The sequence below is a fragment of the Salmo salar genome, chromosome 04, assembly GCF_965601325.2.
Source record: "Salmo salar chromosome 04, fSalSal1, whole genome shotgun sequence".
NCBI classification, from domain to species: Eukaryota; Metazoa; Chordata; class Actinopteri; order Salmoniformes; family Salmonidae; genus Salmo; species Salmo salar.
The window spans coordinates 29,565,556-29,637,644 of record NC_138294.1 but is presented as its reverse complement, the minus strand read 5'-3'; the positions used below and the strand labels follow the sequence as shown (position 1 = coordinate 29,637,644).

The 72,089-nt window shown below is 43.5% G+C and overlaps 4 protein-coding genes across 4 annotated transcripts; all 4 read right to left on the bottom strand.

Moving 5' to 3' along the window:
- Positions 1 to 29,541: 29,541 nt before the first annotated feature.
- On the bottom strand, positions 29,542 to 31,034 carry LOC123723800 (uncharacterized). The gene is made up of 2 exons (XM_045716676.2): positions 30,735 to 31,034; positions 29,542 to 30,272 (listed from the first exon to the last, which is right to left on the bottom strand). Exons 1-2 carry the CDS (start codon positions 30,762 to 30,764, stop codon positions 29,904 to 29,906), a joined length of 399 nt encoding a protein of 132 aa, XP_045572632.1. The 5' UTR covers positions 30,765 to 31,034; the 3' UTR covers positions 29,542 to 29,903.
- A 1,929-nt stretch (positions 31,035 to 32,963) lies between these two features.
- On the bottom strand, positions 32,964 to 34,529 carry LOC145878625 (uncharacterized). Its single transcript, XM_082974270.1, has 2 exons — positions 34,214 to 34,529; positions 32,964 to 33,744 (listed from the first exon to the last, which is right to left on the bottom strand). Exons 1-2 carry the CDS (start codon positions 34,241 to 34,243, stop codon positions 33,376 to 33,378), a joined length of 399 nt encoding a protein of 132 aa, XP_082830396.1. The 5' UTR covers positions 34,244 to 34,529; the 3' UTR covers positions 32,964 to 33,375.
- A 6,859-nt stretch (positions 34,530 to 41,388) lies between these two features.
- On the bottom strand, positions 41,389 to 42,876 carry LOC145878624 (uncharacterized). The gene is made up of 2 exons (XM_082974269.1): positions 42,582 to 42,876; positions 41,389 to 42,119 (listed from the first exon to the last, which is right to left on the bottom strand). Exons 1-2 carry the CDS (start codon positions 42,609 to 42,611, stop codon positions 41,751 to 41,753), a joined length of 399 nt encoding a protein of 132 aa, XP_082830395.1. The 5' UTR covers positions 42,612 to 42,876; the 3' UTR covers positions 41,389 to 41,750.
- Positions 42,877 to 44,946: 2,070 nt separating this feature from the next.
- Positions 44,947 to 46,367, bottom strand: LOC145878623 (uncharacterized). The gene is made up of 2 exons (XM_082974268.1): positions 46,061 to 46,367; positions 44,947 to 45,591 (listed from the first exon to the last, which is right to left on the bottom strand). Exons 1-2 carry the CDS (start codon positions 46,088 to 46,090, stop codon positions 45,223 to 45,225), a joined length of 399 nt encoding a protein of 132 aa, XP_082830394.1. The 5' UTR covers positions 46,091 to 46,367; the 3' UTR covers positions 44,947 to 45,222.
- Positions 46,368 to 72,089: the final 25,722 nt, after the last annotated feature.

The window sequence follows — 72,089 nt, the reverse complement described above, 5'->3', positions numbered from 1 at the left end:
AACAACCACAGCTGCTCCGAATATAACCAAAGCTGCTGCCACAACCACCACAGATGCTGTCACAACAACCACAGCTGCTCAAACTACAAACACAGCAGACGCAACCACAAACACAGCTGCCGCCACGACCACCAGAGCAGGCATAACAACTATCACATTTGCTGCCACAACGACCACAGATGCTTTAACTATAACCACAGCTCTACCAACTACAATTACAGCTGCAGCCACGACAACCACAGCTGCTCCAACTACAATCACAGCAGATGCAACCACGACAACAGCTGCTGCCACGACACCCACAGCTGTTAAAACCACAACCACTGCAGCAGCCAACACAACCACAACAGCTACCCCAGCAGCTGCCACAAGAACTATAGGTGCTCCAACTACAACCACAGCTTCTCCAACAACAACCACAGCTACTTCCACTACAACCACAGCTGCCACGACCACCACAGCTGGCATAACAACTACCACAGTTGCTGCCAAAACAACCACAGCTGCTTTGACTAAAACCCCAGCTGTACCAACCACACCTACTGCAGCAGCCACGACAACCACAGCGGCTGCCACAACAACCAAAGCTGCTCTGACTCTAACCAAAGATGCTGCTACTACAACCACAGATGCTGCCACAACAACCATGAATGCTGCCACAACAACCACAGATGCTGTCACAACAACCACTGCTGTTCCAACTACAAACACAGCAGACGCAACCACAACCACAGCTGCCGGCATCACAACTACCACATTTGCTGCCACAACGACCACAGCTGCTTTGACTAAAACCACAGATGTACCAACTACAACTACAGCTGCAGCCACGGCAACCACAGATGCTCCAACTACAACTACTGTAGCAGCCACGACAACCACATCTGCTGCCACGACAACCACAGCTCCTGCCACAACAACCACAGCTGCTCCGACTACAACCAATGCTGCTGTCACAACAACCATAGATGTTGCCACAACCACCACAGCTGCTCCAACTACAACAACAGCAGACGCAACGATGACAACAGCTGCTACCACGACAACCACAGCTGTTAAAACTACAACTATCGCAGCAGCCAACACAACCACAGCAGCTACCCCAGCAGCTGCCACAACAGCCACAGGTGCTGCAACTACAACCACAGCTTCTTCAACAACAACCACAGCTGCTTCCACTACAACCACAGCTGCCAAAATGACCACCACAGCTGGCATAACAACTACCACAGTTGCTGCCAAATCAACCACAGCTGATTTGACTACAACCACAGCTCTACCAATCACAACTTCAGCTGAAGCCAAGAAAACCAGAGCTGCTCCAACTGCAACTACTGCAGCAGCCACGACAACCACAGCTGCTGCCACAACAACCACAGCGGCTGCCACAACAACCACAGCTGCTGCCACAACAACCACTGCTGCTGCCACAACAACCACAGTTGTTGCCACAACAACCACAAATGCTGCCACAACAACCACAGATGCTGTCACAACAACCACAAATGCTGTCACAACAACCACAGCTGCTCCAACTACAACTACAACCACTGCAGATGCAACCACAACCACAGCTGCTGCCACAACAACCACAGCTGTTCAAACTACAACCACAGGAGCAGCCACCACAACCACAGCAGCTACTACAGCAGCTACTACAGCAGCTGTCACAACCACAGTTGCTTCCACCACATCCACCGCTGCTGCCATGACAAACATTGCTGCTGCCATGACAACCACAGCTGTTGCCACAACAACCACAACTTCTCCAACAACAACCACAGATGCTGCCACAACAACCACAGATACTGCCACAACAACCACAGCTGATGCCACAACAACCAAAGCTGCTGACACATCAGCCACAGATGCTGCCACAACAATCATACATCCTCCAACTACAACCACTGCAGACGCAACCACATCCACAGCTGCTGCCACGACAACCACAGTTGCTTCCACCACATCCACCGCTGCTGCCATGACAAACATTACTGCTGCCATGACAACCACAGCTGTTGCCACAACAACCACAACTTCTCCAACAACAACCACAGATGCTGCCACAACAACCACAGATACTGCCACAACAACCACAGATGATGCCACAACAACCAAAGCTGCTGACACATCAGCCACAGATGCTGCCACAACAATCATACATCCTCCAACTACAACCACTGCAGACGCAACCACATCCACAGCTGCTGCCACAACAACCAAAGCTGATGCCACGACAACCATAGCAGCTGCTACCACTAACACAGTTGATCCCACAAATATCGTCACAACAACGAGAAATACCACCACAACAACCGCAGCTGCTACCACAACAACCACAGCAGATGCTCTTACAAACACAGCTGCTCCAACTTCATCCACAAATGCCCCCATAACAACCACAGCTACTGCCACCACAACCACAGCTGCTGCCACAGCCACCACAGCTGGCATCACGTCTACCACACTTGCTCCCACAACTACCACAGCTGCTGCAACCTCAACCACTGCAGACGCAACCACAACCACTGCTGCTGCCACAACAACCACAGCTGTTCAAACTACAACCACCGGAGCAGCCAACACAACCACAGCAGCTACTACAGCAGCTTCTACAACAGCTGCCACTACATCCACAGCTGCTACCATGACAAACATTACTGCTTCCATAACAACCACAGCTGCTGCAACTTCAACGACAGCTGCCACCACCACCGCTGCTGCCTCAGTGACCACAACTGCTTCGACTACAACCACAGCTTCTGTGATGACAACCACATTTGCACCAACTTCAACCACACCTGCTCTCATAACAACCACAGCTGCTGCCACAACAACCAGAGCTGATGCCACAACAACCACAGATGCTGTCACAACAACCACAGCTGCTCCAACTACAACCACTGCAGACACAACCACAACCACTGCAGCTGCCACAACAACCACAGCTGTTCAAACTACAACCACCGGAGCAGCCAACACAACCACAGCAGCTACTACAGCAACTACTACAACAGCTGCCACAACAACCACAGCTGCTTCCACCACATCCACAGCTACTACCATGACAAACATTGCTGCTGCCACGACAACCACAGCTGCTGCAACTACAACCACAGCTGCCACCACCGCCGCTGCTGCCTCAATGACCACAACTGCTTCGACTACAACCACAGCTTCTGCGATGACAACCACAGCTGCACCAACTTCAACCACAGATGCTGTCACAACAACCACAGCTGCTCCAACTACAACCACTGTAGACACAACCACAACCACTGCGGCTGCCACAACAACCACAGCTGTTCAAACTACAACCACCGGAGCAGCCAACACAACCACAGCAGCTACTACAGCAACTACTACAACAGCTGCCACAACAACCACAGCTGCTTCCACTACATCCACAGCTGCTAACATGACAAACATTGCTGCTGCCACGACAACCACAGCTGCTGCAACTACAACCACAGCTGCCACCACCACCGCTGCTGCCTCAATGACCACAACTGCTTCGACTACAACCACAGCTTCTGTGATGACAACCACAGTTGCACCAACTTCAACCACACCTGCTCTCATAACAACCACAGCTGCTGCCACAACAAGCAGAGCTGATGCCACAACAACCAAAGCTGATGCCACATCAACCACAGATGTTGTCACAACAACCACAGCTGCTCCAACTACAACCACTGCAGACACAACCACAACCACTGCGGCTGCCATAACAACCACAGCTGTTCAAACTACAACCACCGGAGCAGCCAACACAACCACAGCAGCTACTACAGCAACTACTACAACAGCTGCCACAACAACCACAGCTGCTTCCACTACATCCACAGCTGCTAACATGACAAACATTGCTGCTGCCACGACAACCACAGCTGCTGCAACTACAACCACAGCTGCCACCACCACCGCTGCTGCCTCAATGACCACAACTGCTTCGACTACAACCACAGCTTCTGCGATGACAACCACAGCTGCACCAACTTCAACCACAGCTGCTCTCACAACAACCACAGCTGTTGCCACAAACACCACAGCTGCTCCTACAACAACCACAGCTGCACAAACGACAACCAAAATTTCTCCAACAGTCAACACAGCCGCTGCAACCACAACAATAGACTCAACAGCAGCACCGACAGCGAATGAGGGGTCAATGGGATTAGGATTCAGAATGTTCCATACATTCCAAAGTGACTATTCTGACTCTTCCACAACAGCATATCAGGAACTGGCGGCAAATGTTACCACAGAGGTAATCAGCTCATCTTTTAACAACATTCTGACTTCAATGCTGAAATTATTGATTGAAATTATTGATACTAATAGAATACTTTTTTCACAGGTGAATCGTGGTTACAAAATAATTTACCCTTTAACATACCTAAGGTGTAGGATTACTAAATTTGCGTAAGTAACAATTCATAGTTTTCTGTAAGTCGGAGAATGTCTCCATTCAAATACAACGATCTAGAAATAACAGGGATACAGTGATATAACAAGTTTGAATAAATCATTAAAAAAAACACTTAGAACACATAATTACAATACACATTGTTTTGATTTTTAATACTTTTTGGGGGAAATAACTGTTTAAGCATCTGACCTGAAAAGAAAAACAATATATTTATATATTTCTTTGTTTACAGGAGTGGCTCAATTATTGTCAACATGACCCTTATTTTCAAGAACCAGACAGTGGTTCCCAATGTAACGAGGGTGGAGCAGGGATTGACTGACTCTCTGTCTCACGGGAACACCTTCCTCAACATTGATACAACCTCCATTACTGCAAGTAAGTTAAGCCATCACTGCTGACCTTGTCATTGTCGTCACTCTCAACATTGACACATGGCACTCTAGTATTGGTATAGTATTTATGAGTTAACTTCTATGGTCTTACAGGGACAACAACTACAACTACAACTGCCACAACTACCACAGCCACCACAACAACCACAGCCGCCCCCACAACAACAACAACAACAGCTGGTCCTACAGCAAACACAGCTGCTTCAACAACATTAGTTGTTGCAACAACAACCAGAGCTTCTGCCTCCAGTGGAATAAGCTACAAGACAAGTCTACTCACAATCTGTCTGGTTGTATTGTCACAACTGCTTCACTAGTACTCATAGACTGATGACCACAGTGACAGTGCAACTTACCAGACAATCTAATCATATTTAATATTATCATATAATTGTATAATATTCTTTGTTATTTATTATCCACAAATGTACAGGGTAAACATGAATTGCTATGGACAACACGAGAGCATTGAACAGCGTGTTGACAAAGTAAAAAAACAACAGCAGTATTGACAATTATCAACACAAGTCTGTGAATCTGGGTAGTTATCCTTCTACTTACTGCACTACCTTGATATTTAACTTTGTGTATATGTAATATTTATTATAACTGAAATGTGTATTTATATTGTTTTGTAATTCAGTATTATCCACACTTATCCAACATAAAGAAATAATAACAATTCTATCAATTATTGTTTGCCAACTGAATCTCCAGTATGTCATGCCTTGTTCACAGAGCACAAATATCACTTTATTTCAATTAAAAAAGGGTTGAAAAAGGGTTCTACAGTTATTCTACCCTTTTTGGTTCCAGGTAGAACTATTTTGGGTTCAATGAAGAAAACTCTGTGGAAAGGGTTCTACATGGAACTCAACAGGGTTATTTATACCTCAAACCGAAAGGTTTCTTCAAAGGGTTTTTCTATGGGGAACCCTTTTAGGTTCTAGACAGCACCTTTCTAAGTGTGTACAAGTGAGATTTTTATGAGCTACCTGTGATGGAAATGTTTCTGTGTGTATGACCGCACAGAGGAAACCACACTGTCACTCATAAGCAATTTGGCAGTACTCCCAGAACATTGCTCTGTGAACTAGAAGGAGTTTCAAGGTAAAAAGCCTGTTGTGGTGTTAGTCACATACATGAAAACTTGTTTGTGTAGCAGTTTAACCTCCTTTTCAGAGATTTTAATCAAGCTTGTGTTGAGTTTGTGATAATAAAGATTTCTTCATTTACTTTGAGTTTGAGTCCTAACCGTATATACATTTCAAGCTAAACAGGCCATTTATGTACAACGGCAACAAAATCATAGACAGTGGTTGTCACGTCCTGACCAGTATAAGGGGTTATTGGTTATTGTAGTTTGGTCAGGACGTGGCAGGGGGTATTTGTTTTATGTGGTTCGGGGTTTAATGGGATATGTATTTATGTAAGAGGGGTATTTGATTTATGTTTTGGGGGTTTTTGGGATATGTTCTTTATTTCGTATTTCTATTTTCTGTCTATGTTGTGTATTTCTTTGTTGGCCTGGTATGGCTCTCAATCAGGAACAGCTGTACATCGTTGTTGCTGATTGAGAGTCATACTTAGGTAGCCTGTTTTCACCTGTCCCTTTGTGGGAAGTTGTTGTTGTACTGCTGTGTGTTAGCATGCAACACTGTTCGGTCGTTCTTGTTTTGTTTGTTACGTGTTCTAATAAAGTTAAGATGAGCACGCAACCCGCTGCGCCTTGGTCCATTATGTACGATGACCGTTACAGTGGTTATGATAAGGTTTGACAGTTGTCACAGAAAGGTATTTCTAAATTCATAAATTTCAAGGTATATTTCATTGGTTGAAATGAATAAAAATCTTGGATTTAATATGTTACCACATATCAGGCTCGGGCAGGGTGTATGTGATGGGAAATCTGTTATCAAGAGACAATAAAAATTGGAGACACAGATCAATCCCTTCAGATATTATTTTTCATTCTGCTTAAGAATTTCATTGTTCACCTCCTATAGTCATGAGGGAGGGCTTCGAACACACCTCAACCGTTCTTGACACACCAATTGTGTATTTACACTACATTTACATTTACATTTAAGTCATTTAGCAGACGCTCTTATCCAGAGCGACTTACAAATTGGTGCATTCACCTTATGATATCCAGTGGAACAACCACTTTACAATAGTGCATCTAAATCTTTTAAGGGGGGGGGGGGTTAGAAGGATTACTTTATCCTATCCTAGGTATTCCTTAAAGAGGTGGGGTTTCAGGTGTCTCCGGAAGGTGGTGATTGACTCCGCTGTCCTGGCGTCGTGAGGGAGCTTGTTCCACCATTGGGGTGCCAGAGCAGCGAACAGTATTGACTGGGCTGAGCGGGAACTGTGCTTCCTCAGAGGTAGGGGGGGCAGCAGGCCAGAGGTGGATGAACGCAGTGCCCTTGTTTGGGTGTAGGGCCTGATCAGAGCCTGAAGGTATGGAGGTGCCGTTCCCTTCACAGCTCCGTAGGCAATCACCATGGTCTTGTAGCGGATGCGAGCTTCAACTGGAAGCCAGTGGAGAGAGCGGAGGAGCGGGTGACGTGAGAGAACTTGGGAAGGTTGAACACCAGACGGGCTGCGGCGTTCTGGATGAGTTGTAGGGGTTTAATGGCACAGGCAGGGAGCCCAGCCAACAGCGAGTTGCAGTAATCCAGACGGGAGATGACAAGTGCCTGGATTAGGACCTGCGCCGCTTCCTGTGTGAGGCAGGGTCGTACTCTGCGAATGTTGTAGAGCATGAACCTACAGGATCGGGTCACCGCCTTGATGTTAGTGGAGAACGACAGGGTGTTGTCCAGGATCACGCCAAGGTTCTTAGCACTCTGGGAGGAGGACACAAGGGAGTTGTCAACCGTGATGGCGAGATCATGGAACGGGCAGTCCTTCCCCGGGAGGAAGAACAGCTCCGTCTTGCCGAGGTTCAGCTTGAGCTGGTGATCCGTCATCCACACTGATATGTCTGACAGACATGCAGAGATGCGATTCGCCGCCTGGTTATCAGAAGGGGGAAAGGAGAAGATTAATTGTGTGTCGTCTGCATAGCAATGATAGGAGAGTACTACATGACCAACAGTATGTGGACACCTGCTCGTTGAACATCTCATTCCAAAATCATGGGCATTAATATGGAGTTGGTCCGCCGTTTGCTGCTATAACAGGGATTACACCTGGCTTCCAGTCTGCATTCCAATTCGTCCCGAAGGTGTTCGATGGAGTAAAGGTCAGGTTTCTTTGCAGGCCAGTCAAGTTCTTCCACACAGATCTCGACAAACCATTTCTGTATGGACCTCGGTTTGTGCTTACGAGTACTGTCATGCTGAAACAGGAAAGGGCCTTCCCTGAACTGTTGCCACAAAGTTGGAAGCACATAATCATCTAGAATATTATTGAATGCACTAAGATTTCCCTTCACTGAAACTAAGGGGCCTAGCCCAAACCATGAAAAACAGCCCTAGACCCTTATTCCTCCTCCATCAAACTTTACAGTTGGCACTATGTATTCGGCAAGGTAGCGTTCTCCTGGCATCCTCCAAACCCAGATTTGCCCGTCGGACTGCCAGATATGGGGCGGCAGGTAGCCTAGTGGTTGGAGCGTTGGGCCAGTAACCAAAAGGTTTCTGGATCGTATCCCTGAGCCGACAAAGTAAATATCTGTTCTGCCCCTAAATAAGGCAGTTAACCCACTGTTCCCTGGGAGGCTGTCATTGTAAATAAGAAATTCTTCTTGACTTGCCTGGTTAAATAAATAAATGTTGAAGTGTGATTCATCACTCCAGAGAATGCGTTTCCACTGCTCCAGAGACTGATGGTGGCGAGCTTTACACCACTCCAGCCGACACTTGGCATTGCGCATGGTGATCTTAGGCTTGTGTGTGGCTGCTCAGCCATGGAAACCCATTTCATGAAGCTCCCGACCAACAGTTATTTTGCTGACGTTGTTTCCAGAGGCAGTTTGGAACTCGGTAGTCAGTGTTGCAATTGAGGACAGACGACATTTGCACGCTACGTGTTTCAACACTCGGCGGTCCCTGTGTGCTGTGTGCTCGATTTTATACAATTGTCAGCAACGGGTGTGGCTGAAATATCAGAATCCACTAATTTGAAGGGGTGTCCACATACTGTAATGTATATATAATAAATAATATATATATATACATATATATTATATATGTAATATATATCATCATCCAAGATGGCGTAGCAGTGGGGATGTCTGTTTTGATTGTCTTGTCCTGTCCGTTGCATATATTGTTTTTCTTCGTATATGTTTGTATTTATTTTTTTAATCTAATTTTCCATCTACGGACTGAACATACTCTCCTGCAACCTCACCCAATGTGGTATGGATCTGCTATTTTTTACACTTTTGAACCGGAACCCTTTTGAACTAGTTACTAGCTAGTAGTCAGTTTGCCACTGCTAGTGGTCATTCCCGTTATTGCGGACTGCCAGCCTCAGCCCGGGCAACTCCTGCCAGCCTGCACAGCGCGATATCTACCCAGAGCATATCGGACTGCTTTTCTCTTCTCCGGATTCCTACTGCATGCTCTGAACCTTTACTCTTGTCTAACGTCTCTGTCCCGAAGCAAGCACCAGTTAGCCTGGAGCTAGCCTCGAACTAGGTCCATCTCCCAGCTAGCCGAAGAGATTCCATCAAGCAATCCCTGGGCCTCAATACCTCTTCTGCCAATTGGCCTGGACCCTTTGCTGCCGACACGGAGCCCCGCCGATCCATCACGACTGGTCTACCGACATAACCGTCTGAGGGGTTTTCTGTCCCAAAGCAAGCACCAGTTAGCCTGAAGCCAGGCCCTTCTCCCGGTTAGCCGAACAATTCCATCAGATAATTCCTGGGCTTCAATATCTCTTCTGCCAATTGGCCTGGAACCTTTGCTGCCGACACAGAGCCCCGCCAATCCATCACGACTGGTCTGCCGATGTAACCGTCCAAGGGGGTTTCAATAGACTTTCCCGTTGCGACGTCCCCCTCAGGCCCATCTGCTAGCCTGCTAGCTATCTGAATCGCCGTTCCTCCAGCTCGCCTAGCTACTCACTGGACCCTATGATCACTCGGCTACACACGCCTCTCTCTGTTTTGGTTAGTAATTTTTGTCTTATTTCACTGTAGAGCCTCCAGCCCTGCTCATTATGCCCTTATGTTCCACCCCCCACACATGCGGTGACCGCACCTGGCTTAAATGGTGCCTCTAGAGACAAAACCTCTCTCATTGTCACTCAATGCCAAGGCTTACCTCCACTGTACTCACATCCTACCATACCCTTGTCTGTACATTAGGCCTTGAATCTATTCTTCCGCACCCAGAAACCTGCTCCTTTTACTCTCTGTTCCTAGAAGACCAGTTCTTTTAGCCTTCAGCCCTACTCTTATCCTACTCCTCCTTTGTTCTTCTGGTGATGTGGAGGTTAACCCAGGCCCTGCAGCCCCCAGCATCACTCCCATTCCACAGGCGCTCTCATTTGTTGACTGTAACTGTAAAAGCATTGGTTTCATGCCTGTTAACATTACAAGTCTCCTACCTAAGTTTGTTTTATTCACTGCTTTAGCACACTACGCCAACCCGGATGTCCAACCTGTGTCTGAATCCTGGCTTAGGAAGGCCACCAAAAATCCAGAAATTTCCATCCCTAACTATAACATTGTCTGACAAGATAGAACTGCCAAAGGGGGCGGAGTTGCAATCTACTGCAGAGATAGCCTACAGAGTTCTGTCTTGCTATCCAGGTTTATGTCCAAACAATTAGAGCTTCTACTTTTAAAAATCCACCTTTCCAGAAACAAGTCACTCACCGTTACCGCGTGTTATAGATCCCCCTCGGACCCCAGTTGTGCCCTGGACACCATATGTGAGTTGTTCGCTCCCCCATCTACCTTCAGAGTTCATAATGTTAGGTGACCTAAACTGGGACAAGCATAACACCCCGGCCATCTTACAATCTAAGCTAGATGCCCTCAATCTCACACAAATCATCAAGGAACCTACCAGGTACAACCCTAAATCCGGAACCATGGCACCCTCTTAGATATCATCCTGACCAACCTGCCCTCTAAATACACCTCTGCTGCCTTCAACCAGGATCTTAGCGATCACTGCCTCATTGCCTGCATGCGTACTGCGTCCGCGGTCAAACAACCACCCCTCATCACTGTCAAAAGCTCCCTAAAACACTTCAGCAAGCAGGCCTTTCTAATCGATCTGGCGGGGGTATCCTGGAAGGATATTGACATCATCCCGTCAGTAGAGGACACCTGGTTGCTCTTTAAAAGTGCTTTCCTTTCCATCTTAAATAAGCATGCCATATTCAAAAAATGTAGAACTAAGAACAGATATAGCCCTTGGTTCACCCCATACATGACTGCCCTTGACCAGCACAAAAACATCCTGTGGCATTCTGCATTAGCATCGAATAGCCCCCGCTATATGCAACTTTTCAGGCAAATCAGTAAACAATATACTCAGTCAATTAGGAAAGCTAAGGCTGGCTTTATCAAACAGAAATCTTCTTCCTGTAGCACTAATTCCAAAAAGTTTTGGGACACCGTAAAGTCCATGGAGAATAAGAGCACCACCTCCCAGCTGCCCACTGCACTAAGGATAGGAAACACTGTCACCACCAATAAATCTACGATAATCAATCATTTCAATAAGCATTTTCCCATGGCTGGCCATGCTTTCCACCTGGCTACCCCTCCCTGGCCAACATCTCAGCACCCCCTGCAGCAACTTAGACCCAGACACTCTAGACCCAAGCTGGTATAGACCTATTTCCATCCTGCCCTGCCTTTCTAAAATCTTCGAAAGCCAAGTTAATAAACAGATCACCGACCATTTCGATTCCCACCGTACCTTCCCCACTATGCAATCTGGTTTCCGAGCTGGTCACGTGTGCACCTCAGCCACGCTCAAGGTCTTAAACAATATCATAACCGCCATCGATAAAAGACAGTATTGTGCAGCTGTCTTCATCAACCTGGCCAAGGCTTTCGACTCTGTCAATCACTGCATTCTTATCCGCAGACTCAATAGCCTTGGCTTCTCAAATGACTGCCTCGCCTGGTTCACCAACTACTTCTCAGATAGAGTTCAGTGTGTCAAATCAGAGGGCCTGTTGTCCGGACCTCTGGCAGTCTCTATGGGGGTGCCACAGGGTTCAATTCTCAGGGTTCAATTCTCGATTGCGTCCCACACCCTCCCGCCCGACTAGCATCACTACTCTGGACGGTTCTGACCTAGAATATGTGAACAACTACAAATACCTAGGTGTCTGGTTAGACTGTAAACTCTACTTCCAGACTCACATTAAGCATCTCCAATTCAAAATTAAATCTAGAATTTGCTTCCAATTTCGCAACAAAGCCTCCTTCACCCAAACACACCTTCGTAAAACTGACTATCCTTCCGATCCTTGACTTCGGCAATGTTATTTACAAAATAGCCCCCAACACTCTACTCACTAAACTGGATGTAGTCTATCACAGTGCCATTCATTTAATCACCAAAGCCCCATATACTACCCATCAATGCGACCTGTATACTCTCGTTGGCTGGCCCTCACTACATATCCGTCGCCAAACCCACTGGCTCTCGGTCATCTATAAGTCTTTGCTAGGTTAGGCCCCGCCTTATCTTTTTTTTTTCCCAAGATGGCGTAGCAGTTCAGACGTCCTCTACCCTCCTCTTGTCGTGTCCCGTGTATATATATATATTTACATATTTTTTTCTTCACTTATCTTTTTATATATATATATATTTTTTTTAATTCTAAAAACTCAACCTCAAAGCACTCTCCTGCAACACGCCTCACCAATTTAAAAAAGAAAGTATTATTTACCTCATCTGAATTCCACAACAGAAGCTAGCAAGAGGTTAGCCATTTTCACTGGCTAACGTTGAAGTTCAGCTAGCCACGGTTAGCTGTCCTCAGCTATCCATTAGCTCGAAAAGCTATCGCCAGTTTTTGTACAGCGCGACTCAGACCAGAGCATACCGGACCTATTCTCTCTCCTTTCCCCGATTTCTACCGCAGGCTCTGGACATTTACACCTGGATCTTGCAGCTAACTAGCTGCTACCTGAGTGACTATTGGCAACGTCGGTCACGGAATTAACACACATTATTACGGAGCTAGCCAGCTAGCCAGCTGAAGAGTTCCGTCAGCCACTCCTGGGCTATTCCTGAGCTAGCCAGCTGAAGTGTCTCCTGGGCTACAACTCACCTATCCTGACCCGTTTTACTGCCGATGCGGAGCCCCATCGGGTCTTCACGACTGGACCACCGACGTTATCTGCCCGAGGGAGTTATCCAACTGGCCCCTCCGTCGCGACGTAACCTGATCGCCCATCTGCGGCCCGCTAATCGTTAGCTGTCTTTTCGGCTGCGATCTGAATAGGTCTATCGGACACTTTTCTTGGGCCACTATAACTAACTATTTTGCCAACTTGGACTGGTCCCCCCTTCCACACGGAACCCCACTAACCCACAGACGGAAACGCACGAGGTGGCTAAAAACAGACCTCCCTCCCATCTTCCACCAGCTTGCTACCTATGGCCCGGCTAGCTGTCTGAATCTCACTGGACCCTTTGATCACTCGGCTAAGCATGCCTCTCCTTAATGTCAATATGTCTTCTCCATTGCTGTTCTGGTTAGTGTTTATTGGCTTATTTCACTGTAGAGCCTCTAGCCCTGCTCATTATACCTTATCCAACCTCTCAGTTCCTCCACCCACACATGCTATGACATCTTCTGGTTTCAATGATGTTTCTAGAGACAATATCTCTCTCATAATCACTAAATGCCTAGGTTTACCTCCTCTGTACTCACATCCCACCATACCTTTGTCTGTACATTATACCTTGAAGCTATTTTATCGCCCCCAGAAACCTGCTCCTTTTTCTCTCTATTCTGGACGTCACAGACGACCAATTCTTATAGCTTTTAGCCGTACCCTCATACTTATTCTTCTCTGCTCCTCTGGGGATGTAGAGGTGAATCCAGGCCCTGCAGTGCCTGGCTCCACTCCTACTCCCCAGGCGCTCTCTTTTGATGACTTCGGTAACCGTAATAACCTTGGTTTCATGCATGTTAACATTAGAAGCCTCCTCCCTAAGTTTGTTTTATTCACTGCTTTAGCACACTCTGCCAACCCGGATGTCCTAGCTGTGTCTGAATCTTGGCTGAGGAAGTCCACCAAAAACTCTGAAATCTTCATCCCTAACTACAACGTTTTCAGACAACATAGAACGACCAAAGGGGGCGGTGTTGCAATCTACTGCAGAGATAGCCTGCAGAGTTCTGTCCTGCTATCCAGGTCTGTACCCAAACAATTTGAACTTCTACTTTTAAAAATCCACCTCTCCAAAAACAAGTCTCTCACCGTTGCCGCCTGCTATAGACCCCCCTCGGCCCCTAGTTGTGCTCTGGACACCATATGTGAACTGATTGCCCCCCATCTATCTTCAGAGCTCGTGCTACTAGGTGACCTAAACTGGGACATGCTTAACACCCCAGCCATCCTACAATCCAAGCTTGATGCCCTCAATCTCACACAAATTATTAATGAACCCACCAGGTACAACCCCAAAGCCGCAAACACTGGCACCCTCATAGATATCATCCTAACCAACGTGCCCTCTAAATACACCTCTGCTGTTTTCAACCAAGATCTCAGCGATCACTGCCTCATTGCCTGCACCCGTAATGGGTCAGCGGTCAAACGACCTCCACTCATCACTGTCAAACGCTCCCTGAAACATTTCAACGAGCAAGCCTTTCTAATCGACCTGGCCCTGGTATCCTGGAAGGATATTGACCTCATCCCGTCAGTAGAGGATGCCTGGTTATTTTTTTTTAAATGCCTTCCTCTCCATCTTAAATAAGCATGCCCCTTTCAAGAAATTTAGAACCAGGAACAGATATAGCCCTTGGTTCTCCCCAGACCTGACTGCCCTTAACCAACACAAAAATATCCTGTGGCGTTCTGCATTAGCATCGAACTGCCCCCGCGATATGCAACTTTTTAGGGAAGTTAGAAACCAATACACACAGGCAGTTAGAAACGCCAAGGCTAGCTTTTTCAAACAGAAATTCGCTTCGTGCAACTCCAACTCTAAAAAGTTTTGGGACATTGTAAAGTCCATGGAGAATAAGAACACCTCCTCCCAACTGCCCACTGCACTGAGGATAGGAAACTCTGTCACCACCGATAAGCCCACTATAATTGAGAATTTCAACAAGCATTTTTCTACGGCTGGCCATGCTTTCCACCTAACTACCCCTACTGCATTCAACAGCACTGCACCCCCCACAGCTACTCGCCCAAGCCTCCCCCATTTCTCCTTCTCCCAAATCCATTCAGCTGATGTTCTGAAAGAGCTGCAAAATCTGGACCCCTACAAATCAGCTGGGCTTGACAATCTGGACCCTTTCTTTCTAAAATTATCTGCCGAAATTATTGCAACCCCTATTACTAGCCTGTTCAACCTCTCTTTCGTGTCGTCTGAGATTCCCATAGATTGGAAAGCAGCTGCTGTCATCCCCCTCTTCAAAGGAGGTGACACTCTTGACCCAAATTGCTACAGACCTATATCCATCCTACCCTGCCTTTCTAAGGTCTTCGAAAGCCAAGTTAACAAACAGATTACCGACCATTTCGAATCCCACCGCACCCTCTCCGCTATGCAATCTGGTTTCAGAGCTGGTCATGGGTGCACCTCAGCCACGCTCAAGGTCCTAAACGACATCGTAACCGCCATCGATAAGAAACAATACTGTGCTGCCGTATTCATTGACCTGGCCAAAGCTTTTGACTCTGTTAATCACCACATCCTCATCGGCAGACTCAGTAGCCTTGGTTTCTCAAACGATTGCGTCGCCTGGTTCACCAACTACTTCTCTGACAGAGTTCAGTGTGTCAAATCGGAGGGCCTACTGTCTGGACCTCTGGCAGTCTCTATGGGGGTACCACAGGGTTCAATTCTTGGGCCAACTCTTTTCTCTGTATACATAAATGATGTCGCTCTTGCTGCTGGTGAATCTCTGATCCACCTCTACGCAGACGACACCATTCTGTACACTTCTGGCCCTTCTTTGGACACTGTGTTAACAACCCTCCAGACGAGCTTCAATGCCATTCAACTCTCCTTCCGTGGTCTCCAACTGCTCCTAAACACAAGTAAAACTAAATGCATGCTCTTCAACCGATCGCTGCCTGCACCTGCCCGCCTGTCCAGCATCACTTCTCTGGACGGTTCTAACTTAGAATTTGTGGACAACTACAAATACCTAGGTGTCTGGTTAGACTGTAAACTCTCCTTCCAGACTCACATCAATCATCTCCAATCCAAATTGAAATCTGGAATTGGCTTCCTATTTCGCAACAAAGCATCCTTCACTCATGCTGCCAAACATACCCTCGTAAAACTGACCATCCTACCAATCCTCGACTTCGGCGATGTCATTTACAAAATAGCTTCCAATACCCTACTCAACTAGCTGGATGCAGTCTATCACAGTGCCATCCGTTTTGTCACCAAAGCCCCATATACTACCCACCACTGCGACCTGTACGCTCTCGTTGGCTGGCCTTCGCTTCATAATCGTCGCCAAACACATTGGCTCCAGGTCATCTACAAGACCCTGCTAGGTAAAGTCCCCCCTTATCTCCGCTCACTGGTCACCATAGCAGCACCCACCTGTAGCACGCGCTCCAGCAGGTATATCTCTCTGGTCACCCCTAAAGCCAACTCCTCCTTTGGTCGTCTCTCTTTCCAGTTCTCTGCTGCCAATGACTGGAACGAACTACAAAAATCTCTGAAACTGGAAACACTTATCTCCCTCACTAGCTTTAAGCACCAGTTGTCAGAGCAGCTCACAGATCACTGCACCTGTACATAGCCCATCTATAATTTAGCCCAAACTACTACCTCTTCCCCTACTGTATTTATTTATTTTATTTATTTTTGCTCCTTTGCACCATATTATTTATATTTTATCTCTGAACTTTCTTCAAACTACAAATCTACCATTCCAGTGTTTTTCTTGCTATACTTTATTTACTTTGCCACCATGGCATTTTTTTGCCTTTACCTCCCTTATCTCACATCATTTGCTCACATTGTATATAATCTTATTTTTATGTATTTTTTTATTTTTTTCTACTGCATCATTGATTGTATGTTGTTTTACTCCATGTGTAACTCTGTGTTTTTGTATGTTGTCGAACTGCTTTGCTTTATCTTGGCCAGGTCGCAATTGTAAATGAGAACTTGTTCTCAACTTGCCTACCTGGTTAAATAAAGGTGAAATAAAAAAATTCAAAAAATAAATCTCAGCTCACTGGTCACCATAGCAACACCCACCCATAGCACGCGCTCCAGCAGGTAAATTGCACTGGTCATCCCCAAAGCCAACACTTCCTTTGGCTGCCTTTCCTTCCAGTTCTCTGCTGCCAATGACTGGAATGAATTGCAAAGATCTCTGAAGCTTATATCTCCCTCTCTAACTTTAAGCTTCACCTGCCTGAGCTGCTTACCGATCACTGTACCTGCACACAGCCAATCTGTAAATAGCACACCCGACTACCTCATCGCCATATTATTACTAGGGCCTATTTATTGCCTACCTCCCTACTCTTCTACATTTGCACACACTGTACATAGATTTTTCTATTTTCATCCAAACATATAATATATAACCCATTGACGCCGCAGCCCGTCTGGTGTTCAACCTTCCCAAGTTCTCTCACGTCACCCCGCTCCTCCGCTCTCTCCACTGGCTTCCAGTTGAAGCTCGCATCCGCTACAAGACCATGGTGATTGCCTACGGAGCTGTGAAGGGAACGGCACCTCCATACCTTCAGGCTCTGATCAGGCCCTACACCCAAACAAGGGCACTGCGTTCATCCACCTCTGGCCTGCTGGCCCCCCTACCTCTGAGGAAGCACAGTTCCCGCTCAGCCCAGTCAAAACTGTTCGCTGCTCTGGCACCCCAATGGTGGAACAAGCTCCCTCACGACGCCAGGACAGCGGAGTCAATCACCACCTTCCGGAGACACCTGAAACCCCACCTCTTTAAGGAATACTTAGGATAGGATAAAGTAATCCTTCTAAACCCCCCCCCCCCCCCTTAAAAGGTTTAGATGCACTATTGAATAGTGGTTGTTCCACTGGATATCATAAGGTGAATGCACCAATTTGTAAGTCGCTCTGGATAAGAGCGTCTGCTAAATGACTTAAATGTAATGTAAATGTAAAATGTAAATGTTGTGCCCGGAGAAAGCTACCGCTTAGAGCGTCAGGCACTCCCCACAACCAGCATAGAGTCCCACAGTGGAGGTGTCATAATACCCATAAAACATAGCGGTCAAAAAGGCAAATGGTTCCAATCATTTTTCCACCAATCATTTTTCCCATAAGGAATTTTAGAAACACTTAAAATAAGGCCTGTGTTTTTTGTGTAGGTTTACCCTGGCATGACGTTTTGATAACCATGTACAGTAAAAGCTTCCTTCTTTTCACTCTGTCATTTAGGTTAGTATTGTGGAGTAACTACAATGTTGTTGATCCTTGCTCAGATCTGATATCACAACCATTAAACTCTGTAACTGTTTTAAAATAAAATCAGCATTGGCCTCATGGTGAAATCCTCCTGTATCTTTGTAGTGAGTGGGTGTATTGATACACCATCCAAAACCTAATGAATTACTTCACCACGCTCAAAGGGATAATAGGTGTCTTCTTTAAAAATAAATTCAAAATTCAAAATTCACATCTAGCAATTGGTGCCTTTTTTTGTGAGGCGTTGAAAAAATTCACTACTCAATTGTATTTTTGGGGTACAAAGATGGGATAGTTATACAAAATCATGTTAAGTAAGGGATAAATGCCAATGTTCTGTACATTACCTTGGAAATAATGGACAATGCAGCAGAATGAGTCGGCGCCTAGTCCCTTTGCAGAGTTCATTTGTCCAAGGTAATGTATAGAACGAAGGGGTTTATACCACTTATACCCACATTTTGATTTTTAAAAAACTATATGAAAGCACACATTTATCTGTAGGTATACAGTACCAATCAAAAGTCTGGACACACGTACTCATTCCAGGGTTTTTCTTTATTTTTACTATTTTCTATAATAATAGTGAAGACATCAAAACTATGAAATAACACATGTAAGCAAAAAAAGTGTTCATTAAAAGAATCAGCTTCATTAAATTGTACCTGTAAAACAGTCTCATTGTCAACAGTGAAGAGGCGACTCCGGGATGCTGACCTTCTAGGCCGAGTTCCTCTGTCCAGTGTATGTGTTCTTTTGCCCATCTAAATATTTTATTTTTATTGGCCAGTCTGAGATATGGATTTTTCTTTGCAACTCTGCCTAGAAGGCCAGCATCCCGGGGTCGCCTCTTCACTGTTGACGTCGAGACTGGTGTTTTGCGAATACTATTTAATGAGGCTGCCAGTTGAGGGCTTGTGAGGAGTCTGTTTCTCAAACTAGACACTAATGTACTTCTCCTCTTGCTCACTTGTGCACCGGGGCCTCCCACTCCCACTTTCTATTCTGGTTAGAGCCAGTTTGCGTTGTATGAGAGCTTCCGTTCCTTGGCAATTTCTCACATGGAATAGCCTTAATTTCTCAGAACAAGAATAGACTAACAAGTTTAAGAAGAAAGTTATTTGTTTCTGGCCATTTTGAGCCTGTAATCGAACCCACAAATGTTGATGCTCCAGATACTCAACTGGTCTAGAGAAGGCCAGTTTTATTGCTTCTTTAATCAGATCAACAGTTTTCAGCTCTGCTAACATAATTGCAAAAGTGTTTTCTAATGATCAATTAGCCTTTTAAAATGACAAACTTGGATTAGCTAACACAACGTTCCATTAGAAAACAGGAGTGATGGTTGCTGATAACGGGCCTTTGTACTCCTGTGTGGATATTCCAAAAAAATCTGCCGTTTCCAGCTACAATAGTCATTTACAACATTAACAATGTCCACACTGACCAAAGTGCAGCGTGTGTGTCGTTCCACATTTTATTTATACTGTGAAACTATGCAATACATAAATAAACTGAATGACAAAAAAACGTGACGCAGAGGTGAAACATACACTACACAAAATTAAACTCCCACAAACCCAGGTGGGACAAACACCAACTTAAATATGACCTCCAATTAGAGACAACGATGACCAGCTGCATCTAATTGGAGATCATCTCAAACAAAGCCCAACATAGAAATACAAAACTAGACCCTGACAACATAGAAATAGAAAACATAGAAAAAAAAACCTGTCACCCCCTGACCTACTCTACCATAGAAAATAACATCTTTCTATGGTCAGGACGTGACATTCTGGGGTATTGTGTGTAGATCAGTGACACGTTTACTTCTGTCACGCCCTGACCTTAGAGAGCCTTTTTTATTCTCTATTTTCTAAGGTCAGGGTGTGACTTGGGTGGGCATATCTATGTTTCTATTTCTTTGTTGGCCTAGTATGGTTCCCAATCAGAGGCAGCTGTTTATCGTTGTCTCTGATTGGGGATCCTACTTAGGCAACCCTTTTTCCCCCACCTGTGATTGTGGGATCTTGTTTGTGTGTAGTTGCTTTCTGCACTGCATGTAGCGTCACGGTCGGTTTCGTATTTTGTTTTTTTTCCCTGGTGTCATTGTAAATAAAAGAAAATGTACACCTTCCAGCAACGGATGTGACAACTTCATCTGTAACACAACAAAATGTGGAAAAGGAAAAAGTGCCTGAGAATATTTAGTCTGAAGGGACTAAATATTTTGAGACAAGAAATAGATTTAGACTATGTATGCTGAATGATAGAGTTGAACTTTGAGCCTGAAGTTACTAAGCAACTTTAGGTACTAAAAAAGGTACTAAGCCATTGCAATGAACAATATATTCCCACAAATAAACAGTGAGTTTATGCCTATCCTGTATTTATGACCTGTAAACTGACATTGTGGAAATGAAACATGGGAATCAATGAGTCTGGACATGTTGGTTTGTATTGATTTTATTGGAAATAAGAAAAAGGTTAAGTTAGAATGCCAGTAAGAGGTTTTAAAATGTTTGACTCTGAGACTGACCAGAGGGGTGTTCCAGAAAGTTGAGTTAGTGAGATCCAGTCAAACCAGGATTTGAACAAACTCAGAATTCCAGTTCCAGAAAGAGTTCATGTATAGCCTGACCAGAAACCACAGCAACGAATGCTCTGAAGCAAACCTGCTACCTACTTGTTTAACTTGATCTTAGCCTGTCCTGGTGAATAAAGATGGGTCTTTCCGCCAATCAAATTCTTGTCAGTCACTATGGCCTGTCCCTTTACGGAAAATCCAAATGACATCGAAACCAGCATTGTTTGCCGTGCATTACAAAGGGACCTTCAAATAGATCCTTGAGATCATTCAGAAGCTTTTCTTTTGGAAGGTTATCGTTTTACAGCACAATCAATTATATAATCAGCCGCATTGACATTTAGATAAATCAAAGAATGGGATTACTTTAACAAGTTACATCATTTTATGTGATAGTCAGATGTTTACTTACCAGTAGCCTGTGGGCCAGGGGAGAACATGAGTTACAGTTTCTCCTGGCCCAGAGGCTACTTTCAGGTCAGGGAGCCATCTGATTCCATGAAATATCCCTAACTAATCATTTAATACCCCTACCTGTATGTATGATGTTCTTGCATTTAGTTTTGATCTGCTGCCAGGTTATTTTTGCTCCCATGGGGTTACAAATAAACATATAACACATTGCTGCCCGTGTCATTAAAAAGCACTTTGAATTCAATAAATAACGATTAATCCTCCATAGGCTATGGAATGGGACTGCCATTACAATTGTGACATAGCCTAATATGTAAGTTGTAGTAGTCTATAGTCTTGACGTGTAACATCGCCAGCGTTGCAGTAGAAGTGCTCTATGAAGTGGAAGCATTATTACTAATAACCCATGTGTGCACGCTAGGGCTGTTAGATATTGTAATCATTCCACTTGACTTGCGCATTTACTGTCTTCAATTTTCTTCCATTGCCAGGCTCCCTCTGGGTTTTTTGGAAAATACGTAAACATATTCAATGTTACAATTGCTTCTTGTTCTAGACTTGTGAAATATTGGGCTGTCTTTTGATTTTGTATCTATAATTTTTTTCTGTCATCGACATAAGGACCTTTTTGAATGTTGCGTGCATGTGTCAGTTGTCGGATCAACCAATCTGCTCATTAGAAGCAGCCATTGTGGAGCCAACAAATCATGGACTCCCTCATCTGGTTAAGAGAACCTCGGAAATGTTCAACATGTCCTGAATTTGTTAAACCATCTTTCTGGAATACCCCCCGATATCAAACCTATGGTTGTGTGGCACACACGCATGCATGCACACAGTAAGAGAGTAAGAGCAGCTCATGATTGTATTACAGTGCAGGGTCACACTTTAATTGGATAGTCTGGTTTGTCCATCTGTAGACGCTATACAGATGGTCATTCTATCAGCAAACTATATCTGCTGATAAGCAACTGCTTGCTAAGGTTGCGATTAGGTTTAGAATATGGGTTATGGTTAGGTTAGTTGAAATGTTACTGATAGTCTGTAGAGACCCTACAGATGGACTATCCAGATAAGTGTTGCCCAGTACAGTCGCAGACATCTACACATCCAGAGCTCTTAGATCATATCAACCGTCAAACGATAAGTACTGCACCACATACTAAACCCTTTGTTCTCCCAAGTCTGCTGTGAAAACACCCCACGATGGCGTAACCAAGAGTATTTTTTTTTTAGGATATTGACGTCAGGTACTAGGCCTAACTATTATTTTATCCAGACCTGGGACTATTCTGGTTTGTGCTGAGTTTCTGTTGTCTTGACAATGGGGAAGCCAACTGAAAAAAAGTGTAATAAGTGAATTGATAAATGAATGAGCATATGAATGACTGAATGAAATATGGCGATTTGATTGTCAATATGAAAATAATTTGTTAATAGTTGTACATCTGATTGAGGGTAGATTTACATGTACTCGAGACTTTCGGTTACTATGGATTATGAGGCTGTAACACAATAGATTAAAGCCTGTGATTTCAAAGTGATAGTTCTTAATGAAGACCTAGCTGCATTCAAAACTGACCAACAGACCCTAGATCTGAAAGGGTCAATTAGGAATGGAATAGAATGAAATGACAACGTCTGACAATATTCAATTTCAGAGTATTTATCATCCAGTTGACTGTGAGATTAATTCAACAAACAATGAATTGAGCTATTGTTCCTTTGTTCAACTAAGATTAAATTACAAACTCTCCTTGTTCAGGTTACTCGTCTTCGTATTTGGGTTTTTCAACTGTTGCAAAATAAATCGAATGAACTGCGTGATTACATCTGCATACTCCCTTGAGTTTCAGAATACGCCAAATTTCGGCGATACTCACATCAGAAGTATTCACATTTCTCAAAGTCATCCTGGCTCACCAAGCGTGTAAGACTCAAGAGGGTATGTCAAAAATCCTTGCACATAATTAAGCGGAGGGAGACAGTGTGGTAATAATTTGAGAGGTGTATCTTTACGATCACGGTCTTGAAAGAGACATCACAATGGGGAAACACTGAAGACAACCTTAGCTGTTAACGTAAGAGGAATAATGTAAATAAGGCGTTCACTATTGGTGTCAACCCAGAGTTAGTTATTTCTGTTGGAAAAGCAATCATCACTTAATCCTTGGCATTCTTAACAACAAAGTGTGTCGTAAAATACACAATATAACATTTCAGCTGTAGATAGTGACTTGAACTTTTCTCTGGCCAATAAATGAGAAGGTCAATATGAATCAACGCTTGAAGTCAATGAGTATTTGTATATTTGTATCTTTCATTTATGTATAATGCAACGGTCACCCTTTTCCACCAGGCTTGCTGATGTTGAAAGGAAGCCCCTTCTACATCTCCCTCCTTCCCACATGCACATGGCCTGCTTATCTTCCCACATTCACCCTGACCCCGCTTCAAACTGGACTTTAACCTGACCACTACTAACTTATTTTTTCACAAGAATAGACCAATGTAATACAGAAGAAACTCCATCTACTACAATGATTAATAGATTAAGTTGTCTGATGGAAAGGGTCGTTTCAGGTCAAGATGTTCAGGTCAAGTTGCCTGATGATAAGGGGTGGGTTTGAAGCTGGGACACTGTTCTTTTTTCCATTCACGCTTCGGGGGCAAGCATGGTGCTGCAGGTGTGGAAATCCAGTCTCCATGTGTGGGGACAATCCATATCAGGGAAGCGCCTGATGACAAATGTGACATTGCCCTACAGTACGAGACGTTAAGGTGGCTCTCCGCAGAACCACACCTGTCTCTCTGAATCAAAGACATACCTGTCATGCCTATGTCTTGTTGTGACGAGCAGGAGGGTGACATGCGGAAAATAACAAGGACAAACATGGATGCTGCCTTCCCTACAATAATAATAACAACAAAACACCACACATTTATGAGTACTTTTCGTGTTCCCAAAATCAAGGATGCTGTACATTTAAAGTTCTACATTTATACAAGTCTGTGTTTGGGAAACAAAAACGGTCGCCCTGCCACTCAAATTGATAGACAAAGCTATGGATGCAAGGACTGAAGATCCATGAGATCAAATGTATACTTTTAAAGGGCAACTCCACCACTTTTAACATTTGGGTTGATATTCTTTTGTATTTAGTAAGGTCCTACACAGTTTCAGTGTAATTTTATGATTTCAAGTAGGATCCCTAAGATGACTAATGATGGTGTCACGTCCTGACCATAGAAAGATGTTATTTTCTATGGTAGAGTAGGTCAGGGCGTGACAGGTTTTCTTTCTTCTATGTTTTCTATTTCTGTGTTTAGGTTCTAGTTTTGAATTTCTATGTTGGGGTTTTGTTTGGGATGATCTCCAATTAGAGGCAGCTGTTCCTCGTTGTCTCTAATTGGAGATCATACTTAAGTAGGGGTTTTTCCACCTGGGTTTTGTGGGTGATTAATTTTGAGTTGTGTATGTGTTCATCTCTGCGTCACGGTTTGTTGTTTTTTCATTCATTGTATTTATGTATTGCATAGTTTCCACAGTATTAATAAAATGTGTAACGACACACACGCTGCACTTTGGTCCTCTTCTTCCTACGACAGCCATGACAGAATCACCCACCACCAAAGGACCAAGCAGCATGGTCAGGAGGACTGGATTAAGCAGCGTGCCCGGGAGGAGATGGCATCCTGGTCGCTGGAGGAGTTGGAGGAAAGGATAGACTGGACTTGGGAGCAGGTATTGGAGAGATACAACAGCCTGCCGGGGAAGCAGGTGGAGGCAGCGAGGGAGTCACGGCAACGAAGGAAGCCCGAGAGGCAGCCCCCCCCAAAAAATTGGGGGGGGGGGGCACACGGGGAGATTGGCAGAGTCAGGGTGGAGACCTAAGCCAACTCCCCGTGCTTACCGTGGGGAGCAAGTGACGAAGCAAGCACCGTGTTATGCGGTGACGCGCACTGTGTCGCCAGTGCGCATTCACAGGCCGTTGCGATCTGTGCCCGCACCCCGCATTTGCCGAGCTAGGCCGAGCTAACCCAGCCAGGACGGGTTGTGCCAGCTCTATGCTCGAGACCTCCAGTGCGCCTCCACGGTCCAGTATATCCTGTGCCTGCCCCACGTACCCGGCCTCCAGTGAGTCTATCCAGCCTGGTACGCCCTGTTCCTACTCCCCACACTTGCCCTGAGGTGCGTGTTACCAGTCTGGCGCCACCTATGCCAACCCCACGCATCAGGCCTCCAGTGCGCCTGCCCAGTCCGGAGTGTCCTGTTCCTGCTCCCCGCACTCGTCCTGAGGTGCGTGTTACTAGTCTGGCGCCACCTATGCCAGCCCCACGCATCAGGCCTCCAGTGCGCATTCCCAGTCCAGAGCTTCCGGCGACGGTTCCCAGTCCGGAGCTTCCGGCGACGGTTCCCAGTCCGGAGCTTCCGGCGACGGTTCCCAGTGGCGACGGTTCCCAGTCCGGAGCTTCCCGCGACGGCCTCCAGCCCGGAGCCTCCGGCGGCGGTCTGCAGTGCAGAGCCTCCGGCGATGATCTACAGTCTGGTTCCTCCGATGACGATCCCCGGTCCGGTGGTACTAAAGCAGAGAGATCAGCGGGCGGAGCGGGGGTTACGCCCCGAACCGGAGCTGCCGCCTCTGTGGGAGGATCCGCTGGATGATAGGGTTCTGGGTACTGCACCAGAGCCGCCATAGACAAGTTACCCACCCTGCCCTCCATTTTTGTATTTTTTTGAGGGGGGGGGGGTGTTTTGGTGTTGTTTTGTCTAGGTGCGGTCGGAGTCTGCACCTTTGGGGGGGGGGGTAGTGTCACGTCCTGACCATAGAAAGATGTTATTTTCTATGGTAGAGTAGGTCCGGGCGTGACAGGTTTTTTTCTATGTTTTCTATTTCTATGTTTAGGTTCTAGTTTTGTATTTCTTTGTTGGGGTTTTGTTTGGGATGATCTCCAATTAGAGGCAGCTAGTCCTCGTTGTCTCTAATTGGAGATCATACTTAAGTAGGGGTTTTTCCACCTGGGTTTTGTGGGGGATTAATTTTGAGTTGTGTATGTGTTCATCTCTGCGTCATGGTTTGTTTTTTCATTCAGTGTATTTATGTATTGCATAGTTTCCACAGTATAAATAAAATGTGGAACGACATACGCTGCACTTTGGTCCTCTTCGTCCTACGACAGCCATGACAGATGGACAATAATTTTTGATCCTATTGAAACCCCTTGCTTTATGATGCTCTGGTTGTCTTTGTCTAATGACAAATCAATATTTTAAATAGACACTCAAAAACCTATAGAATTATATTCTACGACAACTTATTCCAATATTTTCCTGGTATTTTAAGGCTCAAACTCCCATGATTTTTGGGCAAAACCACTCCTACCATCACCGTTGAAGTTGCAGCTCCAGGAGCAATTGCTCCTTGTCCAAATAGACTATATTTTTGTAGTGAATTACTTGTAAAATTCCTATTTTTTATTAGTTCCAATAGGCCTACAGTGTTGTTGGATGGTTGCTTGGGCAGTCACTAAGGCAAATCACGTTCAGCCAATCAGACCAGGGTGAAAAAAGATACTGCGGCAACACCCAGGACTAGCATAATAAAAATATGCATATTTTCCGAATTTTCTTATGCCTCTCACCATTAAATTGAGTTAAGGAGGAAATTGAGCCTTTGCAGCCTGAATGGAGAATGTTTTATGTACAAACCGATCCACGGGGGATACAAGTGTATAGCCACCTGCATACATTTCCTATGCATGGTAAGAGGAAAGGTGTCATCATCATGTGTGTAGGTGGCAAGTAAGTCAGGAGAAACAAACTTGGTATTACTGGAGTTATTTTAATAAAATAATAAACAAACAACGAACTCCAAAACCAAAATGTACATAAAATAACATGGGCAACAATACCCGTAGCTCACTACTACAAAATAACATACAAACAATCTCGGACAAGGACATGAGGGGAAACAGAAGGTTAAATACACAACAGGTAATGAATGGGAATGGAACCAGGTATGTGTGAAAACAAGACAAATCCAATGGATAATGAAAAATGGATCAGTGATGGCTAGAAGACCGGTAACGTCGATCGGCGAGCACCACTCGAACAAGGAGGGGCATCGACTTCGGTAGAAATCGTGACAAAAGGACTCACTAACAACATCTTCTGGCCTTTGGGCTAATATAGATGTATACATCCAAGACAGGTAGACGGCATGGTTAAGACATGTTATTATTTGTGGATTTGATCTGATAAAAACAAACCAAAAATTGGCTACCTGATGTCTCAAACAATATGTAGCCTTACACATGTGAAATTTGGTCGTCACCAGTTACCATAGCCACAAAGTCCAAACTGGCAATATCCGAAAAATGTTTGTGAACAAACATTTGCTTTTTGATCTTCATTTAAGGTTAGGGTTAGGCATGAGGTTAGCGGTGTGGTTAAGGTCAGGGTTAAGGTTAGGTTTAAAATCGACAACCCTTTAATTAGTTCACTTCCGCAACAGTCGGTTTGCCCAGAGACGCATTCAGCAGGACTCTACGGTGTGCAGCGTTAATTCAACGGAATCGGTGCTGTTCTGAATGACCAGTTGAAGAATGTTATGTGATTATGGTGTTGTGGCAGTGTGTGCTAATATTTCCTCTAAATGCAAATTAATCAATAGCAATCACTACAGTTTCAAAATCTGTGATAGGCATTGCAGAAGTAGGCTTCTTCTGTGTGGACAGGGAGCAAACTGCAGACAATATCATCTCAAATGTTAAACTCCAGCACATTTACCTTCGGCCATTGGAGTGCATTTGTCTACTGGTGGGGCCAGTATGTGAAAACTACTCTTCTCAAACATATATGTTTCCCTTTCTGTTCCTTTGAAGATAAGGATTTATTTTATACCTGTAATCTGCAGGGGGAAATCTAAGACAAAGGGTATCCCCCGCATGTCCATTTAAGGAACACCATGATTTTATTTTTGGTACTTTTTGCCAAACCATTTCCTGGTGTATAGCCAGCACCATCCTCTTTGTCAGGTGATTTCCAGGAAGACTGTCCTTTTACTGCTACTAGAATAATTGACAACCAAACGAGTGAGCATCAACAGATCATTAGACTTGTGCAGCACCTATGCTAGCTCAGGTCCATGTGGCAACAAGTGTGGTTAATTCATTTTCTGAACAAGTTATTGGCCAATGTTTAATCATGAAAATGTCACCAAACACAGATGGCATACACTTGAAATATTTAGGTATTTATTTAACGGTGAATAGAATGTACATATATGCAGATAAAATTAAAAATATATATGTTTAAACATAATTTATTTTGTTCATCGTCCTCCTGATTGGCTAGCCTTATTGGTTGTCATTGAAAACATAATTCTATTGCACAAATATATAAAAAAAAAATTACAATAAAGTATGAAATCAGTACAAAACTATTTTAGATACAGTAGTAGCCCACTCTTAAATGACAATGGTTTATCAAAATTATCAGTAAAACCTCACAAATGGTGCATTTAACGTGGTGAAATAACTCATTGATTGGTGACCGGCTTATAGTTCACTTTGTTAGCTAGTACTAGGCAAGACAGTTAAATCAGTCAATCAATCAAATGCATTTAGAAAGCCGATGTCACCAAGTGCTTATTCAGAAACCCAGCCTAAAGCCCGAAACAGCAAGCAATGCAGATGTAGAAAGGCGGGAACCTAGGAAGAAACCTAGAGCGGAGGGATAGCCAGTCCTCTTCCGGCTGTGCTGGGTGGAGTTAAAGTAACTGCCCAGTGAAAATCTCACTTTTAAAAGTTCATATTCTCTTAACGCATACCCAAATAATGCTGTTCATTCGTCCAATACTTGCATTTGTGGTCAAAGCATAAATTGGAGGGGAAAAAACACTTTAAAAACCATACAAGTTTGAGGTATCTCAAACATGCCGTTTAAAAAACGTTTGGTATTTCCTCATACTGTAGAAAGGATGTTATCAACCTGAGGAGGATAATCTGGCCAATCAGTGGTCTACTCCCATTCCTATTTTTTGTGAACGGTATACGCCAACACCATTCTGTTGGTGTACGCCCACACCATTCCAACACAGAAAATCTGCTTTTTAACATATTTAATTACCATTTTCTGGAAGGAAAACAATTTCACTCATATTGTATGTAATGATAGATCGTATTTCATAAAAGTTTGGAAATACTGGATAGTTAGTTTAAAATAAAGAAAGGACAGAGATGCATTGATATTATTCATTGTGCATTCTCCCTCAATAGGCTACAGCATCGCTTTGGTTGGTATTTTAATCAATAAAGAATCTACCGTGTAGTGCAAAAAGAACATCTGATATGGCTAATGCAATTATGCTTTATAGATCACTAATTCATTAACAGATATTGTTCATATTGTATGCCAAGGGAAAGATCAACGGAAACAGCCCTCCTCCACATCTATTGCTCCACATCTACCCTCCACGACACCTCTGAAAGGTGATGAAGGTAGTCCCATTCTTCACCCCCAGCTCTCCCAGGCTCTGGTGCCCCTGGACGGGTTTGCCATTGTAGGCGAGGTTCAGGCTTCCCGTCAGGTCAGGATGCTTCAGTAGGAACCTCTTCTGAAGTTTGCCGATGGTGTCTGTGCTCTTGAGGACCAATGGGACTCTTTTGCCGTCTGAGCCGTTGAGCACGGTGACAGTTAAACGGGAGGATCGGGTCGGTTTATGGTCTTGGACAACCAGAAGAGAGGCGTGAGTTGCGTTCAGGAATGTTGGATCGTACGGAACAGGGATCGGTGGGTCTCCTCTGGGGCAATCGTGGAGTCTAACAGGTAAGGCCTGGGACAGAGCGAGAGAAAGAGACAGGGGGGTAGAGAGAGATATAGAGTGTGTGTGTGAGAGGAGAGAGATATATCTTCAAGAATGTCAAGGTTGTTAATCCTCTTCATTCTTTTCTGGCGTACTACATCAATAAACATCACTTTTGCAATGTAAAACAATAACGGAAAATGCCACACATTTGTTTATTTCATGCACTCCACTATGCCTGCTTTCAGTTTCTGTTACTGTGTCGTACAGTTGCTATCATGATAAAGAATTGTGAATGATAAAAGAAAAACCCTCTGACATACATTTTACTTTTTGGCACAAGAAATAGTGCTTACATTTTCAACATTGATGACCAATACATATCTCTTCTAAAAAAATGTTTTACTCGAAACAATACTAAAGTATGTTACCAACCACGACAGTATGACATTATAGTGTGGAAGTACCGGTGCGTAAATAAATAAACCTTACCATTGGCCATTGTAGCTGTACCGTTGCCATTTTGCAGAGAGTTTATAAAGAATATTCAGCAACCTTATATGTTTCTCTTTTACTTTGAACTGTATTTATACTAAATCAATAGGGGAGGTCCAAAACCTGCCGAAGCCAGAGAAAGTCCCTAGATCCCCAAATTAAATGGGTTTTTTTTCAACTTTTCTGGAGTATAGCCAGCATGATCCTACTTGTCAGGTGGTTTCTGCGAGCTGTCATGACTCCAGGCACCAGTGCCATCAGATAGGCAACAGTCATAGAGTTATAACTCTCTAAAAACAACAACCTGCACCAGGAACAGAGCAACAAGACAAACCTGTGAAAGTGAAAGAGATGAAGAGGTCATAGTAACAATAGCTAATAAAACAACAGTGCAATCCGCCACCATTTCCAAACTTAATTTCTGTGAAAACACACGTTTAATTTGAACTATGTTTATGCATTAGTGTTTTAAAAGTCAGACAAATGATTGGTAACAATAATGTAAATGGTAAGCTTATTTCCCATTCGATCACAACTATTATCAACAAGTGTCTGGGGTAACATGAGTTAGGCATAAGGTTAGCAGTATGGTTAAGGTCAGGGTTAAGGTTACGGTTAAGGTTAGGGTTAAAGGTTAAAATGACATTTTAATCGAAATTGTAGAAATAGGCGGGCTTTATGATTTTCTGATTGTGTTAACTAGAGAGGACCCTTTAATTAGTGTATTTGCTCAACGATCGGTTTGGCCATTCAGCAGGACACTACGGTGTGCAACGTTAATTCAACGGAAACAGTGCTGTTCTGAATGACCAGTTGAAGAATGTTATGTGATTATGGTGTTGTGGCAGTGTGTGCTAATATTTCCTCTAAATGCATATTAATCAATAGTAACCACTATAAATTCCAAATATATGAGGGGCATTGTAGAAGCAGTCTCCTTCTGTGTTGCTTGGAGCAAACTGCAGACCATATCATCTCAAATGTTAAACCCCAGCACCTTTTCCTTTGGCCATTGGTGTGCATTTGCCATTATTACTGGTGGAGTAAGTATGTGAAATCTACTCGTCTCAACCATAGAGTTTCTCTTTCTGTTCCTTTGAATGTAAACCCCCTTATATACCTTTAATCTACAAGGGGAAATCCAAGCCATGTCCATTAAGAAACACCACACTTTCCTTTTGGTACTTTTGGCACCATCCTCTTTGTCAGGTGATTTCCAGGAAGACTGTCCTTCTACTGCTACTAGAACAAGTGACAACCAAACGAGTGAGCATCAACAGATCATTAGATTTGTGCAGCACCTATGCTAGTTCAGGTCGATGTGGCAACAAGTGTGGTTAATTTATTTTCTGAACAAGTTAATGGCCAATGTTTTATCATGAAAATTTCACCAAACACAGATGGCATACACTTGAAATATTAAGGGTGAATAGAATGTCCATATATGCAGATAAAATAAAAAATTAAAATATATATATGTTTAAACATAGTTTATTTTGTTCATCATCCTCCTGATTGGCTAGCCTTATTGATTGTCATTGAAAATATAATTCTATTGCACAAATATGTATTTTTACAATAAAGTAAGAAATCAGTACTAAGCAATTTCTGATACAGTCGTAGCCCACTCTTAAACGACAATGGTTAATCGAAATTATCAGTAAACCCTCAGAAATGGTACATTTAACGTGGTGAACTAACTCACATTGATTGGTGACCGGCGTATAGTATAGCTAGTACCAGGCAAGAGCAAAACAAGACAATTAAATCAGTCAATCAATCAAACGTATTTAGAAAGCTGTTGTCACAAAGTGATTATTCAGAAACCCAGCCTAAAACCCCAAACAGCAAGCAACGCAGATGTAGAAGCACGGTGGCTAGGAAAAAATCCCTCAAAAGGCAGGAACCTAGGAAGAAACCTAAAACAGAAACAGGCTCTGAGGGGTGGCCAGTCCTCTTCAGGCTGTGCTGGGTGGAGTTAAAGTAACTGCCCAGTGACAATCTCACTTTTAAAAGTTCATATTCTCACATATCCAAATATATCCAAATAATGTTGTTGATTTGTTCAATACTTGTATTTGTGGCCAAAGCATAAATTGTAGAATTTTTTGTTGTTGTTATTTTCTCATATAAATAATGTAATCTCCCTGAGAAAGATGAGCTGGCCAATCAGCAGTCTTACTCGCATGAATATTCTTTATAAACGGCATACGTCGACACCTTTCTGATGTTGGTATACGCCCACAACATTCCAACACAGAAAATATGCTTTTTAACATACTCAATTACTATTTTTTTGGAAGAAAAACTATTTCACTCATATTGTAAGTAATTATAGAACATATTTCATAGAAGTCTAGAAACACTGGACAGTTACTTTAACATAAAGAAAGGACAAAGATGCATTAACATTATTCATTGTGCATTCTACCTCAGCAGGCTACCACATCACTTTGGTTGGTATTCTAAACAATAAAGAATCTACTATGTAGCGCAAAAAGAACACCTGATATGGCTAATGCAAATATTCTTTATAAATCACTAATTCATTGACAGATATTGTTCATATTGCATGACAAGGGAAAGATCAACGGAAACAGCCCTCCTCCATATCTATTGATGCACTTTTACTCAACGTCTACCCTCCACGACACCTCTGAAAGGTGATGAAGGTAGCCCCATTCTTCACCCCCAGCTCTCCCAGGCTCTGGTGCCCCTGGACGGGCTTGCCGTTGTAGGCGAGGTTCAGGCTTCCCGTCAGGTCAGGCCGCTTCTGTAGGAACCTCCTCTGAAGTTTGCCGATGGTGTCTGTGCTCTTGAGGACCAATGGAACTATTTTCCCATCTGAGCCGTTGAGCACGGTGACAGCGAAACGGGAAGCTCGGGTCGGTTTGGTGTCTTTGACAACCAGTAGAGAGGCGTGAGTTGCCTTCAGGAATGTTGGATCGTACGGAACAGGGATCGGAGGGTCTCCTCTGGGGAAATGCTGGAGTCTAACAGATAAGGCCTGTAACAGAGAGAGCGAAAGATAGAGTGGGGGTAAAGAGAGTGTGTCTGAGATGAGAGAGATGGCATAAGTATAGGCTATATAATCAAGAATGTCAAGGTTGTTAATCCTCTTCCTCCTTTTCTGATACACTATCACTTTTGCAATATAAAAAATGCCAGAATATGCCACAGATTTGTTTATTTCATGCACTGCACTATGCCTGCTTTCAGTTTCTGTTATAGTGTCATACAGATGATACCATGATAAAAGAGAAACTCTCTCACACACATTTTACTTTTTGGCGCAAGAAATAGTCCTTACAATTTCAACATTGATGTCTAATACATATATCTTCAACAAACAAAAACTCTAAACAATACTATGTTACCAATCACTACAGCTTTAAGATCTATGACATTATAGTGTGGAAGTACTTTTGCATGTAGAAAACTATAATATTGTGTAGAAAAACACCTAATATCCTTACCATTGGCCATTGCAGGTTTGCCGTTGCCATTTTGCAGAGGGTTTGTGAAGAGTACTCCTCAACCTTATATTTTCCTCTTTCACCTTGGAATGTGTGACTGTGACTGTGTGTGGCTGTAACTTATTCTAAATCTGTAGGGGCGGTCCAAAAGTGTCAGAAGCCAGAATGAAGTCCCTAGATCCCCTAAAGTCAATTTTTCTACCATTTGGCCACCATTCCCTTCTCTGGAGTATCAATCAAATCAAATCAAATCAAATGTATTTTTATATAGCCCTTCGTACATCAGCTGATATTCTCAAAGTGCTGTACAGAAACCCAGCCTAAAACCCCAAACAGCAAGCAAAGCATGTAAAAGAAGCACGGCATTATCCTATTTGTCAGGTGATTTCCGCAAACGGTCATGGCTCCTGGTACCAGTTCAATCAGATAGGCAAAGGTCATAGAGTTATAACTCTCTAACAACAACCTGCACCAGGAACAGGGAAACAAAAAACACCTGACTGCCAAGTTGTTGTGAGTTGTTAATCACTGGCTGAGTTACCATTAGACAGAATAGGCAATTGCCTCAGGTCTCACATCATCAAGAGACCTCCTGAGCTGGGCATCATAATTAAAAATATAACAATAACATTGTTTTTATATGTATATTCTCCACTTGAACATCACCCATGCTGATATTCAATCCAAACCTCCAAAAGAATGAAGAATTGTTGAGAAGGATTATTGGGAGTGACAACAGTTTAATGAATCAGCATGATAATGTGAAGCAAATACGTGCAGAGACCTTGACTGTGTGTGTGCATGTGTGTTTGTTTGCCTGAGAAAGTGAAAGAGTTGAAGAGGTCACATGACTTTCAGTAACAGTAATAAAACAACAGAGGAAACGATTGCATTTCTAGCCCTCATTTCTTTAAAAACACAAGTTTAGGTTGAACTATGTTTAAATGTTAGTGTTTTTAAAAGTCACTCAAACGAATGGTAACACTAATGTAATTGCTAAGCGTATTCCTATTCGATCAAAACTGTTATCAACACGTCTGGGGTAACACTAGTTCGAACCTCGACTCAGTAACCTCTAACCTCGACTCAATAGTGTCTCTGTGCTGCATTATTTGTCAAACAATGGTAACAGCGTGAAAATCCACATCAATCAATCAATCAAATGTATTTATAAAGCCCTTTTCACATCAGCAGATGTCACAAAGTGCTATACATAAACATAGCTACCACTACAGTTTCCAAATCTATGAAAGGCATTGCAGAAGTAGGCTTCTCCTGAGTGGCATGGAGCAAACTGCAGACAATATCATCTCAAATGTTAAACCCCAGCACCTTTACCTTCGGCCATTGGAGTGCATTTGTCATTATTACTGATGGAGTCAGTATGTGAAAACTACTCTTCTCAAACATACATTACCAGTCAAACGTTTGGACACACCTGCTCATTCAAGGGTTTTTCTTTATTTTACTACTTTCTATATTGTAGAATAATAGCGAAGACATCACAACTATGAAATAACACATGTGGAATCATGTAGTAACCAAAAAAGTGTTAAAGAAATCAAAATATATGTCATATTGAAATATTTCTACAAAGTAGCCACCCTTTGAATTGATGACAGCTTTGCACACTCTTTGCATTCTCTCAAACAGCTTCACCTGGAATGTTTTTCCAACAGTCTTGAAGGAGTTCCCACAAATTCTGAGCACTTGTTGGCTGCTTTTCCTTCACTCTGAAGTCCAACTCATCCCAAACCATCTCAATTGGGTTGAGGTTGGGTGATTGTGGAGTCCAGGTCATCTGATGCAGCACTCCATCACTCTCCTTTTTGATCAAATAGCCCTTACACAGCATGGAGGTGTGTTTTGGGTCATTGTCCTGTTGAAAAACAAATGATAGTCCCACTAATCACAAACCAGATGAGATGGCATATCGCTGCAGAATGCTGTGATAGCCATCATGGTTAAGTGTGCTTTGAATTCTAAATAAATCACAGACCGCGTAACCAGCAAAGCACCCCCAAACCATCACACCTCCTCCTCCATGCTTCACGGTGGGAACCACACATGCAGAGATCACCCGTTCACCTACTCTGCATCTCACAAAGACACGGCAGGCCAAATGAGAGGTTTCCACCGTCTGATGTCCATTGCTTGTGTTTCTTGGCCCAAGCAAGTCTCTTCTTGTTATTGGTGTCCTTTAGTATTGGCTTCTTTGCAGCATTTCAACCACGAAGGCTTGATTCACACAGTCTCCTCTGAACAGTTGATGTTGAGATGTGTCTGTTACTTGAAATCTGTGAAGCATTTATTTGGGCTGAAATTTCTGAGGCTGGTAACTCTAACGAACTTATCCTCTGCAGCAGAGGCAACTCTGGGTTTTCCTTTCCTGTGTCTGTCCTCATGAGAGCCAGTTGCATCATAGCACTTGATGGTTTTTACGACTGCACTTGAAGAAACTTTGAAAGTTCTTGAAATGTTCTGCATTGACTGGCCTTCATGTCTTAAAGTAATGATAGACTGTTGTTTCTCTTTGCTTATTTGAGCTGTTCTTGTTCTTGGTCTTTTACCAAATGGGACAATCTTCTGTATACCACCCCTACCTTGTTACTACACGACTGATTGGCTCAAACGCATTAAAAAGGAAAAATGTTCCACAAATTAACTTTTAACAAGGCATACCTGTTAATTGAAATGCATTCCAGGTGACTACCTCATGAAGCTGGTTGAGAGAATGACAATAATGTGCAAAGCTGTCATCAAGGCAAAGGGTGGCTACTTTGAAGAATCTCAAATCTCAAATATTTTTTGGTTACTACATGATTCCATGTGTTATTTCATAGTCTTGATGTCTTCACTATTATTCTACAATGTAGAAAAAAGAACAAATAAAGAAAAACCCTTGAATGAGTAGGTGTGTCTGTACTTTTGGCTGGTACTGTATAAGTTTCTCGTTCTGTTCCTTTAAAAATAAGGATTTATTTTATACCTTTAATCTGCAGGGGGAAATCTAATCCAAAGGGAATCCCCTACATGTCCCTTAAGGAACACCACACTTTCTTTTGGTACTTTTGGCACAGCCATTTCCTGGACTGTAGCCAGCACCATCCTCTTTGCCATGTGACTTCAATGAAGACTGTCCTTTTACTGCTACTAGAATAATTGACAACCAAACGAGTGAGCATCAACAGATCATTAGATTTGTGCAGCACCTATGCTAGCTCAGGTCGATGTGGCAACAAGTGTGGTTAATTTATTTTCGGAACTAGTTATTGGCCAATGTTTTATCATGAAAATGTTACCAAACACAAATGGCATATGCTTTAAATATTTAAGTGTTTATTTAATGAAGGGTGAATACAATGTCCATTCCATATACACATAAAATAAATGCACATATGTTTAAACATTATTTATTTTGTTCATTATACTTCTGATTGGCTAGCCTTTTTGGTTGAAATTGAAAACATATTTCTAGTTAAAAAAAAAATTCTGTTACAATAAAGTAAGAAATACAGTAATAGCCTACTCTTTAAACAACAATTGTATATCAAATGTATCAATAAAACCTCACAAACGGCACATTTAACGTGGTGAACTAAATCACATTGATTGGTGACCGGCTTATCGTGCACTTTGTTAGCTAGTACCAGGCAAGAGCAAAACAAGACAAACGTATTTATAAAGCCCTTTTTAAATCAGACAGATGTCACCATGTGCTTATACATAAACCCAGACTAAAACATCAAACAGTAAACAATGAAGATGTAGAAGCATGGCTATGGAAAACTCCCTAGAAAGGCAGGAACCTAGGAAGAAGTCTAGAGAAGAACCAGGCTCTGCGGTGTGGCCAGTCCTCTTCTTGCTGTGCCTGGTGGAGTTAAAGTAACTGCCCAGTGGAAATCTCACATTTAAAAGTTCCTTTTCTGATTTGTCCCATACATATTTTTGGCCAAAGCATAAATTGGAGAAAAAACACTTAGAAAAATCATTAACAGATACTGTTTGTATATTATTTTATACCATGGGATAGAAAATGGAATCAGCCCTCCTCCACATCTATTGCTCCACGTCTACTCCACGTCTACCCTCCATGACACCTCTGAAAGGTGATGAAGGTAGCCCCGTTCTTCACCCCCAGCTCTCCCAGGCTCTGGTGCCCCTGGCCTGGGACAGAGAGAGGGGGGGGGGGGTAGTAGAGAGAGATAGAGAGTATGGGTGAGATGAGAGAGATAGAGTTATAACTCTCTAACAGCAACCTGCACCAGGAACAGAGCAACAATAAAAACCTGGTTATTGGGAGTGATACACAACAGTTTACTGCATCAGCATGATAATGTGGCACAAATATGTGCAGAGACCTTGACCTGTGTGTGTGTGTGTGTGTGTGTGTGTGTGTGTGTGTGTGTGTGTGTGTGTGTGGTGTGTGTGTGTGTGTGTGTGTGTGTGTGTGTGTGTGTACGTGTGTGTGTGTGTGTACGTGTGTGTGTGTGTGTGTGTGTACGTGTGTTTGCCTAAGATAGAACGGGAAAGAGATGAAGAGTTCATATGACTGTTAACAACAATATTAAAACAACAGTGGAAACAACTGCATTTCTAGCCCTCATTTCTTTGAAATCATAAGTTTAGTATGGACTATGTCTATACATTAGTGTTTTAAAAGTCAATAAAATGATGGGTATCACTAATGTATTTGGTAAGCTTATTTCCTATTCGAGCAAAACTGTTGTCAACAAGTGTCTGGGGTAACATGAGTCCTAACCTCGACTCAGTACTCAGTCCCGGTCATGCATAATTGTCTGTGCTGCATTATTTGTCAAACAGTGGCAACAGCATGAAACTCCACAAAAACGTTTATTTGGGGGAACCCCATCCTCGTGATAGGGCAATATAATAATATGTTTGCCACAGATTTCTTCGTCGCTAGACGACATAGCGAAATCATCGTCGGAGAACGTGGACCAATACGCAGAGGAGTTAGTGCTCATCATCTTAATTTATTAAACGAATGTGAACACGGAGGAAAAACAAGAAAACGAAATAAGACTAGTGACAGTTTTACAGGCATATATAACGCAGTGCAAAATACAACTACCCACAAAACACAAAGACAAACACACCCTATTATATATGACTCCCAATCAAAGGCAACACAACACACCTGAATTCAATTGGGAGTCCAACCCCAATTAACTATACATAGAAAAACAAACCTAGAACCTATACCAACAACTAACACCCCACACAAAACCCCAAAATACAAAACAAATATACCTCTGCCACGTCCTGACCAAAATATAATACAAATAATACCTAAATATTGGTCAGGACGTGACAAACCAAAAATTGGCTACCTGATGTCTCAAACAATATGTAGCCTTACACATGTGAAATTTGGTCGTCACCAGTTACCATAGCCACAAAGTCCAAACTGGCAATATCCGAAAAATGTTTGTGAACAAACATTTGCTTTTTGATCTTCATTTAAGGTTAGGGTTAGGCATGAGGTTAGCAGTGTGGTTAAGGTCAGGGTTAAGGTTAGGTTTAAAATCGACAACCCTTTAATTAGTTCACTTCCGCAACAGTCGGTTTGCCCAGAGACGCATTCAGCAGGACTCTACGGTGTGCAGCGTTAATTCAACGGAATCGGTGCTGTTCTGAATGACCAGTTGAAGAATGTTATGTGATTATGGTGTTGTGGCAGTGTGTGCTAATATTTCCTCTAAATGCAAATTAATCAATAGCAATCACTACAGTTTCAAAATCTGTGATAGGCATTGCAGAAGTAGGCTTCTTCTGTGTGGACAGGGAGCAAACTGCAGACAATATCATCTCAAATGTTAAACTCCAGCACATTTACCTTCGGCCATTGGAGTGCATTTGTCTACTGGTGGGGCCAGTATGTGAAAACTACTCTTCTCAAACATATATGTTTCCCTTTCTGTTCCTTTGAAGATAAGGATTTATTTTATACCTGTAATCTGCAGGGGGAAATCTAAGACAAAGGGTATCCCCCGCATGTCCATTTAAGGAACACCATGATTTTATTTTTGGTACTTTTTGCCAAACCATTTCCTGGTGTATAGCCAGCACCATCCTCTTTGTCAGGTGATTTCCAGGAAGACTGTCCTTTTACTGCTACTAGAATAATTGACAACCAAACGAGTGAGCATCAACAGATCATTAGACTTGTGCAGCACCTATGCTAGCTCAGGTCCATGTGGCAACAAGTGTGGTTAATTCATTTTCTGAACAAGTTATTGGCCAATGTTTAATCATGAAAATGTCACCAAACACAGATGGCATACACTTGAAATATTTAGGTATTTATTTAACGGTGAATAGAATGTACATATATGCAGATAAAATTACAAATATATATGTTTAAACATAATTTATTTTGTTCATCGTCCTCCTGATTGGCTAGCCTTATTGGTTGTCATTGAAAACATAATTCTATTGCACAAATATAAATATTTTTTTTACAATAAAGTATGAAATCAGTACAAAACTATTTTAGATACAGTAGTAGCCCACTCTTAAATGACAATGGTTTATCAAAATTATCAGTAAAACCTCACAAATGGTGCATTTAACGTGGTGAAATAACTCATTGATTGGTGACTGGCTTATAGTTCACTTTGTTAGCTAGTACTAGGCAAGACAGTTAAATCAGTCAATCAATCAAATGCATTTAGAAAGCCGATGTCACCAAGTGCTTATTCAGAAACCCAGCCTAAAGCCCGAAACAGCAAGCAATGCAGATGTAGAAAGGCGGGAACCTAGGAAGAAACCTAGAGCGGAGGGATAGCCAGTCCTCTTCCGGCTGTGCTGGGTGGAGTTAAAGTAACTGCCCAGTGAAAATCTCACTTTTAAAAGTTCATATTCTCTTAACGCATACCCAAATAATGCTGTTCATTCGTCCAATACTTGCATTTGTGGTCAAAGCATAAATTGGAGGGGAAAAAACACTTTAAAAACCATACAAGTTTGAGGTATCTCAAACATGCCGTTTAAAAAACGTTTGGTATTTCCTCATACTGTAGAAAGGATGTTATCAACCTGAGGAGGATAATCTGGCCAATCAGTGGTCTACTCCCATTCCTATTTTTTGTGAACGGTATACGCCAACACCATTCTGTTGGTGTACGCCCACACCATTCCAACACAGAAAATCTGCTTTTTAACATATTTAATTACCATTTTCTGGAAGGAAAACAATTTCACTCATATTGTATGTAATGATAGATCGTATTTCATAAAAGTTTGGAAATACTGGATAGTTAGTTTAAAATAAAGAAAGGACAGAGATGCATTGATATTATTCATTGTGCATTCTCCCTCAATAGGCTACAGCATCGCTTTGGTTGGTATTTTAATCAATAAAGAATCTACCGTGTAGTGCAAAAAGAACATCTGATATGGCTAATGCAATTATGCTTTATAGATCACTAATTCATTAACAGATATTGTTCATATTGTATGCCAAGGGAAAGATCAACGGAAACAGCCCTCCTCCACATCTATTGCTCCACATCTACCCTCCACGACACCTCTGAAAGGTGATGAAGGTAGTCCCATTCTTCACCCCCAGCTCTCCCAGGCTCTGGTGCCCCTGGACGGGTTTGCCATTGTAGGCGAGGTTCAGGCTTCCCGTCAGGTCAGGATGCTTCAGTAGGAACCTCTTCTGAAGTTTGCCGATGGTGTCTGTGCTCTTGAGGACCAATGGGACTCTTTTGCCGTCTGAGCCGTTGAGCACGGTGACAGTTAAACGGGAGGATCGGGTCGGTTTATGGTCTTGGACAACCAGAAGAGAGGCGTGAGTTGCGTTCAGGAATGTTGGATCGTACGGAACAGGGATCGGTGGGTCTCCTCTGGGGCAATCGTGGAGTCTAACAGGTAAGGCCTGGGACAGAGCGAGAGAAAGAGACAGGGGGGTAGAGAGAGATATAGAGTGTGTGTGTGAGAGGAGAGAGATATATCTTCAAGAATGTCAAGGTTGTTAATCCTCTTCATTCTTTTCTGGCGTACTACATCAATAAACATCACTTTTGCAATGTAAAACAATAACGGAAAATGCCACACATTTGTTTATTTCATGCACTCCACTATGCCTGCTTTCAGTTTCTGTTACTGTGTCGTACAGTTGCTATCATGATAAAGAATTGTGAATGATAAAAGAAAAACCCTCTGACATACATTTTACTTTTTGGCACAAGAAATAGTGCTTACATTTTCAACATTGATGACCAATACATATCTCTTCTAAAAAAATGTTTTACTCGAAACAATACTAAAGTATGTTACCAACCACGACAGTATGACATTATAGTGTGGAAGTACCGGTGCGTAAATAAATAAACCTTACCATTGGCCATTGTAGCTGTACCGTTGCCATTTTGCAGAGGGTTTATGAAGAATATTCAGCAACCTTATATGTTTCTCTTTTACTTTGAACTGTATTTATACTAAATCAATAGGGGAGGTCCAAAACCTGCCGAAGCCAGAGAAAGTCCCTAGATCCCCAAATTAAATGGGGTTTTTTTCAACTTTTCTGGAGTATAGCCAGCATGATCCTACTTGTCAGGTGGTTTCTGCGAGCTGTCATGACTCCAGGCACGAGTGCCATCAGATAGGCAACAGTCATAGAGTTATAACTCTCTAAAAACAACAACCTGCACCAGGAACAGAGCAACAAGACAAACCTGTGAAAGTGAAAGAGATGAAGAGGTCATAGTAACAATAGCTAATAAAACAACAGTGCAATCCGCCACCATTTCCAACCTTAATTTCTGTGAAAACACACGTTTAATTTGAACTATGTTTATGCATTAGTGTTTTAAAAGTCAGACAAATGATTGGTAACAATAATGTAAATGGTAAGCTTATTTCCCATTCGATCACAACTATTATCAACAAGTGTCTGGGGTAACATGAGTTAGGCATAAGGTTAGCAGTATGGTTAAGGTCAGGGTTAAGGTTACGGTTAAGGTTAGGGTTAAAGGTTAAAATGACATTTTAATCGAAATTGTAGAAATAGGCGGGCTTTATGATTTTCTGATTGTGTTAACTAGAGAGGACCCTTTAATTAGTGTATTTGCTCAACGATCGGTTTGGCCATTCAGCAGGACACTACGGTGTGCAACGTTAATTCAACGGAAACGGTGCTGTTCTGAATGACCAGTTGAAGAATGTTATGTGATTATGGTGTTGTGGCAGTGTGTGCTAATATTTCCTCTAAATGCATATTAATCAATAGTAACCACTATAAATTCCAAATATATGAGGGGCATTGTAGAAGCAGTCTCCTTCTGTGTTGCTTGGAGCAAACTGCAGACCATATCATCTCAAATGTTAAACCCCAGCACCTTTTCCTTTGGCCATTGGTGTGCATTTGCCATTATTACTGGTGGAGTAAGTATGTGAAATCTACTCGTCTCAACCATAGAGTTTCTCTTTCTGTTCCTTTGAATGTAAACCCCCTTATATACCTTTAATCTACAAGGGGAAATCCAAGCCATGTCCATTAAGAAACACCACACTTTCCTTTTGGTACTTTTGGCACCATCCTCTTTGTCAGGTGATTTCCAGGAAGACTGTCCTTCTACTGCTACTAGAACAAGTGACAACCAAACGAGTGAGCATCAACAGATCATTAGATTTGTGCAGCACCTATGCTAGTTCAGGTCGATGTGGCAACAAGTGTGGTTAATTTATTTTCTGAACAAGTTAATGGCCAATGTTTTATCATGAAAATTTCACCAAACACAGATGGCATACACTTGAAATATTAAGGGTGAATAGAATGTCCATATATGCAGATAAAATAACAAATTAAAATATATATATGTTTAAACATAGTTTATTTTGTTCATCATCCTCCTGATTGGCTAGCCTTATTGATTGTCATTGAAAATATAATTCTATTGCACAAATATGTATTTTTACAATAAAGTAAGAAATCAGTACTAAGCAATTTCTGATACAGTCGTAGCCCACTCTTAAACGACAATGGTTAATCGAAATTATCAGTAAACCCTCAGAAATGGTACATTTAACGTGGTGAACTAACTCACATTGATTGGTGACCGGCGTATAGTATAGCTAGTACCAGGCAAGAGCAAAACAAGACAATTAAATCAGTCAATCAATCAAACGTATTTAGAAAGCCGTTGTCACAAAGTGCTTATTCAGAAACCCAGCCTAAAACCCCAAACAGCAAGCAACGCAGATGTAGAAGCACGGTGGCTAGGAAAAAATCCCTCAAAAGGCAGGAACCTAGGAAGAAACCTAAAACAGAAACAGGCTCTGAGGGGTGGCCAGTCCTCTTCAGGCTGTGCTGGGTGGAGTTAAAGTAACTGCCCAGTGAAAATCTCACTTTTAAAAGTTCATATTCTCACATATCCAAATATATCCAAATAATGTTGTTGATTTGTTCAATACTTGTATTTGTGGCCAAAGCATAAATTGTAGAATTTTTTGTTGTTGTTATTTTCTCATATAAATAATGTAATCTCCCTGAGAAAGATGAGCTGGCCAATCAGCAGTCTTACTCGCATGAATATTCTTTATAAACGGCATACGTCGACACCTTTCTGATGTTGGTATACGCCCACAACATTCCAACACAGAAAATATGCTTTTTAACATACTCAATTACTATTTTTTTGGAAGAAAAACTATTTCACTCATATTGTAAGTAATTATAGAACATATTTCATAGAAGTCTAGAAACACTGGACAGTTACTTTAACATAAAGAAAGGACAAAGATGCATTAACATTATTCATTGTGCATTCTACCTCAGCAGGCTACCACATCACTTTGGTTGGTATTCTAAACAATAAAGAATCTACTATGTAGCGCAAAAAGAACACCTGATATGGCTAATGCAAATATTCTTTATAAATCACTAATTCATTGACAGATATTGTTCATATTGCATGACAAGGGAAAGATCAACGGAAACAGCCCTCCTCCACATCTATTGCTCCACGTCTACTCCACGTCTACCCTCCACAACACCTCTGAAAGGTGATGAAGGTAGCCCCATTCTTCACCCCCAGCTCTCCCAGGCTCTGGTGCCCCTGGACGGGCTTGCCGTTGTAGGCGAGGTTCAGGCTTCCCGTCAGGTCAGGCCGCTTCTGTAGGAACCTCCTCTGAAGTTTGCCGATGGTGTCTGTGCTCTTGAGGACCAATGGAACTATTTTCCCATCTGAGCCGTTGAGCACGGTGACAGCGAAACGGGAAGCTCGGGTCGGTTTGGTGTCTTTGACAACCAGTAGAGAGGCGTGAGTTGCCTTCAGGAATGTTGGATCGTACGGAACAGGGATCGGAGGGTCTCCTCTGGGGAAATGCTGGAGTCTAACAGATAAGGCCTGTAACAGAGAGAGCGAAAGATAGAGTGGGGGTAAAGAGAGTGTGTCTGAGATGAGAGAGATGGCATAAGTATAGGCTATATAATCAAGAATGTCAAGGTTGTTAATCCTCTTCCTCCTTTTCTGATACACTATCACTTTTGCAATATAAAAAATGCCAGAATATGCCACAGATTTGTTTATTTCATGCACTGCACTATGCCTGCTTTCAGTTTCTGTTATAGTGTCATACAGATGATACCATGATAAAAGAGAAACTCTCTCACACACATTTTACTTTTTGGCGCAAGAAATAGTCCTTACAATTTCAACATTGATGTCTAATACATATATCTTCAACAAACAAAAACTCTAAACAATACTATGTTACCAATCACTACAGCTTTAAGATCTATGACATTATAGTGTGGAAGTACTTTTGCATGTAGAAAACTATAATATTGTGTAGAAAAACACCTAATATCCTTACCATTGGCCATTGCAGGTTTGCCGTTGCCATTTTGCAGAGGGTTTGTGAAGAGTACTCCTCAACCTTATATTTTCCTCTTTCACCTTGGAATGTGTGACTGTGACTGTGTGTGGCTGTAACTTATTCTAAATCTGTAGGGGCGGTCCAAAAGTGTCAGAAGCCAGAATGAAGTCCCTAGATCCCCTAAAGTCAATTTTTCTACCATTTGGCCACCATTCCCTTCTCTGGAGTATCAATCAAATCAAATCAAATGTATTTTTATATAGCCCTTCGTACATCAGCTGATATTCTCAAAGTGCGTACAGAAACCCAGCCTAAAACCCCAAACAGCAAGCAAAGCATGTGAAAGAAGCACTGCATTATCCTATTTGTCAGGTGATTTCCGCAAACGGTCATGGCTCCTGGTACCAGTTCAATCAGATAGGCAAAGGTCATAGAGTTATAACTCTCTAACAACAACCTGCACCAGGAACAGAGAAACAAAAAACACCTGACTGCCAAGTTGTTGTGAGTTGTTAATCACTGGCTGAGTTACCATTAGGCAGAATAGGCAATTGCCTCAGGTCTCACATCATCAAGAGACCTCCTGAGCTGGGCATCATAATTAAAAATATAACAATAACATTGTTTTTATATGTATATTCTCCACTTGAACATCACCCATGCTGATATTCAATCCAAACCTCCAAAAGAATGAAGAATTGTTGAGAAGGATTATTGGGAGTGACAACAGTTTAATGAATCAGCATGATAATGTGAAGCAAATACGTGCAGAGACCTTGACTGTGTGTGTGCGTGTGTGTTTGTTTGCCTGAGAAAGTGAAAGAGTTGAAGAGGTCACATGACTTTCAGTAACAGTAATAAAACAACAGAGGAAACGATTGCATTTCTAGCCCTCATTTCTTTAAAAACACAAGTTTAGGTTGAACTATGTTTAAATGTTAGTGTTTTTAAAAGTCACTCAAACGAATGGTAACACTAATGTAATTGCTAAGCGTATTCCTATTCGATCAAAACTGTTATCAACACGTCTGGGGTAACACTAGTTCGAACCTCGACTCAGTAACCTCTAACCTCGACTCAATAGTGTCTCTGTGCTGCATTATTTGTCAAACAATGGTAACAGCGTGAAAATCCACATCAATCAATCAATCAAATGTATTTATAAAGCCCTTTTCACATCAGCAGATGTCACAAAGTGCTATACATAAACATAGCTACCACTACAGTTTCCAAATCTATGAAAGGCATTGCAGAAGTAGGCTTCTCCTGAGTGGCATGGAGCAAACTGCAGACAATATCATCTCAAATGTTAAACCCCAGCACCTTTACCTTCGGCCATTGGAGTGCATTTGTCATTATTACTGGTGGAGTCAGTATGTGAAAACTACTCTTCTCAAACATACATTACCAGTCAAACGTTTGGACACACCTGCTCATTCAAGGGTTTTTCTTTATTTTACTACTTTCTATATTGTAGAATAATAGCGAAGACATCACAACTATGAAATAACACATGTGGAATCATGTAGTAACCAAAAAAGTGTTAAAGAAATCAAAATATATGTCATATTGAAATATTTCTACAAAGTAGCCACCCTTTGAATTGATGACAGCTTTGCACACTCTTTGCATTCTCTCAAACAGCTTCACCTGGAATGTTTTTCCAACAGTCTTGAAGGAGTTCCCACAAATTCTGAGCACTTGTTGGCTGCTTTTCCTTCACTCTGAAGTCCAACTCATCCCAAACCATCTCAATTGGGTTGAGGTTGGGTGATTGTGGAGTCCAGGTCATCTGATGCAGCACTCCATCACTCTCCTTTTTGATCAAATAGCCCTTACACAGCATGGAGGTGTGTTTTGGGTCATTGTCCTGTTGAAAAACAAATGATAGTCCCACTAAGCACAAACCAGATGAGATGGCATATCGCTGCAGAATGCTGTGATAGCCATCATGGTTAAGTGTGCTTTGAATTCTAAATAAATCACAGACCGCGTAACCAGCAAAGCACCCCCAAACCATCACACCTCCTCCTCCGTGCTTCACGGTGGGAACCACACATGCAGAGATCACCCGTTCACCTACTCTGCATCTCACAAAGACACGGCAGGCCAAATGAGAGGTTTCCACCGTCTGATGTCCATTGCTTGTGTTTCTTGGCCCAAGCAAGTCTCTTCTTGTTATTGGTGTCCTTTAGTAGTGGCTTCTTTGCAGCATTTCAACCACGAAGGCTTGATTCAGTCTCCTCTGAACAGTTGATGTTGAGATGTGTCTGTTACTTGAAATCTGTGAAGCATTTATTTGGGCTGAAATTTCTGAGGCTGGTAACTCTAACGAACTTATCCTCTGCAGCAGAGGCAACTCTGGGTTTTCCTTTCCTGTGTCTGTCCTCATGAGAGCCAGTTGCATCATAGCACTTGATGGTTTTTACGACTGCACTTGAAGAAACTTTGAAAGTTCTTGAAATGTTCTGCATTGACTGGCCTTCATGTCTTAAAGTAATGATAGACTGTTGTTTCTCTTTGCTTATTTGAGCTGTTCTTGTTCTTGGTCTTTTACCAAATGGGACAATCTTCTGTATACCACCCCTACCTTGTTACTACACGACTGATTGGCTCAAACGCATTAAAAAGGAAAAATGTTCCACAAATTAACTTTTAACAAGGCATACCTGTTAATTGAAATGCATTCCAGGTGACTACCTCATGAAGCTGGTTGAGAGAATGACAATAATGTGCAAAGCTGTCATCAAGGCAAAGGGTGGCTACTTTGAAGAATCTCAAATCTCAAATATTTTTTGGTTACTACATGATTCCATGTGTTATTTCATAGTCTTGATGTCTTCACTATTATTCTACAATGTAGAAAAAAGAACAAATAAAGAAAAACCCTTGAATGAGTAGGTGTGTCTGTACAAGTTTCTCGTTCTGTTCCTTTAAAAATAAGGATTTATTTTATACCTTTAATCTGCAGGGGGAAATCTAATCCAAAGGGAATCCCCTACATGTCCCTTAAGGAACACCACACTTTCTTTTGGTACTTTTGGCACAGCCATTTCCTGGACTGTAGCCAGCACCATCCTCTTTGCCATGTGACTTCAATGAAGACTGTCCTTTTACTGCTACTAGAATAATTGACAACCAAACGAGTGAGCATCAACAGATCATTAGATTTGTGCAGCACCTATGCTAGCTCAGGTCGATGTGGCAACAAGTGTGGTTAATTTATTTTCGGAACTAGTTATTGGCCAATGTTTTATCATGAAAATGTTACCAAACACAAATGGCATATGCTTTAAATATTTAAGTGTTTATTTAATGAAGGGTGAATACAATGTCCATTCCATATACACATAAAATAAATGCACATATGTTTAAACATTATTTATTTTGTTCATTATACTTCTGATTGGCTAGCCTTTTTGGTTGAAATTGAAAACATATTTCTAGTTAAAAAAAAAAATCTGTTACAATAAAGTAAGAAATACAGTAATAGCCTACTCTTTAAACAACAATTGTATATCAAATGTATCAATAAAACCTCACAAACGGCACATTTAACGTGGTGAACTAAATCACATTGATTGGTGACCGGCTTATCGTGCACTTTGTTAGCTAGTACCAGGCAAGAGCAAAACAAGACAAACGTATTTATAAAGCCCTTTTTAAATCAGACAGATGTCACAATGTGCTTATACATAAACCCAGACTAAAACATCAAACAGTAAACAATGAAGATGTAGAAGCATGGCTAGGGAAAACTCCCTAGAAAGGCAGGAACCTAGGAAGAAGTCTAGAGAAGAACCAGGCTCTGCGGTGTGGCCAGTCCTCTTCTTGCTGTGCCTGGTGGAGTTAAAGTAACTGCCCAGTGGAAATCTCACATTTAAAAGTTCATTTTCTGATTTGTCCCATACATATTTTTGGCCAAAGCATAAATTGGAGAAAAAACACTTTGAAAAATCATTAACAGATATTGTTTGTATATTATTTTATACCATGGGATAGAAAATGGAATCAGCCCTCCTCCACATCTATTGCTCCACGTCTACTCCACGTCTACCCTCCATGACACCTCTGAAAGGTGATGAAGGTAGCCCCGTTCTTCACCCCCAGCTCTCCCAGGCTCTGGTGCCCCTGGCCTGGGACAGAGAGAGGGGGGGGGGGGTAGTAGAGAGAGATAGAGAGTATGGGTGAGATGAGAGAGATAGAGTTATAACTCTCTAACAGCAACCTGCACCAGGAACAGAGCAACAATAAAAACCTGGTTATTGGGAGTGATACACAACAGTTTACTGCATCAGCATGATAATGTGGCACAAATTTGTGCAGAGACCTTGACCTGTGTGTGTGTGTGTGTGTGTGTGTGTGTGTGTGTGTGTGTGTGTGTGTGTGTGTGTGTGTGTGTGTGTGTGTGTGTGTGTGTGTGTGTGTGTGTGTGTGTGTGTGTGTGTGTGTGTGTGTGTGTGTGTGTACGTGTGTTTGCCTAAGATAGAACGGGAAAGAGATGAAGAGTTCATATGACTGTTAACAACAATATTAAAACAACAGTGGAAACAACTGCATTTCTAGCCCTCATTTCTTTGAAATCATAAGTTTAGTATGGACTATGTCTATACATTAGTGTTTTAAAAGTCAATAAAATGATGGGTATCACTAATGTATTTGGTAAGCTTATTTCCTATTCGAGCAAAACTGTTGTCAACAAGTGTCTGGGGTAACATGAGTCCTAACCTCGACTCAGTACTCAGTCCCGGTCATGCATAATTGTCTGTGCTGCATTATTTGTCAAACAGTGGCAACAGCATGAAACTCCACAAAAACGTTTATTTGGGGGAACCCCATCCTCGTGATAGGGCAATATAATAATATCTTTGCCACAGATTTCTTCGTCGCTAGACGACATAGCGAAATCATCGTCGGAGAACGTGGACCAATACGCAGAGGAGTTAGTGCTCATCATCTTAATTTATTAAACGAATGTGAACACGGAGGAAAAACAAGAAAACGAAATAAGACTAGTGACAGTTTTACAGGCATATATAACGCAGTGCAAAATACAACTACCCACAAAACACAAAGACAAACACACCCTATTATATATGACTCCCAATCAAAGGCAACACAACACACCTGAATTCAATTGGGAGTCCAACCCCAATTAACTAAACATAGAAAAACAAACCTAGAACCTATACCAACAACTAACACCCCACACAAAACCCCAAAATACAAAACAAATATACCTCTGCCACGTCCTGACCAAAATATAATACAAATAATACCTAAATATTGGTCAGGACGTGACATTACCCCCCCCCCCCAAAGGTGCATACACCGAATGCACCAACATAAAGAAAACCCAATACAAAAATAAACCCCCTAAAGTAAAGGGAGGGAAGGGAGGGTGGCTGCCGTCACTGTGCTACACCCCCCCTCCCCAACCCACCTATATTGGAGGTGGCTCCGGTTCTGGCCTACTGCCCTCCAGACAGTAGACAGACTTGCTTGGCTTTGGACAGTAGGCAGACTCCTTCGGTTCCAGGTCGTAGGCCGACTCCTTCGGTCCCGGTCTGTAGGCAGACTCATTACAGTCACAGTTACTTAATTCAAATTTGGGATCGTAGCCAGACTCACCCGGTTCTGGGTCACAAGCAGATTCCCTCAGTCCCGGGTCGCAGGCCGTCCCCCTTGGTTCCGGGTCGCAGGTAGACCCCTTCGGTTCTGGGTCACAAACAGACCCCTCCGGCAGCTCCGGGCAGATGGGCCACTCTGGCAGCTCCGGGCAGACGGGCCACTCTGGCAGCTCCGGGCAGACGGCCACTCTGGCAGCTCCGGGCAGACGGGCCACTCTGGCAGCTCCGGGCAGACGGGCCACTCTGGCAGCTCCGGGCAGACGGGCCACTCTGGCAGCTCCGGGCAGACGGGCCGCTCTGGCAGCTCCGGGCAGACGGGTCGCTCTGGCAGCTCCGGGCAGACGGGCCGCTCTGGCTGATCCGGGCAGACGGGCCGCTCTGGCTGATCCGGGCAGACGGGCCGCTCTGGCAGATCCGGGCAGACGGGCCGCTCTGGCAGATCCGGGCAGACGGGCCGCTCTGGCAGATCCGGGCAGACGGGCCGCTCTGGCGGCTCCTGACTGGCGGGCGGCTCTGGCGGCTCCTGACTGGCGGGCGGCTCTGGCGGCTCCTGACTGGCGGGCGGCTCTGGCGGCTCCTGACTGGCGGGCGGCTCTGGCGACTCCTGACTGCCGGGCGGCTCTGGCGACTCCTGACTGGCGGGCGGCTCTGGCGGCTCCTGACTGGCGGGCGGCTCTGGCGGCTCCTGACTGGCGGGCGGCTCTGGCGACTCCTGACTGCCGGGCGGCTCTGGCGACTCCTGACTGGCGGGCGGCTCTGGCGACTCCTGACTGGCGGGCGGCTCTGGCGACTCCTGACAGGCGGGCGGCTCTGGCGACTCCTGACTGGCGGGCGGCTCTGGCGACTCCTGACTGGCGAGGCTGGGCTGACGCACTAGATGCCTGATGCGTGGGGCTGGTACTGGATGTACCAGTCTGGGCACACGCACCTTAGGGCTAGTGCGGGGAGCGGGAACAGGCTGAACAGGACTAGGCTGACTATTTGGAAGCTTGGTCCGGGTTGCTGGTACTGGTCATGCTAGACTCGGAGTACTCACTCCCGGGATACTCCGAGAGGAAGGAACCGGAAAGACTGGGCCATGGAGGCGCACAGGTGGCCATGATCGCACCACCTGCACAACCCGTCCTGGCTGGATGGAACTAGTAGCCCTGCACAAGCGGGGTGCTGGTACAGGGCGGACTGGGCTAAATATTGGTCAGGACGTGACAATGTTACCCTAGCTACTAACTCCACACACTACAAACGTTGTACTGTACTGGGCATGTTGTTATTGAGAGACACTCCAAAGATTAAATTCAAATCAATGAAGAAAATTCCCAGAGATGAAACTCATAAAATGAAACTCTACAACAATAACTTTTCACACATGTATTTTTTGTGCACAAATAGTCGTGGTTATACATCTTTTTGGGGCATTCTTTTCAAAACATGTAGTTTTACAAACACCAGAACGTAGGCTACAAACTACTTGTGAACCAAATAAGAGAGCACAGAATCGATTTATCAAAGACAAGACCAACATACAGACTGGACAATACAGACCAATGCATCACATCACTTCTGCAAATTGCTATTTACACCGTGAATAGTGAAATCTAAGGTCAGCCTAAATATCTTATATTGAGGGATAATTAGCATTTTAAATTATTTTATCTAAAAGAAATTGTACCAAAATAAATTATCCAATGTCATTGGCCGGTAATTTTGTGTCACGACTTCCGCCGAAGTCAGTCTCTCTCCTTGTTCGGGCCTCGTTCGGCGGTCGACGTCACCGGCCTTCTAGCCATTGCCAATCCACTTTTCATTTTCCATTTGTTTTGTCTTTGTCTTACACACCTGGTTTCAATCCCCCAATTACTTGTCCATTATTTAACCCTCTGTTCCCCCATGTTTGTTTGTGAGTGATTGTTTTTATGTAATACGGTCCATTTATTGTGGGCTCGCTTATTGTGTATTTTATTTTGTCTATTTTAAGTAAAATATGTTTATTTACTCATATCTGCTGTCCTGCACCTGACTCCTCTACACCAGCTACACACAGACTACATTACAGAATCACTCACCCGAAGAATGGAGTAAGCAGGAGCAGACGCCCTCCCTGTGGACATAGAGGAGCGCATCCAGCAGCACGCAACCATATTGCAACATCTGGGCACCACCATGGATCGCGTGCTGCAGAAGATGGATCGTGAGAACGTGCCCACCCTCGTCTCCTGCCTCTCAGGCAAAGCCCTGCAGTGGGCCAACGCCATATGGAGTGAGGGAGTTCACCCGCCGCTTTCGGGCAGTGGGCGGCATTCATCCCCTGGGCAGAGATGGCCCAAAACTCACTCCGCCGCTCCTCCACTAACCTCTCTCCTTTCCAGTGCATACTGGGGTAATAGCCGGTTCTGGCACCTTGGCATCAGAGCCAGATCAAAGCTCCTGCAGTGGACGACTGGTTTAAGCACTCGGAGGAGACCTGGGACGCCGCCCATGTGCACCTGCAATGGGCCGTGAGGCGGCAGAAGGCGAGCTCCGACCGCAACCGCAGTGAGGCCCCGGTGTTCGCACCGGTGGGCCGGGTCTGGCTCTTGACCCAAAACCTGCCCCTCTGCCTGCCCTGCCGGTAGCTGGGTCTGCGGTTTGTGGGGCCATTCAAAGTCCTGAGGAGAGTGAACGAGGTATGCTACAGGTTACAACTTCCCTCAGATTACCGTATTAATCCCTCGTTTCATGTGTCTCTCCTCAGGCCGTTGGTGGCTGGTCCACTCCAGGAGTCTGAGGTGCGGGAGGTTCCTCCACCCACACTGTACATCGAGGGGGCCCAGGCGTATGATGTTCGAGCCATCCTGGACTCGAGACGTTGGGCGAGGGGCCTTCAGTACCTCGTGGAGTGGGAGGGGTATGGTCCGGAGGAGAGATGCTCGGTGCCGGTGGAGGACGTCTTGGACACTTCGTTGCTGCGGGAGTTCAACCGTCTCCATCCGGATCGCCCTGTGCCTCGTCCTCCGGGTCGTCCCCAAGTTCGGTGTTGGCGCGCGGCTCAGGGGGGGTACTGTCACGACTTCCGCCGAAATCGGTCCTTCTCCTTGTTCGAGCGGCATTCGGCGGTCGACGTCACCGGCCTTCTAGCCATCGCCGATCCAATTTTCATTTTACATTTGTTTTGTCTTTGTCTTACACACCTATTTTCAATCCCCCAATTACTTGTTCATTATTTAACCCTCTGTTCCCCCATGTTTGTTTGTGAGTGATTGTTTTTATGTAATACGGTCCGTTTATTGTGGGCTCGCTTATTGTGTATTGTTTTTTGTCTATTTTGAGTAATATGTTTATTTACTCATATCTGCTGTCCTGTGCCTGACTCCTCTACACCAGCTGCACACAGAACACATTACATTTTGCTTATGTTAACCAAAAAAAAGTCTTAATACAAGTAATTTATCTTATAACAGCCGACTCTACTGAGGGCCGCACTAACCAGATGGAACTCAACCTCCAGGCTGGCATAGACCATCTACTTTTACCAATCTGATCTACGTGCACTGTTCCGGATTATGAGGGACAATCAGGATGACTGGGATGGTGAGACCCTGACCATGGCCTCCAGATTTGATCTTTGACTGTCAAAGGCATCCACCTGCTCATGGCCTATGATGGCATTTTCAATTAAACTGATGCATTTTTCCATGTTCTGCAGAACAAAGTCATGGAAATGGGTTTCTGCCATAGCCTGCTGGCTGCAACCTGGTTTCAGAGCATTTTGTATAATTCTGTACGGAAATCCGAGACACTCCATTTAGTATTATATATTACGCTTTGTATGGTATGTATTAATTTGTGGATGTCCATCACCCATTTAGTATGATATATTATGAATAAGAATTTGTATTATATGTTACGAATTTGCAAAATGTACAATATGTTAGCTAGATGGCTAACTTTAGCTAGACTAGGTTTTAGAGTTAGGGTTAAGGTTAGGGTTAAGTTTAGGAGTTAGGCTAAAGAGTTAAGGTTAGGGTTAAGGGAAAGGTTAGCTAAAAGGGTTCATGTTAGGGTTAGAGGAAGGGTTAGCTAAAAGTGTTAAGGCTAGGGGAAAGGTTAGCTAACATGCTAGTAGTTGCAAAGTAGCTAAAAAGTAGTAAGTAGTTGAACATTTGCTAATTAGCTAAAATACTAGCGTTGTTAGTGATGCAATTTTTATCTCGCAACCTTTGGGTTGCTAGATGTTCATATTATACATCTACCAATCCACCCCAACCAACCTACGTTTTTGCCTTAACTTACCATCTGTCTTATCTAACCATACCAAACATAACATATCATACTAATTTGAGTGTCCCGGATTTACATTTACTATGTCAGGTCTATGAGACCAGGCTGACAAACTCTGTGGCAAAAATCTGCTTTATGAGTGTCTGTGTGCGTGAGTGGGAGATGGGGACCAGAAAGTGAAAGTGCCTAGCTGGCCTCAGAACTCACCGCAAGTCACAGCAGAGCTAAGATAAGGTACTTTCCACATAAAGTGAAAGTAAAGTCAAACTCTAAAACAATAACTTTTCCTAGAGGTATTTATTGAACACAAACAGTCTTGATAATTAATATTTGCTTGAAGTTCTTTTCAAAACATTTATTTTTACAAACACCAGAAAGTAGGCTCCAAACCACTTGTGAGCCAAATAATGTGTGGATGAAGAATCCTTATTTTGGACAGTTAGTATAAAGTAGGCTAACCATTATGGGTGCTTAGAGAGAGAACAGAATCCCCCTACCAGATTGCCATCCCTCCTTACAGGACACTTTCGGATCAGGAGAAAAAAGAAGAGTTATCAGAGACCTGACCTGTATCAGACCAACATATAGACTGGACAATACAGACCAATGTATCACATCACTTCTGATAAAAGCAGCAAATTCCTCTTTAATACCAATTTAGTTATTGAATTTGTATTGGACACATCTAACTTCAAATGCAGAATTGACCCCAACACTGATTTAGTCATAAACAGCTCTTACAGAGCAACCTATTATAATGATTTGTTGTTATTTTATTGATATTGACAGATATAGGCATGTAGTAGTCTACATAATATTCATGAGCATTCCATTTTCTTTACAATGGAGAATTCCCTGGATCATAATAAATAAAACAAACTCAGATACACAGATTTGAAGTGCAACTGAGCACTTAACATTCACCATAGGGAGGGACCGAGTCCCCGTCATGTAGATAAACCTGGTTTATTGAAAAACATGCTAAGAATATAACACCCTGTGTAAACAGTGAAATCAAGATATAGTTTGTTTCAACCATTCCATCCATCCAAAAGCGTTGCTGTAAATGTAGAGTTTGAAACACTACCACCTACTCAAGGTGATAAGAGATCTGGAAGTCAAGATCATGTTTGTTTCCATTTTTTGTATTTCCCACAAAATGGAGGTAGGAAACCCTTTCCGCAGGTGTCAAGCATCTGCACTGATCCACAGATCCTCCTTTGTGTTGAAATAGTCTGCTCATGCATTCCAGACTCACATACCCATTGCGCTTAGCCATGTACAGTACGTCCTGTTCAGAAACACCCTCTAGATAGGCGTAGATGTGAAAGGATTAGATAGGTATGTGGAGATATTCCCTTTTTTACTTATACCTATCCATTTTCAAATATACATAAAGTGAAGTGACTAAGGGGTAGGGGTTAGATCTGAACATCCAATCACAGAACCTGTGCACTCTGTTTACAGTGAGCTCCAAATGTATTGAGACAGTGACACATTCGCTGTTCTTTTGGCTCTGTACTCCAGCACTTTGAAACTATACAATGACTGTGAGGTTGAAGTGCAGACTGTCAGCTTTAATTTGAGGGTATTGTCATTTATATATTACATGTACTTTTTGTACATACTGTAGTCCCCCCATTTTAGGGGACAAAAAGTATTGGGACAAATTCACTTATGTGTATTAAAGTAATCAAAATTTTAGTATTTGGTCCCTGATTAGATCAAGCTTGTGACTCTACAAACGTGTTGGGTGCATTTGCTGTTTGTTTTGGTTGTGTTTTGTGCCCAATAGAAATTAATGGTAAATAATGTATTGTGTGATTTTGGAGTCACTTTTATTAAATAAGAATGGAATATGTTTCTAAACACTTCTACATTAATGTGGAGACTACCATGTCCCATTTCTTTCTATCGTAATGTAAGTCTTCTTTTTCCTCTAGGCCTGACCGAGGTCCAGGATCAGGAAGAACAAAAAGGCCCAGTTTGTCAACACCCATAAACTGCTGCTGCTCCAATACAAGTATGAGGTGAGACAGTGAACGGATGGTGAACTGGGCAGTCATTCATTCTGTGCTATGAGTCTAGTCAATCTACCCTTGTTAGAAATGAACAAGCCTCTGTTATAGCTGAAGTCTTCAACTTCCTTCCCAGACTGATGTTTTGAGGATTCTTCTGGGCTACCTGGCTCAGGACAGAGAGAGGCCACTACTTATACAGGTGAGTGTAAAACAAAGTCTTTAGTGTTGTGATGAATACAATATATAGATTTATGACAATGTTGTTGACTGTGTGTGTTCAGGTGCTGCGGTCGCAGTGCCAGACCTGGGCCAAACCCCTCTGGTGCAGCAGCTCTATGTGAGCCGGGCTCTGCTGCTGTGTGTGGGACTACTGAGACATGCAGAGATACAGGAGCTACGCTCAGGTAACACCCCCAACACTACGATACAGTATTATGTCACACGATTAGAGCTGTTCACACTACTTTCTGACCTCTGGCTTGTGTTCATTGGAAAGCATTTTCCTACAGAAAACGACAATGGGCGTTTTGTTATGGGTTTTGTCCATGTAGACACGCCTTGTTGGAAGTCCAGTTTCTTCTGTTTGGTGCCTAATGATCACGACCCTGATGTACTTTCCCCTGTCAGAGCTGCTGCAGTGCATGCTGGGAAGGACGCAGAGCCACCTGGACAGCAGCGTAGTGCGTGTGAGACGCATGGGCATGGTGGTGGGGAAGTGTCTCCACTCCTGCAGGAACATCAGCGGACTCAAGCTCAAATTCGAGGTACAGTATGGCACCTTACCCAAGGTTTTGGGTGTGTCTCAATAGTCTGAAATGGCTCCCTAGCTTCTGTTCTCTGCTCATGCTGATCTAAAAGAACTTGACAGGTGAAAATAAATACCATAATGCTTCCACATACTGTAGCACTGTTGTATTGACTCTATGTTCCTGTCCTGTCCTGTGTATTAACCAGTGATGATTCACTTACCCCTTACGATATGTCAGCTGACCAGGAGATGAGCCAAGTCCCGCCTATCTACCTCTGAGACTGTCTGGAGGGCGGGAGGTGGACATTTAAGCTTATCAACACTCTGTTGAGGGACTGGTTAGGAAGAACACTTCCACTCACAGAGAGGTGATAGGTCACACACGACTTAATGTTAAATATTTACATCCCCTTATCGGTTCATCGCATTTAAGTGCCAGGTGTAGATTATCCATATCCATTACTTTGAGTGTTTTACTAAATGTATTTATTTTTGTGTTGCAGGGGCAGTCAAGAAATGGAATGGCAAGGCCACAGAACATGATCTACACAGAGCTGTGGAAGATTACCTCAAGCCTGCCCCTGGTAGAGCCGGGAGTGGTGTTTACCACTGCAGCCTGCCATGGTGGTGGTGTTTACCACTGTAGCCTACCATAGGGGTGGTGTTTACCACTGTAGCCTACCATAGGGGTGGTGTTTACCACTGCAGCCTGCCATGGGGGTGGTGTTTACCACTGTAGCCTACCATAGGGGTGGTGTTTACCACTGTAGCCTACCATAGGGGTGGTGTTTACCACTGCAGCCTGCCATGGGGGTGGTGTTTACCACTGTAGCCTACCATAGGGGTGGTGTTTACCACTGTAGCCTACCATAGACCACCACACCTTTAGCAGGCTTGGAAAGTGGCATTGATCTGTTTGTCTTTGTTTGATCCATTTGATTGGTTCAGTTTTCAGTAATTGAATCCTTTGACATATTGTTGATTTAAAAATGTTTTTAAAATGCACTGGATGGGTCGAAAAGATATACTAAACTTACATACCATGCACAATTTTGACATAGCGGAAGATGCATAATGAATGTATGCTGTTTCTCATGCTAAGATAGACCAAGATATGTGTTGCTTTTGCGCATACTTGTTCATTGGTTTTGCAAGTCGGTTGATTGGTTTTGCAATATGTTTATGCCATTGATTAAAAGAGTAAGAATAGGATGCAATGTCCAACCCAAAATCTAAGCTTGTTTTACTCCATTGTTTGGAAAATTAATTGTGAGAAGAAGAAGAAAAAAAAAAAAATCGCAGTTGGTTGCATAGATAATTATTATTACTAAATGTTACATGAAATGTATATATTAAATATCAAAACCGAATGAAAAACCCATTTGTAAATATGTATTGGCAATAATTCACTTAACTGTGAGGCATGGAATATTTTTTTCTTTTTTTTGTCAGGCTGGATGTTTGAAATATGAGTAGACATGATGATTGGAGTCATGCTTCTTCAGCAGTGGAATAAAGGCAATTAGCTCTTGAATGTTGTAAAGAAAATACTGTGTGTAAATACTGGAATGTTGTATGATTGTCAGTGGCGATTTTAGCATGTAAATCTCTTGGTGGGCATGTCAATCTTGGTGGGGCAAACTCCCCCAAAAAATGTAGACGCATGCCAGCTAATCCACCACACAACACAAAACAATACATTAATTGCACTATAACGGTGACAAACGGTGCCCACAAACTGTTAGGGCCTACACAAAGCTGTCCGATCAGCAGAGATTTAATTTCAGCACCATGGAGTGAATCCTTACCACCTCTAAACCTGGCTATCAGCGGAGCCTTGTCTGGCAGTGAAACAGTTAATTCAGCCTCATTTACTGCCTTTTTAAAAAACATAGCTGATATGGCTGACTTGCTTAAACAAATGTGGTTTCTACTGACAATTGAGATGTACAAACTATGGCATAAGGGGACGACAAGCGTATAAGAGGCAATCCGTAATTTCGATTACGACATTAATGAGCAAGGTGGAACAGATGTAATCAATATAACTATTTGTTCAGCACTTTTGAAACGTACAGCGACAGAATTCAGAACATGGTCAGAACCCTAAGATAAATAAAGGGGGCATATAAGCAGACAATGAAAGCGCTTTCATTTTTCGATGATTACGTTTCTCTAAACAGGCTATAGGCTACATGTGCACCACCAAGTCAGAACAGTAGGCTAAGTTATGAGGGGGAAAGGGATCAAATTATTAGGGTAAGCCACATGGGCTACTAACAGCTAACTACACAACATACACTTAGTATTACTTTCTTAGCTACAGTATACATATCTCGTATTGTGTTCCGGAACTCCAATTTGAGCAGCAGCAGCTGAAAAATGAGCTCCTACAAATATTGAAATTTACATGGTTTTTAGAGTGAAGTACATCGGAAAAAATCAAAAGAAAACTGCAAGACTGAATAGGAGAAAAAACAAGCAACAAACAAAGAAGATAGGCTTTTGAAAAATAACTATTTTTCATAAAATTGTAGTTATCTTAGCTAGCTGAATTGTTTACCAGTTGCTAAGCAGTTGCTAGGGACTCTTTTGGAAGAAGCTAGCTAGCTAACGAAGAACAACAAAGAATATCTAGTTAACAGAAGAAAAGAAAGAGAAAATCAGGACAGAAGAAAAAGGATATCAAAGTGAAACAGTTCTCTAAAGACACAGGAGACAATAATACAAGAAACAACACTTCTGTAGCTTGTCAACTATGTGTCTGTCTATCCCTGTTCTCTCCTCTCTGCACAGGCCATACAAACGCTTCACACCGCGTGGCCGCTGCCACTCCAACCTGGTGGTCCCAGCGCGCACGACCCACGTGGAGTTCCAGGTCTCCGGCAGCCTCTGGAACTGCCGGTCTGCAGCCAACAAGGCTGAGTTCATCTCAGCCTATGCTACCCTCCAGTCCCTAGACTTCCTGGCGCTGACGGAAACATGGATTACCACAGATAACACTGCTACTCCTACTGCTCTCTCTTCGTCTGCCCACGTGTTCTCGCATACCCCTAGAGCATCGAGCCAGCGGGGTGGTGGCACTGGAATCCTCATCTCTCCCAAGTGGACATTCTCTCTTTCTCCCCTGACCCATCTGTCTATCTCCTCATTTGAATTCCATGCTGTCACAGTTACCAGCCCTTTCAAGCTTAACATCCTTATCATTTATTGCCCTCCAGGTTCCCTTGGAGAGTTCATCAATGAGCTTGACGCCTTGATAAGTTCCTTTCCTGAGGATGGCTCACCTCTCACAGTTCTGGGTGACTTTAACCTCCCCACGTCTACCTTTGACTCATTCCTCTCTGCCTCCTTCTTTCCACTCCTCTCCTCTTTTGACCTCACCCTCTCACCTTCCCCCCCTACTCACAAGGCAGGCAATACGCCTGACCTCATCTTTACTAGATGCTGTTCTTCCACTAATCTCATTGCAACTCCCCTCCAAATCTCCGACCACTACCTTGTATCCTTTTCCCTCTTGCTCTCATCCAACACTTCTCACTCTGCCCCTACTCGGATGGTATTGCGCCGTCCCAACCTTCGCTCTCTCTCTCCCGCTACTCTCTCCTCTTCCATCCTATCATCTCTTCCCTCTGCTCAAACCTTCTCCAACCTATCTCCTGATTCTGCCTCCTCAACCCTCCTCTCCTCCCTTTCTGCATCCTTTGATTTTCTCTGTCCCCTATCCTCCAGGCCGGCTCGGTCCTCCCCTCCTGCTCCGTGGCTCGACGACTCACTACGAGCTCACAGAACAGGGCTCCGGGCAGCCGAGCGGAAATGGAGGAAAACTCGCCTCCCTGCGGACCTGGCATCCTTTCACTCACTCCTCTCTACATTCTCCTCTTCTGTCTCTGCTGCTAAAGCCACTTTCTACCACTCTAAATTCCAAGCATCTGCCTCTAACCCTAGGAAGCTCTTTGCTACCTTCTCCTCCCTCCTGAATCCTCCTCCCACTCCCCCCCCTCCTCCCTCTCTGCGGATGACTTCGTCAACCATTTTGAAAAGAAGGTTGACGATATCCGATCCTCGTTTGCTAAGTCAAACGACACCGCTGGTCCTGTTCACACTGCCCTACCCTGTGCTTTGACCTCTTTCTCCCCTCTCTCTCCAGATGAAATCTCGCGTCTTGTGACGGCCGGCCGCCCAACAACCTGCCCACTTGACCCTATCCCCTCCTCTCTTCTCCAGACCATTTCCGGAGACCTTCTCCCCTACCTCACCTCGCTCATCAACTCATCCTTGACCGCTGGCTACGTCCCTTCCGTCTTCAAGAGAGCGAGAGTTGCACCCCTTCTGAAAAAACCTACACTCGATCCCTCCCATGTCAACAACTACAGACCAGTATCCCTTCTTTCTTTTCTCTCCAAAACTCTTGAACGTGCCGTCCTTGGCCAGCTCTCCTGCTATCTCTCTCAGAATGACCTTCTTGATCCTAATCAGTCAGGTTTCAAGACTGGGCATTCAACTGAGACTGCTCTTCTCTGTGTCACGGAGGCTCTCCGCACTGCTAAAGCTAACTCTCTCTCCTCTGCTCTCATCCTTCTAGACCTATCTGCTGCCTTTGATACTGTGAACCATCAGATCCTCCTCTCCACCGTCTCCGAGTTGGGCGGCCCACGCTTGGATTGCGTCCTACCTGACAGGTCGCTCCTACCAGGTGGCGTGGCGAGAATCTGTCTCCGCACCATGCGCTCTCACCACTGGTGTCCCCCAGGGCTCTGTTCTAGGCCCTCTCCTATTCTCGCTATACACCAAGTCACTTGGCTCTGTCATATCCTCACATGGTCTCTCCTATCATTGCTATGCAGACGACACACAATTAATCTTCTCCTTTCCCCCTTCTGATAACCAGGCGGCGAATCGCATCTCTGCATGTCTGTCAGACATATCAGTGTGGATGACGGATCACCAGCTCAAGCTGAACCTCGGCAAGACGGAGCTGCTCTTCCTCCCGGGGAAGGACTGCCCGTTCCATGATCTCGCCATCACGGTTGACAACTCCCTTGTGTCCTCCTCCCAGAGTGCTAAGAACCTTGGCGTGATCCTGGACAACACCCTGTCGTTCTCCACTAACATCAAGGCGGTGACCCGATCCTGTAGGTTCATGCTCCACAACATTCGCAGAGTACGACCCTGCCTCACACAGGAAGCGGCGCAGGTCCTAATCCAGGCACTTGTCATCTCCCGTCTGGATTACTGCAACTCGCTGTTGGCTGGGCTCCCTGCCTGTGCCATTAAACCCCTACAACTCATCCAGAACGCCGCAGCCCGTCTGGTGTTCAACCTTCCCAAGTTCTCTCACGTCACCCCGCTCCTCCGCTCTCTCCACTGGCTTCCAGTTGAAGCTCGCATCCGCTACAAGACCATGGTGATTGCCTACGGAGCTGTGAAGGGAACGGCACCTCCATACCTTCAGGCTCTGATCAGGCCCTACACCCAAACAAGGGCACTGCGTTCATCCACCACTGGCCTGCTGGCCCCCCTACCTCTGAGGAAGCACAGTTCCCGCTCAGCCCAGTCAAAACTGTTCGCTGCTCTGGCACCCCAATGGTGGAACAAGCTCCCTCACGACGCCAGGACAGCGGAGTCAATCACCACCTTCCGGAGACACCTGAAACCCCACCTCTTTAAGGAATACCTAGGATAGGATAAAGTAATCCTTCTAACCCCCCCCCCCCTTAAAATATTTAGATGCACTATTGTAAAGTGGTTGTTCCACTGGATATCATAAGGTGAATGCACCATTTTGTAAGTCGCTCTGGATAAGAGCGTCTGCTAAATGACTTAAATGTAAATGTAAATGTAAATCTCCCTGGCATATTGCATAATTTATGCAGCAGCATACAATAAATTTTTGGACTCACCTTGTGCTGTGCTCACTTGAACAGGAAGGTGGAGCGGCGGTCCTTCTTGTAGGCAAATTTTGTCATCAAACTTTGTCATCAAAGTCTTGCATTCTCTGGCTTTATGGTGCTTTCAAGACAACTGGGAACTCATAACGTCACTGACCTTTAGGTCGGAGCTCAAGAAAGAGGCACGAGTTCCCGACTCGGAATTCCGAGTTGGATGAACGTATTTTACCAGAGTTCCCAGTTGTCTTGAACTCACTGAAGGCTGAGATTACCGAATTCAAAGTTTCCAGTAATTTTGAACATGGCAGAAGTCATGCTGGATTGACACCATGGCCAATGTGTTCAACCTTTTCTGGGCCATGGTGTGTTTGCGAGTGAATGTTTATCCTCAAGGATGATCAATGGAAACAGGATGCACCTGAGCTCAATTTCAAGTCACAAAGCAAAGGGTCTGAATAGGGCTTTCTGAATAGGGCTTTCTCCTATAGAGCTCCATTTTTATGGAATGCTCTGCCTACCCATGTGAGAGACGCAGACTCAGTCTCAACCTTTAAGTCTTTACTGAAGACTTATCTCTTCAGTAGGTCCTATGATTAAGTATAGTCTGGCCCAGGAGTGTGAAGGTGAACGGAAAGGCTGGAGCAACGAACCGCCCTTGCTGTCTCTGCCTTGCCGGTTCCCCTCTTTCCACTGGGATTCTCTGCCTCTAACCCTTTTACAGGGGCTGAGTCACTGACTTACTGGTGTTCTTCCATGCCGTCCATGGGAGGGGTGCGTCACTTGAGTGGGTTGAGTCACTGACGTTGTCTTCCTGTCTAGGTTGGCGCCCCCCCCTTGGGTTGTGCCATGGCGGAGATCTTTGTGGGCTATACTCGGCCTTGTCTTCGGACGGTAAGTTGGTGGTTGTAGACATCCCTCTAGTGGTGTGGGGGCTGTGCTTTGGCAAAGTGGGTGGGGTTATATCCTGCCTGTTTGGCCCTGTCCGGGGGTATCATCGGATTCGGCCACAGTGTCTTCTGATCCCTCCTGTCTCAGCCTCCAGTACTTATGCTGCAGTAGTTTATGTGTCGGGGGGCTAGGGTCAGTCTGTTACATCTGGAGTATTCTCTTGTCTTATCCGGTGTCCTGTGTGAATGTAAATATGCTCTCTCTAATTCTCTCTTTCTCTCTTTCTTTCTTTCTCTCGGAGGACCTGAGCCCTAGGACCATGCCTCAGGACTACCTGGCATGATGACTCCTTGCTGTCCCCAGTCCACCTGGCCATGCTGCTGCTCCAGTTTCAACTGTTCTGCCTGCAGCTACAGAACCCTGACCTGTTCACCGGACGTGCTTGTTGCACCCTCGACAACTACTATGATTATTATTATTTGACCATGCTGGTCATTTATGAACATTTTAACATCTTGACCATGTTCTGTTATAATATCCACCCGGCACAGCCAGAAGAGGACTGGCCACCCCTCATAGCCTGGTTCCTCTCTAGGTTTCTTCCTAGGTTTTTGGCCTTTCTAGGGAGTTTTTCCTAGCCACCGTGCTTCTTTCACACGCATTGCTTGCTGTTTGGGGTTTTAGGCTGGGTTTCTGTTTCTGCTGGGTTTCTGGCTATATAAATATATTTGATTTGATTTGAATACTTATGTAAATACAGTGTTTCTGTTGTTTTTTTTATTACATTTGCAAACAATTCTAAAAACATGTTTTAGATTTTTGATGATGGGGTACTGTGTGTGGATTGATGAGGAAAACAAATAATTTAATACATTTTAGAATAAGGCTGTAACATAACAAAATGTGGAAAAAAGTGAAGGGGTCTGAATACATTCTGAATGCACTGTACATGAAAAGGCACAAAACTGTCTATATAAGGTCCCACAGTTCACAGTGCATGTCAGAGCAAAAACCAAGCCATGAGGTCGAAGGAATTGTCCGTAGAGCTCCGAGACAGGATTGTGTCAATGCACAGATCTGGGGAAGGGTACAAAAAAAATCTGCATCATTCTATAATGGAAGAAGTTTGGAACCACCAAGACTCTTCCTAGAGATGGCTGCCCGGACAAACTGAGTAATCGGGGGACAAGGACCTTGGTTAGGGAGGTGACCAAAAACCTGATGGTCACTCTGACAGAGCTCCAGAGTTCCTCTGTGGATATGGGAGAACCTTCCAGAAGGACAACTATCTCTGCAGCACTCCACCAATCAGGCCTTAAACGTAGAGTGACCAGACGGAAGCCACTCCTCAGTAAAAGGCACCTGACAGCCCACTTGGAGTTCACCAAAAGGCACCTAAAGGACTCTCAGACCATGAGAAACAAGATTCTCTGGTCTGGTGAAACAAAGATTGAACTATTTGGCCTGAATGCTAGCACCATCCCTAAGGTGAAGCATGGTGGTGGCAGCATCATACAGTGGGGATGTTTTTCAGTGGAAGGGACTGGGACACTAGTCAGGATCGAGGAAAAGATGAACGGAGAAAAGTACAGAGAGATCTTGATGAAACCTGCTCCAGAGTGCTCAGGACCTCAGACTGGGGCGAAGGTTCACCTTCCAACAGGACAACAACCCTAAGCACACAGCCAAGACAATGGAGTGGCTTCCAGACAAGTCTCTGAATGTCCTTGAGTGGCACAGCCAGAGCCCGGAATTGAACCTGATCGAACATCTCTGGAGAGAACTGAAAATGTAAAAAAAATATATATATGTTTTTTTGCTTTGTCATTATGGGGTATTGTGTGTAGATCGATGAGGATTACTTTTTTTGTTGTTGCGATTTTAGAATAAGGCTGTAACATAACAAAATGTGGAAAAAGTCAAGGGGTCTGAATACTTTCCGAAAGCACTGTATGTATGTATATACAGTACCAGTCAAAAGTTTGGACACACCTACTCATTCAAGGGTTCTTCTTTATTTTGACTATTTTTTACAGTGTAGAATAATAGTGAATACATAAAAACTATGAAATAACACATATGGAATCATGTAGTAACCAAAAAAGTGTTACATTTTTTTAGATTCTTCATTGCCACCCTTTGCCTTAATGACAGCTTTGCACATTCTTCGCTTGGTGGGCTAAAAATCGGCACCTGCTGGAGGAAACAGATTTTGGGCCGAGTTGGGCCTCTGGCTTCGGCTCTTCCTCTCAGCCTTTACAGACAACAAGGGATGAGAAATGAGAACAATGAGAAACCTAGTCCTACAAAGTAATCCACCCTGAATAGGAATGAGAAAAATGACACTAGGCTGGTTTTATTTTTGCACAAGAACTCTGCCTGGAAGATCTAACAGACGTTGACCAAGTAAAAAAAAGAAATGGGTAAAAGGAACATAGGTGGTTTCTATAGATAAGATGGCATAAACATTTTCTTTGCCAAAAAGATGACAGTTATTAAGAACTTGGAGGTGGTGAACGATGGGAGATTCTTGATATTTGAACTTTCATTACAATCAATCTCAATCCTTTTTGTTTTATGAAATGTAAATGTGATGTATTGATGTTCATTTCCTCTTTTGATCCCCCCAAAACTAGCGAAATGTAAACAAAACCAAAAAGATATACATATATTTATACCATGGCTGGGTCTAATCATGAATGCTTATTGGTTAAAACTCTGTTCCATTTGACTGCGCAATCCACTGTCTCATCAGCCCAGCCAGGCAATTTATAAACTCTCCACTATAAAAAGCATCTAGACATTATCTCACATTTCTTTTAGACTAACATTTCATTTTCAACAGCGGAGATTTGTATAAACCTTTCTGTCTGTCTCTCCGACATTTGCAACATTGTTTTAATATTGAAATTCGATCTCCTGCTGTTCCATAGTATGAACGTGTCGGGACATGACAGACATGTAGAGTTTCACAGCCAGTCGAAATCATGAATCATGAACTTCCCTGGTCATCTCTACTGCCTCTGATCTGGCGGACTCACTCAAAACAAATGCTTCGTTTGAAATTATGTCTGAGTGTTGGAGTGTGCCGATGGCTATCCGTCGATAAAATAAAACAAGAACATGGTGCCGTCTGCTTTGCTTAATATAAGGAATTAGAAATGCTTTATACTTTTACTTTTGATACTTAAGTATATTTGAAACCAAATACTTTTAGACTTTTACTCAGGTAGTATTTTACTGGGTGACTTTCACTTTTACTTGAGTCATTTTCTATTAAGGTATCTTTACTTTTACTCAAGTATGACAATTGAGTACTTTTTCCACCACTGGGAACTGGAACAGCCTTGTTTTCTTTGTGACACTAATCCGTCTGAAATATCCGCAGGTGGGTCTGGTTTGGTGTGCTTTGGACATACTATACAGTACTAGTCAAAAGTTTGGACAAACCTACTCATTCAAGGATTTTTCTTTATTTTTACAATTGTAAACATTGCAGAATAATAGTGAAGACATCAAAACTATGAAGTATATAAACGATATCATAACCGCCATCGATAAAAGATAGTACTGTGCAGCCGTCTTCATCGACCTGGCTTCTCAAATGACTGCCTCACCTGGTTCACCAACTACTTCTCAGATAGAGTTCAGTGTGTCAAATCGGAGGGCCTGTTGTCCGGACCACTGGAAGTCTCTATGGGGGTGCCACATGGTTCAATTCTCAGGCCGACTCTTTTCTCAATGTCGTCACTCTCGCTCTTGCTGCTGGTGATTCGCTGATCCAACACTACGCAGACGACACCATTCTGTATACATCTGACCCTTCTTTGGACACTGCTAACAAACCACTAAAAGACCTTCAATGCCATACAACACTCCTTCGGCCTCCAACTGCTCTTAAATGCTAGTAAAACTAAGTGCATGCTCTTCAACCGATTGCTGCCCGCACCCTCCCGCCCGACTAGCATCACTACTCTAGACGGTTCTGACCTAGAATATGTGGACAACTACAAATACCTAGGTGTCTGGTTAGACTGTAAACTCTCCTTCCAGACTCACATCAAACATCTCCAATCCAAAATTAAATCTAGAATCGGCTTCCTATTTCGCAACAAATCCTCCTTCACTCATGCCACCAAACATACCCTCATAAAACTGACTATCCTACCGATCCTCGACTTCCGCGATGTCAATTACAAAATAGCCCCCAACACTCTACTCTGCAAACTGGATTACATTTACATTTAAGTCATTTAGCAGACGCTCTTATCCAGAGCAACTTACAAATTGGTGCATTCACCTTATGATATCCAGTGGAACAACCACTTTACAATAGTGCATCTAAATCTTTTAAGGGGGGGGGGGGGGGTTAGAAGGATTACTTTATCCTATCCCAGGTATTCCTTAAAGAGGTGGGGTTTCAGGTGTCTCCAGAAGGTGGTGATTGACTCCGCTGTCCTGGCGTCGTGAGGGAGCTTGTTCCACCATTGGGGTGCCAGAGCAGCGAACAGTTTGGACTGGGCTGAGCGGGAACCGTGCTTCCTCAGAGGTAGGGGGGCCAGCAGGCCAGAGGTGGATGAACGCAGTGCCCTTGTTTGGGTGTAGGGCCTGATCAGAGCCTGAAGGTATGGAGGTGCCGTTCCCCTCACAGCTCCGTAGGCAAGCACCATGGTCTTGTAGCGGATGCGAGCTTCAACTGGAAGCCAGTGGAGAGAGCGGAGGAGCGGGGTGACGTGAGAGAACTTGGGAAGGTTGAACACCAGACGGGCTGCGGCGTTCTGGATGAGTTGTAGGGGTTTAATGGCACAGGCAGGGAGCCCAGCCAACAGCGAGTTGCAGTAATCCAGACGGGAGATGACAAGTGCCTGGATTAGGACCTGCGCCGCTTCCTGTGTGAGGCAGGGTCGTACTCTGCGAATGTTGTGGAGCATGAACCTACAGGATCGGGTCACCGCCTTGATGTTAGTGGAGAACGACAGGGTGTTGTCCAGGATCACGCCAAGGTTCTTAGCACTCTGGGAGGAGGACACAAGGGAGTTGTCAACCGTGATGGCGAGATCATGGAACGGGCAGTCCTTCCCCGGGAGGAAGAGCAGCTCCGTCTTGCCGAGGTTCAGCTTGAGGTGGTGATCCGTCATCCACACTGATATGTCTGCCAGACATGCAGAGATGCGATTCGCCGCCTGGTTATCAGAAGGGGGAAAGGAGAAGATTAACCTCTCTAGGCTAGGCGGGACGAATTCGTCCCACCTACGTAACAGCCACTGCTATCCTGTGGCGCGATTTTCAAAACCTTAAAAATCCTATTACTTCAATTTCTCAAACATATGACTATTTTACAGCCATTTAAAGACAAGACTCTCGTTAATCTAACCACACTGTCCGATTTCAAAAAGGCTTTACAACGAAAGCAAAACATTAGAATATGTCAGCAGAGTACCAAGCCAGAAATAATCAGACACCCATTTTTCAAGCCAGCATATAATGTCACCAAAACCCAGAAGACAGCTAAATGCAGCACTCACCTTTGATGATCTTCATCAGATGACAACCCTAGGACATTATGTTATACAATACATGCATGTTTTGTTCAATCAAGTTCATATTTATATCAAAAACCAGCTTTTTACATTAGCATGTGACGTTCAGAACTAGCATACCCCCCGCAAACTTCCGGGGAATTCGCTAACATTTTACTACATTACTCACGATAAACGTTCACAAAAAGCATAACAATTATTTTAAGAATTATAGATACAGACCTCCTCTATGCACTCGATATGTCCGATTTTAAAATAGCTTTTTGGTGAAAGCACATTTTGCAATATTCTAAGTACATAGCCCAGGCATCACGGGCTCGCTATTTAGACACCCGGCAAGTTTAGCACTCACCATAATCATATTTACTATTATAAAATTTCATTACCTTTTGTTGTCTTCGTCAGAATACACACCCAGGACTGCTACTTCAATAACAAATGTTGGTTTGGTCCAAAATAATCCATCGTTATATCCGAATAGCGGCGTTTTGTTCGTGCGTTCCAGACACTATCCGAAATAGTAAAGAAGTGTCACGCGCATGGCGCAATTCGTGACAATAAAATTCTAAGTATTCCATTACCGTACTTCGAAGCATGTCAACCGCTGTTTAAAATCAATTTTTACAACATTTTTCTCGTAGAAAAGCGATAATATTCCGACAGGGAATCTCCTTTTCGGCAAACAGAGGAAAAAATCCCAAAGGGGGGGCGGTCGGGGTCACGCGCATAAGCTAGTGTCTCTTGATCGGCCACTTGAGAAAGGCGATAATGTGTATCAGCCTGGGGCTGGAATGACGACATTCTGTTTTTTCCCGGGCTCTGAGCGCCTATGGACGACGTGGGAAGTGTCACGTTAGAGCAGAGATCCTTAGTAAATGATAGAGATGGAAAAGAAGTTCAACAAATGGTCAGACAGGCCACTTCCTGTAAAGGAATCTCTCAGGTTTTGACCTGCCATTTGAGTTCTGTTATACTCACAGACACCATTCAAACAGTTTTAGAAAATTTAGGGTGTTTTCTATCCATATGTAATAAGTATATGCATATTCTA

What these genes read in the sequence shown, in the direction of transcription:
- LOC145878624 (XM_082974269.1), bottom strand. Translation starts at nt 42,611, where the DNA reads ATGGCAACGGTACAGCTACAATGGCCAATG. An exon ending in TACAGCTACAATGGCCAATG is followed by an intron (nt 42,120 to 42,581) that starts GTAAGGTTTATT and finishes GCTCTGTCCCAG; the next exon opens with GCCTTACCTGTTAGACTCCA.
- LOC145878625 (XM_082974270.1), bottom strand. Translation starts at nt 34,243, where the DNA reads ATGGCAACGGCAAACCTGCAATGGCCAATG. An exon ending in CAAACCTGCAATGGCCAATG is followed by an intron (nt 33,745 to 34,213) that starts GTAAGGATATTA and finishes TCTCTGTTACAG; the next exon opens with GCCTTATCTGTTAGACTCCA.
- LOC145878623 (XM_082974268.1), bottom strand. Translation starts at nt 46,090, where the DNA reads ATGGCAACGGCAAACCTGCAATGGCCAATG. An exon ending in CAAACCTGCAATGGCCAATG is followed by an intron (nt 45,592 to 46,060) that starts GTAAGGATATTA and finishes TCTCTGTTACAG; the next exon opens with GCCTTATCTGTTAGACTCCA.
- LOC123723800 (XM_045716676.2), bottom strand. Translation starts at nt 30,764, where the DNA reads ATGGCAACGGTACAGCTACAATGGCCAATG. An exon ending in TACAGCTACAATGGCCAATG is followed by an intron (nt 30,273 to 30,734) that starts GTAAGGTTTATT and finishes GCTCTGTCCCAG; the next exon opens with GCCTTACCTGTTAGACTCCA.